The 65,163-nt window shown below is 45.8% G+C and overlaps 2 protein-coding genes across 5 annotated transcripts in view; one reads left to right on the plus strand and one right to left on the minus strand.

Moving 5' to 3' along the window:
• Cfap77 (cilia and flagella associated protein 77) overlaps positions 1 to 14,559 on the minus strand; it is a 123,450-nt gene extending 108,891 nt beyond the window's left edge. Inside the window, exon 1 of the mRNA XM_027423083.2 lies at positions 14,365 to 14,559. Coding sequence (XP_027278884.1) covers positions 14,365 to 14,559 — 195 coding nt within the window. The remainder of the gene's footprint in view (positions 1 to 14,364) is intronic.
• Positions 14,560 to 20,192: 5,633 nt separating this feature from the next.
• On the plus strand, positions 20,193 to 47,445 carry Ttf1 (transcription termination factor 1). Of its 4 annotated transcripts, none has more exons than XM_027423084.2 (12): positions 20,193 to 20,289; positions 25,342 to 27,003; positions 28,161 to 28,387; positions 30,260 to 30,445; positions 32,056 to 32,134; positions 33,973 to 34,103; positions 34,849 to 35,083; positions 38,126 to 38,215; positions 39,222 to 39,287; positions 41,402 to 41,487; positions 43,475 to 43,652; positions 46,033 to 47,445. In XM_027423084.2, the coding sequence occupies exons 2-12, from the start codon at positions 25,346 to 25,348 to the stop codon at positions 46,073 to 46,075; spliced, it is 2,979 nt and encodes a 992-aa protein (XP_027278885.2). In that variant the 5' UTR covers positions 20,193 to 20,289; positions 25,342 to 25,345; the 3' UTR covers positions 46,076 to 47,445. The 4 variants fall into 4 exon arrangements, 3 of the variants coding, with proteins under 3 accessions (XP_027278885.2, XP_027278886.2, XP_027278887.1); XM_027423085.2 differs by having other exon boundaries at positions 46,057 to 47,445; XM_027423086.2 differs by lacking the exon at positions 20,193 to 20,289 and adding an exon at positions 22,607 to 22,739.
• The last annotated feature ends 17,718 nt before the right edge of the window (positions 47,446 to 65,163 follow it).

Below are 65,163 nucleotides of genomic sequence, written 5' to 3' on the forward strand. Positions count from 1 at the left end.
TAGCAAGGGGAGACAAAGAAACACACAGATTTTGATTCTGGTTTAGAAGCCGAGGGGAGGAAGGGGCCCTTCGCAGAGTGACTGACCAGCTTTCCAGTGTTCCAGGTAACAACAGAACAAGCCACTTTCATGTAGACTTTTCAATAATATAATGACCCCGCTTCTAATTAGCCAAAACAAGACAAAAATCTCAACTTTTACAGCAGTAAAAGCTGCCAGGGAGAAGATCACCCAAGTGACAAGGTTCTTCATTCAAAAGTTTACAGGCGCCCAGGGTAGCTGTGATTATGAATTCTAACACAGTGGGAGATTATTCTGAGTGTATTTAAAAATAAACAAGGTAAAGGATCACCCTTTCATTAGATTTGTGCTCATCTTATGTCAGTGACTTTCCCCCCTATTAAAATTGTTGATTGAAGGCTGTTATCTGTTTATCATCTTAAAATTACATTTCTGTTCTCTTAGGGGCTGTAGCCTTTTCAAAAAAAAAAAAAAAAAAAACACATTTGGTGTCTAGTTCGTAACAAGAAAAGACTCCTAAAACTGCAATTTCAGAGGGAAAAAAAAAAGCCACAAGCAAGAACCCCAGATTGTACCGCCAAGTCCCCAAAGGCATCACGCTTCTTTGTTCTGCTAAGAAAAATTAACCTCAATCTCAGCTCAGGGTCCCCAGGTTGATTACCATAGTCATTTAAATACTGTAATCTCATTTTCATCCTGGGGATAAGGGGAGGGGGGAGTGCTGAGAAGGGATTGGGGAGCCAGGCTGGAGAGAGAAAGAGAGCCAGGGAGGGGAGAAGCCGGAATAAATTTATCTGACAAAGGGATCGTGCCTTTCCGCATACAGAACCTATTTCGGATCCTTCCACTTGATTGGAAAAGTTGATGAAGTTTAAATGAAGCAGAATTAGAACCTCAGGCTGCCCGAGTATTGATGGGGGATCTTCGCAAGAATGTGCAATTCAATAGCCCCGGTTTGCGCAGAAGACAAGGGAGAGGCCTAAATGGTATAATCTTCAATCGCATCGAACATCCACACTGACAAGGCAGGGTAATGAGTTAGGCCAGATCAGGCCTGTTGGTTAAAGAAATTAATCCCTCCCGCTGCCCAGAGACAGGCTTTGATGCCTATTGTGTGGCCCGGCCCAGTCTATCTAAATGGAAACTAACGGCAAGGGCCAGCACCCGCTTTTCATTGCTGAGACTAATCTGATAACAATTTGCTTTCTCTGATTAGGGAGGTAGAGAGAAGGGACCATGTGTGGGAGACGAGAAGCAGGGCACCATCTCTTTGAAAGGGTGAGGCCATTCCCAGAGGTCTGGATAGAGCCGTGACTACAGACATCCCAGTTCCAGGGCCAGCAGATACACACTCTTCAAATGACCTGCAGGCCCAGGCTTTCCTGGGAAACCAAAAAGCCATGCTGTTTTTGTTGATGCCTCTTAAAATATGAATGGTGTCACTCCAGTACATATCCTGAAGGTGTTCCTGACATGACCCTACTGTCCTTTGCCCAGGTGACTGCCCTCTGGTGCCTTTGTTATGGCATGCATGACTCCCTTCCCAGGGTGTTCACACTCATGAAACCTAGCTTCTCCTCTGGTCTGGCCACATTTCCTATGGAAAACGACCTACCTCTCAGCCATCCTCTTAGTCCCTCTAGATGCCCTACCTGGGTACCAGCCTTCTCCCTCTTCCTAACTCTTGAATCCCTGTTCAGTCACCTCAAAATCCATCTGTGCTGGTCCTGCTTATCTGCCCAGCTAGATCTAACTCTTTTTGTTTGTTTGTTTTTTGAGACCGGTATATCTAGCTCTTATGAGGACAGATAAGGCCTCCATAGATGAGCCTGCCTCTGTAGACAGACCCAGATGTAGATGATGTAGATAGACCTGCTGGATCCTTCTGGATCCATCAGGACAAAGTTGTTTTCTCAGTTAGCAGGAAGTAACACACATTACCTGACAAGCTGTGAACTCATTCTAGCTACAAATGCCAACTCTGTCATTTGCCCTCTGAATGACCTTGGGGACCTCACAGAGCTGAGATGACATATATATGAAAAATATGGTACTGAGGGGATCCATGTGCTGCTCGGTGAACACTTGCCTAGCTAGCCTGGGGACATCCTGAGCTCTGTCCTCAGCACGTATAAAGAAGAAAAAAGAGGGAAAGGTCATGAGTTTGAGTACATTTGGATGGGAAACATACATCAAGAAGGCAGCAGTGGGCAGCAACCTGGGCAAGAGATGCTAGGATTGTGTTAGTAGTCTACCTTTGAAAGGGGTGTGTGTGTGTGTGTGTGTGTGTGTGTGTGTGTGTGTGTGTGTGTGTGTGTGTTTGAGCTCGTGTGTTTGCATGTGTGCAGAACATGCATGTGTATGAATGTCAGAGACAACTTGTCCTTTCTTTCTACTGTGCAAGACATAGGGGTTGAACTCAACCTGTCAGACTTGGTGGCAAGCGCCTTTACCCATCGCACCATCCAACAGCCCTTGGTGGTAACCCCTCAAAGCATGGCAGGGAAAACGGATGGAAGAGAGGGAGAGAGGGAGGAAGGAAGGAAGGGAGGGAGGTAGGGAGGGAGGGAGGGAGGTAGGGAGGGAGGGAGGAAATGGCTTGACACTTGAGAGGCTCTTGATGAATGGCAGCCATTGCTGTCACTACATTCTTCTGATTTGGTTTGTACATTGGTTGTGACCTGGTGCTTCAGAGTCCCCACTTGGCTTGGCTTGTTCCTCTGGCTGACTTCAGGCAAGTTGTATGAACTCAAGGCCTCATCTTCATAGCTGTAAACTGGGAACAGTAGTACTGCTATCTTTTTGGGTTGTTGCAAAGGCACAAGGTACATGATGGATCAGAAGGGCTCATCATGGAGTATTCTACTGGGAGGTCAGCAAGTCCAATGGGTCTCCAGTCAAGAGTACAAGGCTCTGGGCTCAGCCTCTTTCTCAAATTCCTGCTCTGGAAAAAGTCAAACCCAGGGCTGTTGAAGAAGGCCTGGGCTCTCAGGAACTCCAGGTCAGATGCTTACTTTCCTTTTGGAATAGGAGTTCCTAAAAAATTTACTTAAGCCTGAGGCAACCCACTGTTGCATCCAGAGCAGGCAAAATCCTCAATGACAGTTTATAAAGCTTTTGGAAGCAACCACGGCGCTCAGCCCAAAGCAACCTTCAAAACCTCTCCTAAAGGTTCTCTCAAATGGCTGGTGTCATTCAGAGCATTTCAGACTTGGGCTTGTTGAATTTGCAAAAAGTAAACAAATTCAAGATTCTAACCCTAAACCATCAGTGAGGCCCATGTCCTACCATCATCTATCTCTCAACATCCAGCCTGAAAAGAGATCAGAATGCAACCAAAACACACACTTCAGCAGTCACACACAGTGACCTGCACGTGTGCACAATGCCTCTGTCTGTCCTTAGATGACCAACCCCCCTTATTGCAGGAGTGAGACACAGTGGCTGGTACAGTTGTTGGTTTCTGGACCTGGCTCTGAAGCCTTTGGAGTCTGTGTCCTTTATTCCTTAGCTTTGGGCTTTTCAAGTCTTTCCAGGCCAGACTTCCTACACAGCCTCATCTTAGCCCTCCTTCTCCAGAGCTCCAGATTATCCCTGAATCTGCTTCCACAAAACCTCTTACTTTGCCTGGAATAACCTCTTCTCAACAGTTACCAAACACAACACAAACACTCCACTCTTCTGAAAAGGCCAGGCTTAAAAGACTAGAAGTGGGTCTAGCCTCTGGTAGCAAGTCCCTTGGCAACCTTACCCTGAAGAACGCTATTCTCCAAGGCCTGTGTGCTGTAGGGACAAAGGCTACATACCTTGCCCCATGAGGTGCACCTGGTGGACAGGCAGCTAGGCACAGACATTCAGCATAATATTGTAACATTTGGCAAGTGGCTGAGTGTGCAAAGTTAGTGTGGGCTCAGGGTGGCTGCAAGGGGAGGAGGGATTCAGGGTCCAGGAAGCAAGACTGAAGGACTTGAGAGATGCACCAGGTAGACCATGAGGTCATCACTGTGGTCCCAGGGCTGGGCATACCTAATTCAGTGTGTGACACTTAGTAAATGAATGAGTGAATGAATAAATGAGTAGCCAGGAGAGGGATGAAGGACTCTCAAGTGTAGCTATCCAGTGCACCCTCCACCCCACCCCACCACACAAACTATCCCCTCTCCTGGAACACTTTTCTCCTGAGTCAAACATTGACTTACCCGGTGACTATGAAGTACCAACGTTAGGCTCACTTGCTAGCACAGGGCCTCTTCCAAACTCCTAAACATGATTTCTGGAGCTATTCAGCATTTTGTATTCTGACAATGTAGCTCACTTTTGTAGAGTGCTTGCTTAGTATGCACAATGCCCCAAGTTCAATCCCAACCCAGATAAAACCAAGCTTTGCAGCACATGACTGTAATCCAACACTCAGGAGGTGGAGACAAGAGAATCAGGAATTCAAAGCCATCCTTGACTACACAGTGAGTTCGAGATCAGTCTTGGCTACATGAGACCATCTCAAAAGCAAGATCCTAGAACTTTCAAACTTCACAATCTGATTCTGTTCTCACCTCTCTGGCTCCCTGCACACACATCCTGATCTCCCTGCAAGACCTTGCCTTCCCTCCCTGCTGCCCACAACCCTCATCCTGACTGCCAGTACTATATCTTCTAAGTCTTTGTTGTTGTTTCTAGTCTGCCTTCTGCCTACTGGGTTGTGAGCTCCATGAGAGCAGTGCCCAGATCTGTACCCAGCTCTGCACCAGATGCATAAGGCATGCTTAGAAAGGCAGTGTTCCGAAGGGCATTGGTGGCACACAGCTTTAATCCCAACACTTGGGAGGCAGAGGCAGGGAATCTCTATGAGTTCAAGGTCAGCCTGGTCTCCAGAGCGAGTGCCAGGATAGGTTCCAAAGCTACACAAAGAAACCCTGTCTCAAAAAACAAAAAACAAAAAAAAAAAGAAAAAAGAAAAGAAAAGAAAAGAAAAAAGAAAAAACAAAAGGCAATGTTGGCTAAAGCAGCGAATGAATGAAAGTGTAATTTTTTCCGCCTCCTTCATAGCACTCACAGAATCAGAGTGGAGGCTCAGTCCTTCTCCCTGGGAACACCTGCCCTTGATGACTGTGGTGCAACCTCTGCCCAGCCCAGACTCTCTCCAGTTGTCCCTCTCCCATCCATACCCAAGTCAAGTCCAGCTCACTTAGCAACCCTAGCCCAGTCCTTTCTGCTCCTGCCTCAACTTCTGAATGTGGTGCCTTGACCTCCCCCTCCTCTCCTCCTACCCTCAATAACTTGGTTCCAATCTTCAAAGACTGGTGATTCCCCAGTCAAGACCTTAGCCCACTAGATACAAATCTTTAAATCCCCTGTGTTTCCAGACATGCCTCTCCATCATAGGGCGATAAACATTTACTCACTCATTAGCAATTTCAAATGACTACCATAACCAAACCCAACAACAACCAAAACTAACCTCTGCGGTGTTGCTTTATTTTTGCAGTGCTAGGAGTGGAACCCAGTATCTCACCAGCTCAACAAGTGTTCAAACCCTGAGCATACCCCAGCCCTCAGCTTCTGTATTCTTAAAAGATCTGCTAGGAGGCAGAGGCAAAATGGAAATGCAATTCTACAAAATTCAAGCAATGGTATCTTAAGGTGGTGATATGGCCTAATTTCTGATCCACTGATGAAGCAGTGACAAACTTTCTACTCCCTCCCTAGAAATGCCACAGCCTCTCTGCACGCCCAACATTGTGACAAGCTATGACATCCAAGCATCTGCAAACTGACTTTTTCTCTGGTGCAGTGGTCCAGTGTAGATGATGCTCTGTGGTCACATGCAAATGGCCAGCCACCTGGCAGCAGTGTGGCCATCCATACCTTGAAATCAAAGAGCCTCTAAGGGTGTGCTTTTATTCTCTTACACAAAACACAAAAAGTGCTGCTGACCAACACAAAGACACTTAGCTTGCATGCTTCTGAGTTCACTGGCCTCCCTCACATGTATTGTTTGGTTCCCATAAAAGATTAAAACTCCCTCTTTTTGAGTCATTATGTATTTTCTGCAATCCTTTTGATGGACCCTTCCCCTTCTGGGTGTTGCCTGTGCTGAACTTCAGGCTCATTGACCCGTGCCTGTTTCTTGACCCATCCCTGGTGTGCCTTCAAATTATTGGTGGACCATTACAGCTGTTTTCCTTCTAAAGCTTGTTCCTGCTTCCCTGAAATATGGTATTTAGTGCCGCAGTGAAAGCCTGAAGTCTGTCATGGGGAGCTGGCCCACTATGAGCTTAATTTTTCTACACTGCATCAATCCTACCTTTTAAATCTTAACTTAATTCATGCAGAGTGAAACAGGACCCTGGAAGTTTGTTGGGAAAGGACACAAAGCTCATACACCAGTCAGTGATTGCTCAACAAACCGATCTCTCTGCTAATGAGTTTACTTAATGAGTTATTGAGCCATGCCATAAGATGGCTGGAAAAAAAATTTTTTCTTAAATTGCAATGTGGGCAGGGATTGAGGCAGACAAGCTGCAGACAAACATCACTGAGGGGAATAAAATAGATTAAAGGGGGAGATTTAAAATATCATGGACCATCAGGGAGGAGAGACAGAAGCAAGCAATGAGAGAAGCAGTTCAGACCAACTGTTTGGTTTCTGTGAGTTTACATTAGGTTTCTAAGAGGCAGTGGTGAGCTACAAACAATCTCCCTTTTGTTTATGGCTTCTAGTTCAAGGTCTCTCGGCCTCAAAACTGTCGACATTTGGAGACTGAGTCCTTGTTGTAGGTGGGAGGGGCTGGTTTCACATTACGACAAATTGAACAGCATCCATGACCTCTGCCCACTACTCCCCAGCTTCACTAACCAAAGACAGTGATTCTAGAAGTAAGTTCCTTGGAGTCCATTGATCTCCAAAGTATATTAAACTGTCCCCCTTCAGTTTAGGACAATCAACATCATTCAAATGTTTTCATATTTTCTATGATGTCGCATCCCATTTACACCAGTCTTCATTAGAACCTGGACACATGGGTACAGTTAAGTCCCAGCAGTGCTTTTCATCAAGCTTAACAAGAGTGTACTGTCAGCTCTAGAGGGGTAGGGTAAAAAAGTTTGGGTTGAGTGACAGTGTTGCTCAATTACAGCACACACTGGGATAAGCATCAGCATTTGGTAAACATGTCTCAGTGTAAGTTCACTGTGTTTAGACTCAGCATTATTTTTAGATTAAAAAAAGGGGGGGGGGATGTGTGTGTACCTATGTAAGTTTATGTGGACCACACATGTGCAGGTGCCTGAGGAGATCAGAAGAGGAAGTTAGATCCCTTGGAGCTAGAGCTACAGGTGGTTATAAGCCACCCCACATGTGCTGGGAACTGAACCTCGGTCCTCTACAAGTTCCCAGTAAGGTTCTTTCTTAACTGCTGAGCCATCTCTCCAGCCCTTAACAGTTACCCAACATCAACAGCTGAGAACACAAGGGTTGCCTTAAGGAACAAAAGTGTTTGTGATGAGGAGCACAGGAAACAAAAGCGCTTGCTTTTAAAGGGCCCTCTGGGGGATCCCATGGTTAGCCAAGGCCTGGTGATCCCATGGAATCCTCATTACTCTCCCATGACCAGGCACCAACTCTGGTCTCCTCGCTGAAGGAAGAAACTGAGTCTGGAAAATAACCCTCCCACCCCTGGGTGGCAAAACAAACAAGTGGCTGGGATCTGTTGGTTCCAGAACCACTCTGCTGGCCTTTCTCTCCATAAGAAAGCTGCAGTTTCATACCTGCCCAACCAAGTTTGAATTGTGTCCTAATTTGCATTGTTGGAAGAACATGAAAGACCAACCAGGAGATATTTGTGTTTAAAGTTCAATTGTAGCCAGTGGTCAACAGTTGCATGGAAGGTTAGTTTCTGTGGCATTTGTTTGTTTGCAGCAAACAACGAGAGGCACAGCACAGTTGCTGTGTTTGTTAAAACCTGGGGGAGGTTGCACATTTTTGGTTTTGCCCGCCACCCTGAAGGTCACCAGACAGGAGGGAGAGTCCAGCATGGCCCATTGCTGGGTTTAACACATCCAGATCTCAAGGCTAACACGAAGTTCTGTGGCACTTTCCTGAAGAATGTAAAGTTTCAGATTGGAAAAGGCACAATCTTCCCGAGGTGAGACACATTTACAAGTCTCCCAAACAGGAGTGCAAAGCTAACAGTCCAGAACTAGACCTCAAAGTGCAGCTGCAGTGTGGAGAGCCCATGTGAAGGTTTCATGCTGAATGCATTTAATGATATTTGTTTTCTTCTTAAGCTTTTAAAATAAGGATGTGGGGCCTGGCGTTGGTGGTGCATGCCTTTAATCCCAGCACTCGGGAGGTAGAGGCAGGCAGATCTCTGTGAGTTCGAGGCCAGCCTGGTCTACAAAGAAAGTGCCAGTATAGGCTCCAAAGCTACAGACAGAAACCCTGTCTCGAGATAAAAAAAAAAAAAAAAAAAAAAAAAAAAAAAAAAAGAAGGATGTGGGGCTGGAGAGATGGCTCAGAAGTTAAGAGCACTGGCTGCTCTTCCACAGGTCCTAAATTCAGTTCCCTGCACCCACATGATGGCTCACAACCATCTGTAATAAGATATGGTGCCCTCTGCTGGCCTAAAGGCATACATAAGGTTGCTTTGAGTGACTGATTAATGTCTATTTATTTTGTGTTACTGGGTGGGGGTGGAGTATAGGGATTCACACACAGCTAGATGCATTTTTAAAAACAGGATCAATGTTTTTATGAGATCTCCAAAGCTTCTGGAACCCCTAGAATGGGTTGAAAATCACTGCAATAGAAAACAGGTTTGAAGCCAGAGAGATGAATCCTCTGGTTAAACTTACTGTGTGGGGTTGAAGAGATAGCTCAGTGATTAAGAACATTGGCTGCTCTTCCAGAGGACCTGGGTTCAATTCCCATGACCCACACGGAAGTTTACAACTGTCTGTAACTCCAGTTCCAGGTGATCCAACAACCGTCATACAGACATGCATGCAGGCAAAATATCAATACACTTTAAAAAAAAAAAAAAGAAAGAAAGAACTTACTGTGCAACCATGATGACCTGAGTTCTATCCCTGAAACCCACACAGGGGAAAGACAGAGCTGGCTCTGTTCTGAAAGGTATGGGAATGATTGCCAACTCGTCCACCATGGTCTCAGAGTTCTTCCTGAAGGAACAGCCTTCCCTTCAAGTTCCAACTGTGTTCTGAGGGTCACATGATCAGAGGTTGGCTGGATTCAGTAGGAAGAATCCCAGTTCTGAGGTCTTGTCTTCATTCATACATCCCCTTGTGCTAAGAGACAAAAGAGGAAGGTAGCCCTGCAGCTAAGCCAGGGCAGCTGTCCTGGGGACTGAAGAGAGAAGCCAATGGAGGGGGCAGCTCTCCTCTCTGGAATGGCCATAGGTCTGGGCAGTAGGATTTGTTCACCGTTTTATCTGCTGCCCCCTGAAGGATGAGGCTGGGCATTAGCCCGAGAGAGGCTTTGATTTAAAGGGAGAAAGGGAACAGCCATTTAAAAAAAAAAAAAAAACAAAACAAAAAAAACAAGCTGGACAAGGTGGCTCTTGATTGTTATCCCAGCTCTTGGGAGGTGGAGATGGGTGGACCCCTGGGGCTCCCTGGCCAGCCAGCCTAGCCTACTTGATGGGTTCCAGGCTAATGAGATCCTGACTCAAAAACTAAGGTGGATGGCTTCTGAAAAACAGCACCTGAAGTTGACCTCTGTCCTCTATACACATACACACACAAACATGCACACGGGTGTGCACAAACACACATACACACACATTGTGCACATACACACATACACAAGAAGAATGAGGAAGGGAGACAGATGGGAAAGGGAGGAGGAGAAAGAGAGGGAGAAAGGAAAGAGGGAGAGAAGGGGAGGGGGTAGAGGAAAGGAGGGGGAGGGGGAGAAGGGACTGAGAGAACGAGGACAGATAAACCCACAGCAGTGCATCAGGCCCAGACTGAACCACGGGATGCTTTTTAATTCCTCACTACCACTTCATTTCCTCCTATTACACTGTAATTGAATGTAAAGGATCTGCGCGATCACAGCCATATTCTCTTCAGCAGACAAACCACACACAATATTTTCCCACCATGTAATGAAAACATTGGTATCTTTGTGCAACCGGGCTTTGGACAGCCTGCCTTCCTAATGCCCATCTCTGTCTCCGTGTTTATGTTTGCCAGCATTAATATTTATTACAGACGTTAGGCTATTAGTGGGCATGGTGTGCTTGCCTGGCTTTGTAGAGCATCCAATTTGAACATACTTGCTCTGGATAAACACTTCCTCGTGCTGGTAATGATAACGGCTCAGTGCAGCTCGGAGTTGTATGAACTAGAACTTGAGTTGGCGTGAAGAACCCTAATGCTTGGAATCTAAGGAAGAGTGGAATCACTTAACACAGAGGTTGGCTTTTCAGGCTCCCCACCCCTAACACTTAGGACACCCTCTCCCCCAAACTGAGTGCCCTGGGCTTGTAAATTCACTGGAAAACTCAGAGGATGTGACCTGATACATTGCCGACTTATTTTGTATGTGTGCCTGTGTTTTGGTGTTTGTGTGTGTGTGCCCATGTTTGTATCTGTGTGTGTGCCTTATATGCCTGTACATATGATTTTATGTGCCTGTGTATATATCTCATGTCTCCAGGTAAACCCTAAATGGTCAAGTCCCTGTGGGCAGAGGCTGAGTTCTGAACTTGTTTCTATGCCCCCACCCCAGTTGGCCCTAATAAACATTTAAGAAGTCCTGAGAAATCCATCTTGCTCACTTCTGCAGGGACATTGAGTGAATGATGCTGGGTCAGATTCATTTCTGAGCACTTCCAACCGCCAGTTCTACAGGATGTGACACACCTGGGTTGCCCTTGATTAATTAGTCATGGCTTGGGGCCAAAACAGCATGAGGTTGTAATTCAGGAGACCGGAGCCTCCTCCCACTTCCGATACCAGGTCACAGTAACCCCCTCAGGTGAGCATCTTCCCCTGGCTGAAGGCCTCCCTAAGCCTCCCAAAAGGAGATACATTTGATGCCGGCAAACTTCCTTCTAGCCTCAAATGCTTGATTCTATTACTTTATTTTACAAATGTATGCTCTTATTTGTGACATAAACCCCCACAGGAAAAAAAAAAAACAAAGTCAGTAATAAATTATGAAAAAATCAGGTGCCCTGATCATTTCTACTTTCTGAGGGTGCTGGATTCAATCAATCCCAGCCCTGTACAGCAACCTGCCTCTCTGGGGCGACAGAAGATTCAAAGCTGTCAGTGGAGCAAACCTCGCAGTCTCTCCCCGTAATTGTATTGACAGGATATCAGCCAAGTTGCCGTGGTGGGAAGGGTACACCCTGACAGGTTTTGTGAGGGAGGCTGGAAGGCTACTGTGTCAGGATTCTAAGTTGAATCTCTGGATTCTAGGGAAATGAGAATCAAGCAGGGTGAAGCTAGGTTCTTTCTCAATTTAATTTTATGCTTCCCACAGAGTCACACGGAAAGGAAAGCTGGCTGGCTTCACATCACTTGACAATAGAGAAGCCCTTGCCAATGGAAACTATTTACATTATCTTTGTGGTTGCATAAAACACCATCTTGACTTAATTAACCTGACATTAAGCAAGCAGTTTGTTTGGGTTTTAGCAAGGTGACCAGTTGGTGAGTGTGTATAGATAAAAACACCTGCTTGCAAATCTGAGGGTTTCCCTTTTCTCTGGTTGCTTTGGCATCTTGAAGACATGTCTTTGAATAACTGATGCAGATATGTTCTGGTAAATTCCATGGATGGGAAGTACCGGAGTTGTATTTGTTCAGCTGCATTTGAAGTGTGTGTGTGTGGGGGGGAGCAAACAAACAAACAAAAAAATGCTGACCTATCCATGAGGGAAAACGATGTGAGTGACAGCCTCCCTATGTGGTGAAATAAATATTTCCAGGGTGCTCTATTCCTCTGATAGAGACACACTTCAGGCTCAAGAAGAGACAAGGCTAAAATACAACTCAGTTCCCATTATCCCCAAAGACATGGGAACTCATACAATGAGAAGGCATTCACCCCAACACTGGGGCCAGCAAAACTAGCAAATCCCCTAAAGGAACCTACAAGCCCGGTAGAAATAATAGAACATTTTTTTTAATGTTCTTTAAAACCCAAACTCCCAATGTTTCAGAATTCCAATTTACATAGAGAAAAGTCGGCTAGGACTCAGTGGCGTGGCTTTTAACTAAACTCTGGCAGAGCCTCAAGTCAAAAGCCTTGCAGACATTTCCCCATGCCCTGGTTTATAGGGAGCTTTTGCAACAGGGAGCAGCCCAGCTTCCTCTACACATTCTCTTTGTCAACTTTTATGCAGGCTTGATTTTGACGGAAGATCTTATAGGAAGGGGCAAATATTGAATGTGGACATCATCATCTTAAATGCTACCAGTGCTTCAAAAACAATTGGGGGGAAAGACTGCCCCCTACTGTCACTTGTATGAGAGCATCCCAGACTCTGTCACCAAAGACCGCCAGGACATGGCCCCTGCAGGTGGTGATCACCAGGGACTAGGACAGCCTGAAAACAGAACTCCATTGTGCATCAGTCATCACCAATACTTTTTTTTTTAATGATCATTCCTAAACTCCAGCTCCAGAAGCAAGGATGGAATTCATCCTAAAGACTGTTAAACGGTGCCACCTACAGGCCAAATGCTGCCCTTGACAGGGGAGAAAGCAAAGGGGTGTTTGTTATACATATATGCATGTATAATTAACCCCAGAAAGAGAGGGATGTTTCACACGTAGTATTTACATACATTGCAGTTTACACATCTATGTACAAATGCTAAACATATAGTATGCTATATATATAACACGTCTGCTATACATATATGCATGTATAATTCATGTGTATGCAGATATACATATCCATGTGTCACTTAGAATGAACCTTACACAAGAATTCACTGTGGAAGTGACTCTGTAATGCCCTTCACCTCATATTTAAGTGGGAAAGAGCTGCACACTAGTGACAGCTGATTAAAGCAATGACAGGACATCAGAGCAGCCACTGATAGGTGGTATTTGATTCTGTCCTTGGCCCACAACAGTGAATCCCAACTGTCTGTCCCACATGCCTGCTGAATCAGCTCTCCACGAAGTAAGCAAAGGATCTGTCCCACTGTGGCGGCATCTCAGGGGGTGGTGGTGCTAAGGATGCTGCTGTACCCTAACCCGTATCTAACTCTGTCCTCCTGGAAACATTAATATAGCCCAGAAGGGTCCAGGAGGGTCAATGTTTCCCCAGGGGTCAAAGAATGCAACCAATTCTAGCACAGTTAAGAAAACCCAGGTTTCCTTCACAAAAGAAGGAAAGACAGGAGGGAGTTGGGGGGAGAGAGGGTACAAAAAGAAGGGAGAAAGGAAGAAGACAGAAAGGGAAAAGAGGAAGGGGAGGGAAGAAAAAGAAAGGAAGAAAAGGGACAGACAGGCAGAAAGAAAGGAAAGGAAAGGATGGAAGGAAGGAAGGAAGGAAGGAAGGAAGGAAGGAAGGAAAGAAAGAAAATCAAACACCATCACTCCGGGTTTTAATCAGTGCCTGGAGTCAGGGAAATCTCCATTGCTAGCTGAATCCATGGTTACCATCAGCGCGCCCATCACCCTCCACACCCCAAACCTGGGAAATTGAGAGCATTCTTAGAAACACACTGCCCTCTAGTGGCGAAGGGTAAATTTGCTCCATGACTACCTTGACAAAACTACTAAACTTCAACTTGACTTTTCTTGTCTCCCGCTTTTAAGAGCAGAGCCACACCAAAGTTGGAGTTTTCAGCCTGGCGGGAAAACAGACTAAAGTACAGAGAGCCGGCACTGAAAGGGAAGGTGATCTAGCTACAAATGCCGCTCGCATGCGAGCGCCGGCCAGGCCTCATAGAGAGTGTCTGTACCTCTCCCCCAGCACACACTTAGGGATTCCACGAAAGCCCCAGAGCACCTGCTGCACAGTAGACCATTGGTGCTAGGTAAAGTGGATCTTGGGGGGTGGAGAGGGCATGAAAGGGTGCCTGAGACCTGTTTGCCAGCCTCTGAGTTCTTCAAGCCCCTCAGGGATTGCCCTACCCACAGTCTTTCCCAATCTCTTCCGCTAACATGTGCCACTTAAGGACACTGAGGCTCAGGGAGCGGCCGCTACTGTACTGTCCAGGCCTGTCCCGCCTAAAGCTGCTTTCCGACCCTGCGCCTGGACACCGGACCCTGGGGCCAGAGGTTCTCAGCAGCTGGAAGCCATTGGCAGTGTCGGTGCCTGGGGAGGGGAACGAGCGCGCCCGAGCGCTCACCTTGACGATGAGCGGGTTCTGAAACATGGAGTCACGCACGACCCCCAGCCTCTGGTTCTCCATGCCCGGGCGGATGTCGGCCACCGTCAGCGGTCGGCGGGGCGGTGGGCAGATCTGGCTGACCGTGCGGCGCGCAGGCTGCTTCTTCTTCTTCCATCGCGTGAAGTCTTGCCAGGACTTCTCCGGAACAGGCATCCTGGGGACCTCCGAGATCAGACCCTGGATGCAAGCCTACAAAGTTCTGCCCTGTCTGGAGACCCTCGCCCCACTCGAGCCGCTCCGGGGTGCACCACACGGACCCGGGGGGTTTACCCCGCGGCCAGGCAAGCTCGGAAGCCAACGCGCCCACCTGAAGAGCCCCCGCCGAGCGCGTAAACCCCGCCAGTTCTTCAGAGTGATTTAGGCACCTTGTTGCAGACTGAGAGAGGGAAGATTGTTTAGACAACCCCTTGAGAAGAAATGGAATAGCCCGTCTCCTTGGCCACGGGACGCCAACGGCTCAGGAGCTTCCAGTTTCCTTTCTTGGAATTCTTTTTGGCTTGTTTGTTTCGAGACAGGGTTTCTCTGTGTAGCTTTGGAGCCTATCCTGGCACTCGCTCTGGAGACCAGGCTGGCCTGGAACTCACAGAGATCCGCCTGCCTCTGCCTCCTGAGTGCTGGGATTAAAGGCGTGCGCCAGCACTGCCCGGCCTTTCTTGAAATTCTTGTCAACTACGCAGACCTTTTAGAATTTTCTCAAGTCGACATAGGAAAACCCAAGAATCAAATCTAAGTTGTTTTAAAGGCGAAAAGGTTCCAGAGGGCCATTTATCCTTAGTCCCTGCTCTCTCTCTCTCTCCCCATCCTACTCTACCCAGTTCCCTCCCAAGCTTGCTCCATGCTTACACACACACACACACACACACACACACACACACACACACACACACACACTCACACTCCCCCGGATATCGCACCAACATGATCATATTGAAGTAGAAACAAGCATCCTAATGCCGGGTGGTGCACGCATTTAATCCCAGCAGAGGCAGAGGCCGGTAGATCTCTGTGAGCCTGGACTACAAGAGCTAACACCAGGACAGCTGGGGCTACACAGAGAAACCCTGTCTCGAAAAACAAACAAACAAACAAATAAATATGCACCCTAAGCTTGATGTCAATGCTAACCCACTAGGTGGTCCCTAGTCAGTTTCCATGTTGGATTCTTCTTCCTCCACCTTTGTGAAGTGGGTGGAAAGGAAAAAAAAAAAAAAAAAAGACCAATAGTGTCCAACTACAACCAAATGAGGGGAAGCTGAAAAACTCAGATCCACGGGAATCATTAGCTTGATTCACTGAGTAAGAACATCTGAAAACGGAGCGGCGGCGGGAGGGCTGGAGAGATGGCTCAGAGGTTAAGAGCACTGGTTGCTCGGCTAGAGGCCAGGGGTCAGAGGCCAGAGGCCAGAGGCCAGAGTCTGGCCAGAGGTGCTAAGTTCAATTCCCAGCAACCATAGGCTCGCTCACAACCACGCACAATGTGGCAAACATGTACACAGACACACCAAATATTAAGTAAATTTAAAACATAAAAAGACCACCGGACGTTGGTGGTGCATGCCTTTAAACCAACCTGGTCTACAAGAGCAAGTTCCAGGACAGCCTCCAAAGCCACAGAGAAACCCTGTCTCGAACCCCCCCCCAAAAAAAAAAAAAAACATAAAAAGACCATGTGGAAAAGTCATCTGAGACTATTCTTAAAGGTTTACCAACTCTACACCATTTCTTTAAAAAAATTCAAACCTACTGGAAAGTTAAAATTGAAAAAGAAAAAAAAGCTGGAGAAATGGCTCAGCAGTTAGGAAGTCTTGCTGTTCTTGCTGAGGGCCTGGGTTTGATTCCAAGTATCCACTTAGTGACTCAAAACAGTAATTCCAGTTGCAAAGGATCTGACACCATCTTCTGGTCTCCTCAGGCATCAAGTACACACATGGCATACAAACATGTATGAAGGAAAAAACTCATACCCATATATTTTTAATTGAAGACAGTGATTTCAATGAAAACCTGAGGACCTCACCTGACACTCAAGCCTTTGTATCTATCACATAGCCACTCATTTGAGCAGGCTCATATACATGTGCATAAACACAAGGCTGAGTTGCTTGAAACTATCAAACAATATTACATCCTGTATTAGTGCCTTTTCTACTGATGTGATAAAACACCATGACAAGGAGCAACTTAGAGAAGCAAGAGTTTATTTGTGCTTATGATTTTAAAGGGATAAGGGTCCACTGTGGCAGGCATGGTTGCTGGAAGAAGTTGCTGAGACCTCGCATCCAGAATCCCAAACAAGCAGGAGAGAGGGAGAGGGAAGGAGAGAGGGAGGGAGAGAGATGGAGAGAGGGGGAGGGGGAGGAAGGAATGGAGGGGAAGAGGGAGGGAGGGAGGCACTGGGAATAACAAGAGGCTTTGAAACCCCAGAGACCTACTTCCTCCACTAACCTTCCTCCACTAGACCTTCCCAAACAGTGCCACCAACTGGAAACAAAGTATTTAAATAGATGTGGCTATTCTCATTCAAACCACTTCAGACCCTAAAGACTTCATCCTGTTTCAAGGGCATTTTCTTTGGGGGGGGGGCATTTTTTTAAACTTTTTTTTTTTTTTTGATTTTCGAGACAGGGTTTCTCTGTGTATCTTTGGAGCCTATCCTGGCACTAACTCTGTAGACCAGGCTGGCCTCCAACTCACAGAGATCCACCTGCCTCTGCCTCCCAAGTGCTGAGATTAAAGGCATGCGCCACCAACGCCCGACTTTAAAAACTTATTTTTCAATTTCGTACATACAAATAATACACTTTGATCATATTGTCCTCTTGTCCCTCTCTCCATTTGCTGGATCTCCTCTTCTTACCAACAAAACCTTCTGCTTTCATGTCTTATTTTGTGTCCCACTGAATTTAATTAGTGTTACTTGCCTAAGCAAAGGTAGGCTTTGATTAAGAGCCATTGCCTGTGGCCGTACAGTAAGGCATAGACACCCTCCCCCCAACAGCCATTAACTGTCAAGGACACTTTCATACATGACCATCTCCTTACCATGTCTACTGATAATGAAAGGCTGTGACGGCTATTCTTGGTTGTTAACTTGACTATATCTGGAATGAACTACAATCCAGAAGTGGAGGGCACACCTTCAATCCAGATCTTGAGGTGGGAACGTACACCTTTAATCTGGGCCACACCTTCTGCTGGAAGCCTATGTATAATAAGGACAATGGAAGAAGGTAGTGTTTTGTTTTTTGTTTTGTGTTTTTTTTTTTCTGCCTGCTTGCCCTAGCCTTGTCAGCAATCCAGTCCTTCACTGGCATTGGAGCTCACTTCTTTGGGATTCCAGCATCTATAGAAGACCAGCTGAGATACCCAACTATGTGGGACTGATCAACTACTAAATTCTTAGACTTTCTGTTCACAACTAGCCATTGTTGAACTGCAGCCTATAAGTCATTCCAATAAATTCATTTGTATGTATGTGTGTATGTATGTATATAGAGACTCATTCCATAAGTTCTTCGATTCTAGAGAACCCTGACTAATACATAGGGTAACACTATGTAGCCCTGGCTGACTTAGAACTCAGAGAGATCCACTTGCCTCTGGTGCCTGATTGTTGGAATTAAAGGCATTTGTAATGATGCTTATCATGTCCACAGATCATTTATAAAAGCTTTTTAAAAATGTATCTGTATGAGTGTTTTGCCTGCCCATGTATTTATGCACCCAATGCATGCATGATGCCTGCAGAAGTCAGAAGAGGATGTTGGAGGCCCTGGATATCAATGGCTGTGAGCTACCATATGAGTGCTAGCTGCTCTGCAAGGGCAGGGCAACAAGTATTCTTAACCAATGAGTCATCTCTATAGCTCCATGTCTATGGATTTTAATGTGGTGCACTAATGGTGTCTAATATGTATTCCATATGCAAAGTTAGGAATTCTTTTTTTAATACTATATTTTATGTGTATGGGCATTTTGCCTACATAAATGTCTGTGCACCACATGTATGCAGTACACACAGTGGCCAGAAGAGAGCACAAGATCCCCCTGGAACTGGAGTTTTGGACAGTTGTAAGCTGTCATTGGGTGCTGAGAATCAAAACTGGATTCTCTGGAAGAGCAGCCAATGCTCTTAACCTCTGAGCCATCTCTCCAGCTTCCTGGATGGTTTGGAACCACTATCCTGAAGTATAAGCTCACCGCCAGTATCAGTCTTTTGTGATTTCATTGGTCCACTCTCAGCATCTTCATTAAATGTGAAAATATCCACTTCCACAAGGCCCTGAGTTTACCATGGAGCAAGCTGCATGGACAACCAATCTGAACTTCATGGCTTTACAGTGGACACTGTCAATTACCAAAGAAGACAACACAAACATCCAGCTCCTTAAGCAAGGCTCGACAAAGACTTGGTGTGTGTATTTATGGTTTTTCTAGACTGCTACACTATGTAACCCAAACCTGTGATCCTCCTGCCTCAGCCTTGTAAGTTCTGGGATTACAGGCCTTTGTTGATACACCTGGCAGATTGTGCATTTTGAAAAGATTTTTAAAAAGATTTTATTTATTTATTATGTATACAACATTCTGCTTCCATGTATATCTGCACACCAGAAGAGGGCACCAGATCTCATAATGGATGGTTGTGAGCCACCATGTGGTTGCTGGTAATTGAACTCAGGACCTATGGAAGAGCAGTCAGTGCTCTTAACCTCTGAGCCATCTCTCCAGCCCCCCCAAGATTTATTTTTTATGTGTATTAATGTTTTGCCTGCATGTAATATGTATGTGTATACCATGCGAATGCTTGGTGTCTGAGGTCAGAAGAGGGTGTTGGATCACCTGGAACTGGAGTTATAGACAGCTATAAACTACCAAGTAGGTGCTGGGAACTGAACTTGGGTCCTCTGGACAAGCAGTAAGTGTTCTTAACCACTAAACTATCTCTCCAGCCCCTTTAAAACAAAGGTGCTTAGCAGCTCTCATGGAGGAAGTCATATCAGTTTAGAGAAAAGCAAAATAGTAAAGTAGATGGGAAAAAGCATCAATTGGAACCCTGGTCCAGGTAAGTCATCTTGTCAAGTTACCAAAAAGCCTCAGTTTTCTCATTACAAGATGGGACTGACACAGTATTGCCTAATAATAACTACAACATAGGGTTGTTGTAAGAGCAAATGAAAGTCCGATGATGGTGGTGGCGCACACCTTTACTCCTAGCACTCTGGGCAGCAGAGGCAGGAGGATCTCTGAGTTCAATGCCAGCCAGAGCTGTTACACAGAGAGAGTAAATGAGAAAACTTATAGCTTTTAGGCTGGTAAGTAGCTCAGCTGGTAAAGTGCTTGTTCAGCATGTACCAGGTCCTGAGATCAGTTCCCAGCACTATACAAACCTGATAGGAACTCACAGACATCCACCAGTCTCCTCTGCCTCCTGAGGGCTGGGATTAAAGGCGTGCGCCACCACTGCCGGCCTCCCTGCCCCGCACACCTCCGATTTGCTTTTTCTTTCTTTCTTTTTTCCGATTTACTTTTTCTTATACGCTATGTTTTTCGGGTTTTTTTTTTATTTAATTTTTTTTTGCGACAGGGTCTCACTATATAATCTGGCCTCAAACTCGCTATGTAGATCAGGCCTGCTTCGAACTCGCATATGCCTGCCTCTGCTTCTGGGGGCTGGGATTTGCCCGGCGCATTTAATTAGAGGGGCACACTTTTAACTCCTTTACGTCAGGAATATATAGACAGGCTACTACGCATGCGTCCAATCCTTGCACGCAGCATGTTACTATGGCAGCGGGATACCGAGCGAGCCGGAAGTCAGTACAATACTTCCGCTTCCACAACACTTCCGGGTTGGAAGACTAGGGTCTACGTTATCTCGGGGTAGGTTGGATCAACTTTCCTTGTTTGAGCTTCTGGTTTGCGAATGTGGTGGGTGGCGACCCCACGGCTTCGTCTTGTGCGAGGCGGCGGCCTGAGGCGGATCTGCCCGTTCCTCGCCGCCCGGTGGGGGGATGGGGGGACGGGGGACCTGGGACCCATATGCCGCGGCCTGCGGCCTGCGCGATCTTTCCAACCGGTTCCTCGGGCCGCCGTCCCGGGGCAGAGCAGGGTCAGTCCCAGCGCACAGGTGGTGAGAGCACGCGTGGGGCCGGAAGTGGGGAATAGCTCATTTCCGTTCGGTAGATGAGAAGGAGCGCGTCTCGGCTCTGGGTAGTGCACCTCGGCAAGGTGCCCTACTGTTGGGAAAGGGTGTGTGCAGAAAGGAGCGTGGGACCCAGCTAGGGGTCAATGAAGGCACCGGGCATTAAGGCATCGCGTGGTCCCTAGGAGGAAATCTGAGCATAGGGCCTTCCAAGAACAGAGGATTGCCAAGGGGACCAAGACAGAAATGCGAGGCATGGGCTAGATCACGTCATAAGGAACAGAAGGCCCTGGAGGCCTGGAAGGATGTTATTGTATCTGAAGAATAACCAGGGCAGCCAAAGAGAGCATTAACTCATACCCCCCCCCAAAAAAAATCACTGTGCAGACCCAGATATTGTGCGAGGTGCTGAGGCTACAGTGATTATGTAATGTCTGCTAATTAAATGCTAAACCATTAATAGCATTTGTGCACTCCTACTGTGTGTCAGCTGAGACCTTGAAAAGTCTTTGAAAGGGCCCCCTGCATCTCCAGCTGTTACTTATCCAGCTGGGTGACCTAGGAGAGAAAGGTCTAAAGGAGAGAACCTGCCGTGATCTTGAGAATTCAACTGTTCTTTCATGGCACCTTCTCTCCAGAATACAGTCCTTACAGCTGCCATTTCCTACTCAGGATAAATGAGGTACCTTCTGTAGGAGAGGTTGCTTCAGTGGTGGTGCACACCTTTAATCCTAGCACTTGGGAGGCAGAGGCAGGCAGATCTCTGTGAGTTCGAGGCCAGCCTGGTCTTCACAGAGAAACCCTATCTCGAGGGGTGGGGGGAAAAGGACTACACACTTAATGCAGAGAGAGAAATCCAGAGTCTGCTAATAAAAACAAGCTACAGGTCAGAACGTGGAGATAATTAGAAGTAACTGTAAGCATTTCAACAGCTCAGATGGGATGGACAGGGATGGATTATGGCACTCGGGAGCCAAAGAATACTGAGTGTTACACAGCTCGGATGGAAAGGTATTCTGGCACTTGGGAGCCAGGCAATACCACAGGTCACAGTAAGCATAGCCGCTTACAACATGCTTCGGGGAAAGGCTTCCCCAGTCTATCAGCTATGATTCAGCTGGAGAGGGGCTTCCTTGGTATAGTTGTTACAGTTTGGCTCCAGTCCCCTGGAGAGCAGAGCGTAACTCCCCAGGAAAGGTTTCCCCAGTGAAAAGTGTTACAGCCCTGCTCTGCTCCACTCTGCCCAGGGTCATCTCTGCTCTGGTGAAAGGTCTCACCCAAACCTCATTCAAGAGACTTATTGGGAGGGAAGAATCCAGGAGAGTAGCCTGAACAGCCAGAAGCTGAACAGGTACAGGGTTTACATAGCGATTCTTAGGGGACGGAGTTTTTCCAGGGTGGGGATTGGTCAAATTTCAATCCCTGAGTTTAGGATGGGTAGATCGTCTGCTCAGGGATTGGTTAGTTTTCTGCACAGGTTTAGGGTCGGATTTGGCTCTGGTTTCAGGGTCAGGGTGCATTTCTTTGGTTCTGGTTGCAGGGCCAAAGTGTGTTTCTTTGGTTCTGCTCAGAGTGTGTTTCTTTGGCTGGCCCCTTTTCCCTACAGTAAGAGCACCCAGTTTTAGGCTGGATGTGGTGGCATTCACCTTTAAGCCCAGCACTCTGGAGACAGAGTTCAAGGCCAGCCTGGTCTACAGAGTGAGTTCAGGATAGTCAGAGCCATGTAGAGAGACCCTGTCTGGGGAAAAAAAAAAAAAAAAAGTACATTATTTTGAACCATCTAAGTATATTACCTACTCATCAAAGATAAAGTCTAAATATTTGAACCCAGAAGCAATTCAGATTGAGAAGAGGAATGTAAAATGCTTGTATATAATCCTTTTTTTAATTTTAAATATTTTATGTGCATTGGTTTAAGGGTGCCATATCCCCTGGAACTGGAGTTAAAGACAGCAGTGAGCTGCCATGTAGGTGCTGATTTGAACCTGGGTCCTCTGGAAGAACAGCCAGTGCTTTTAATCACTGAACCATCTCTCCAGTCCATGTATGTGACTCTTTATGCACCAGAGAGGAGAGGAGGGCCTGAGGCAGGGTCTCTATCCCAAGCTGTCCTCACACTTAGTGTGCATATAAGAAAGACCTTGAACTTCTGATCCTACTGCCTCTTCTTCTCAGGGCTAGGTTACAGGTATGTGCAACTGCAGAGATGTATGAGATGCTAGGGATTGAATTGAACCAGGACTTGGTGTGAGCTAGGCAAACACTTTACCAGATGAACTACATCTCTACCCCATTAGTATATTCATTACAAACTTCATTTGCCCTATATGTCAGGATTAACACAAAATTTGGCCCTTAAATACTGTGGAATTTTCTTGTTTTGCTGGTTACTAGCAAGGCACATCTACCCTCTTTGTCAAAGGCTAGTGACTCTGCATTAGGTCTGTGGATCTTAGTGATGCCAACATGAAGCTCACTTCACTCTACTGAAGGGCTGGGTCACGGCTTCGAGGTAGTAGAAATAGAGGAAACAAGACACAAACTGCCTCCCTTTGTAGGATCTGAATGTACTTTGTAGGTGTTGAATGACGGAGTGGCTGATTGCTAATTTTTATAATTACAAGTGCTACAAAAGAAGCACAGATTGCTGTGAAAGAATGAGGAAAGGAAGCTTTTTTTTTAATATAACTTTTTTTTTTTTTTTTTTTTTTTTTTTTTTAGACAGGATTTCTCTGTGTAGCCCTGGCTATCCTGAGCTCACTCTGTAGACCAGGGATCTGCCTGCTTCTGCCTCTACCTCTTTGCCTCTCTCTCTGCCTCTCTGCCTCTCTACCTCTCTGCCTCTCTGCCTCTCTACCTCTCTGCCTCTCTGCCTCTCTGCCTCTCTGCCTCTCTGCCTCTCTGCCTCTCTGCCTCTCTGCCTCTCTCTGCCTCTGCCTCTGCCTCCCGAGTTCTGGGACTAAGGGTGTGCTCTACCACTGATTTGTAATTCTTTGAGAAATTCAGTTTGATCATATTCATCCTCACTACTTCCCCAGCTCCTAGATCCACCCCCTACTTCCCTTCCAATTTCATATCCTTTGTTTTCTTTTTTAAAAATAACCCATCTAGTCAAGTTTATGCTGCCATATACTCTGGGTATGGGGCCATCCACTGGAGCCATGTCAGCCTACCAGGGACCACACCCTTAGAGAAAATGCCCTGTCTCTTCCCCAGAAATCTGTATCACCTCAGTTAAGAATGGGAGCTTGTTAGCTCCTCCCACTCTGTGTTTGAATGTTGACTGGCTTGATGTTGTGTCGGCAGCTATATCCAGCTGCTATGAGTTGTGAATGCAGGGTCCTGTCAGTCCAGAAGACCCTGTTTCCCCCTGGCTCTCCCCAGCCTGGTCTCTCAGGGCCTTTCCCTGTTTTCTGAAAACGTGGGCAATGGATATAGATGTCCCATTACTCCACTAGCACTTATTTTCTGTACTTGTTTGTTTGTATGTGTTGTGTTGTTTCTTTTTTCCAAACAGAGTTTCCCTGTGTAGTCCTGGCTCTCCTGGAACTCACTTTGTAGATCAGGGTGGCCTCAAACTCAAAGGAGATCACCTGGGTGCACCACTACAACCCGGCTTTATTCCCTGTTATTTGACTGGTTGTGGATTTCTGCATTAACTGCTGTCCACAGCACAAAAGAACTTCTCTGATGAAGTCTGAGAGATTAATGTGTGGGTAGAGAGGTACAAATGAAGAAGACAGTTTGATGCTATGTCTGCTTAGCAGAATGGTAGTGGTAGATTCACTGCCAGGCGGTGGTAGTGCACGCCATTAATCCCAGAACTCAGGAGGCAGAAGCAGGCAGATATCTGTGAGTTCCAGGACAGCACAGAGAAACCAAAAGGGGAAAAAAATAAATAAATAAACAATAGTAGATTCACCCTGGGGCCTATGAGCTCTTTAACCATGGGCTCTTAGCCAGATTTGTAGTACCAAGCATGTTGGAGCAGGCCTTAAAACCACTTAGAAAGCAGTTTGCTACCCTCAAAACACCCATGCCACTGTTGCCCCCCACAACTTGCCATGCCTCTCATTGTCATTCACAGGGCTCATAGCTGGGTATGCTGTGGTGATTTTCCACCCAGCAACCACAGAGCACCCCTGGTACTATGAGAGCTAGCCAGTAAAGAGGCTTCCTGGTCAGTACCAGCTTAATGTAAGAGGAGGTTTTCTTAGAGAAGTCACCTTCTAGCTGGTGCTGTGATTTGTGCCTGAAGTCCTAGGACTGAAGAGATGGAAATGGATGGACTGCAACAAGTGGGGGGTGGGGGACCAACATAACAAACCTGAGCGACATAGCAAAAAACCTTGTCTCCAAAACAAAAAGCCAAGATAAAGCAAAGCAGTCTTCTAGTCAAGCTCACAGGCAGGCAAGGGAGCAGCAGTAGCAGCCAGGAGAGTGGGAAGCAGCAGAGATCCCAGGGAGAGCCAGGAAAGGAAGGGTGTGTTGGGAGAACCACAGCAAGTATATATACACAGAGGATGAGTCTGTGAGTGGCGTGTGGTCTAGGGTGTTATTGCCTGGGGGGTGAGGGTTGTGTGTATGTGTGTGTTCTTGAATGTGTATCATAAAGGCAAAGCCGATCACAGTGAGCGTCCTATATATTTTGAATAATATAAAATTTATACTCAAGACTGCAGACTTGTCATTTGTTATACAGCTTTGTTTGACTGTGCTCTATCACTCTGGCACCCAAACTTAACATTTAAAATGCCAAAATAAACCATTATTGTCACATTTTCCTAAAGGAATATGATGGATGGAGACTCCAGAAGATCTAAAACCCACACTGCAGTTTTTTACAAGAAAAAGAAACAGTCTTCTGTATCTCAGAAAAGACCCCAGACACAATCCCCTGAGAATTTAGAGAGTGAGCATCTTCAGGTGTCCAAGCTGGGGAAGAGGAGGGAGTCCCAGACACCAGCCCCTGAGAGCTTGGAGAATGAGCATCCTTTGTTGTCCAACCTGGGGAAGAGGAAGAAGGAGTCTCAGACACCAGGCCCTAAGAACTTGGAGAGTGAGCAGCCTTACAAAGCCAAGAGGAAAAAGAGGAGGAAGGAGTCCCAGACACCAGCCCCTGAGAGCTTAGAGAGTGAGCAGCCTTACAAAGCCAAGAGGAAAAAAAAGAGGAGGGAGTCCCAGACGCCAGCCTCTGAGAGTTCAGAGAGGGAGCAGCCTCACATAGCCAAGAAGAAGAGGAAGGAGTCCCAGACGCCAGCCTCTGAGAGCTCAGAGAGTGAGCAGCCTCACATAGCCAAGAAGAGGAGGAGGAAGGAGTCCCAGACGCCAGCCTCTGAGAGCTCAGAGAGTGAGCAGCCTCACATAGCCAAGAAGAAGAGGAGTAAGGAGTCCCAGACACCAGCCTCTGAGAGCTCAGAGAGAGAGCAGCCTCACATAGCCAAGAAGAAGAAGAAGAGGAAGGAGTCCCAGACACCAGCCTCTGAGAGCTCAGAGAGAGAGCAGCCTCACATAGCAAAGAAGAAAAGGAGGAAGGAGTCCCAGACGCCAGCCTCTGAGAGCTCAGAGAGTGAGCAGCCTCAGGTGTCCAGTCTGGGGAAGAGGAGGAAGTTCCAGACACCAGCCTCTGAGATCTCAGAGGGCGAGCAGCAGCTTCACATAGCCAAGAGGAAGGAGTCCCAGCAACTTACTTCTTCCCTTCTGAAAAATTCAGAAACCTTCCATAAAGCCAAAAAGACCACTTCTACCCATAAAAAGAAGAAGAGAAGTAGTGTTTGGGAGGTGGATATGGAAACAGGGATCATCCTTGTAAATAAAGAAAACATGGAGAACCTGCTAGAGAGTTCTAGGAAAGATGTAGATATTGTTTATGTAGATATAAGCAAGGGACAGAAGTCAGCAAAAGTGGACAAAGCAGAGAAGCTGTCCATTGCTGAGTCCCTGAAACATGACTATCAAGAGCTACACAGTGATGTTAAGAGGAAAAAGAATCAAAAGCATCCAAAGAAAGTTGTATCCTGGGATGCAGTAGAGGAAAGCCAGCCTGAGAGCATCACCCTGCCCCACTCGGAATCCTTGTCTTCTGTGCATCTGGAAGGCAGAAGCACAGGACTATTGGTATCTCATAAAAAAATGTCTAAGGAAAAAGTGTCCAGGAACCAGGAATTGGGAGCCGTGCCTGAGAGTCTTGATAGTGCACACCCTGGAGGAGATGGCGAGAGGGTCAAAGGATCCGACAGAAGCAGGAAAAAGACTAAGAAAGGGAAGTGTGCGTCTGTTGCTATTGCCACCTCTAGTGACAATGTCCCGCTGCTTGACAACTATGCTGAGAATGCCTTCCTGGATTCATTAGAAGGCGGTGATGCCTTGAGGGAAGAGGATGTAGACCGCAGACCAAGGAAGGCAGAAACCCAGGCTTGTTCTAGCGAGAAGCCTGCAGAAGAGATGCAGGGGTAAGCTGGGAGTGGGGTGTATCTTCTGTGTGCGTATGAAATGACAGAAATCATAATGTGTACATTTAATTGAGCCATCTCAGCAGATAGCTAAATCTGTACATGAGTAAAAGAAGGTAGTTAAATTAGATTTTCACTGAGGTCTGTTCTACCTAATGCTGTACATTTGAGCCATTTTAAGACTTCCAAGCCACGTAGCTTGTCTGGGAGTGTGTATGGATGTAAGGGTTACATATATTATACTGAGGATTCTGCAAAGTAGCAAAAGCTTGAATCTCTCATATTGAATCTCACACGAGGAATGTAACTACTGTTACTGCTCTAATGCTATTGCAAGTATACTGTCTAATGAACTGATAGAGGGAGTTTTTCCCACCTATACATCCTACACTGGGAACAGATTTCTCTTCCCATTTTCATTCAGTAACTTTTGTGTTTGTTTGGAAGTCTGACTTAGAATAGTTTCACATGAGTGTTAAATGGGAATATTATTAAATGCCACATGGGATGGTAATGATAATAGGTGTGGGTCATTCACATTGATTTTGTACTGTCTTACTGGGAAGATTTTCAGAACACTGGTCATGAGGCAAGAATATGTTAGGGCTGTAGCTCTAGCTTTCCTTGGCTCTATGAAAGTCACTAACTTGTCTAACAGGTAGACAAGATGGTTTAGTTCCCAGTCTGACAGATACACTGATGCCTGAACATACTAAGAGCAGACAGATTCTGACATATCTGTCAAGAACTGGCGAAAGCAATTGAGATGGATACGTAAAAAACTAAGGAGGAAATGAGCCCCATAGCAAGGTGCAGCAGGAACAGCCACAGTTGGGTAAACCCTGAACACTGAGTTACACATTGGAAGGGCTGGGAGAAGTATTTGATCCTCAGTAGAGATAAAGAGGGCTTTACTTATTAGAACCAAGGGTGAGAAATATCACATAAACAATAAGAGGTGGAGTGGAGTTACCTTTTGTCCACATGTACCCATCTAATGTAATCAACTCTTTATGTAAACATAAAGAGTTGGAGGGACTGAATGACTCCCAGCTGCAGTCTGGCTTCAGTACTCTTCTAGGCTGGGAGCCATCCAAGAAGAGTTGGAAAGGTGTTAGCTGAGAAGATGACTGCTGGTAACCCAGTTTCCCCCTTAGGGTAGAATCTATCCGTGAAGAAGAAAGCAGTTTGGAATCAGCCAGCAATTCCGCAACAAGATATGTATCTGAAGATGGGAGAGATTCTGATGAATCGGATGTGGATTTGGGCTCTGCAGTGAGGCAGCTCAAAGAGTTCATTCCTGACATTCAGGAAAGGGCAGCCACCACAATCAGACGCATGTATCGGGATGACCTGGGGCGCTTCAGAGAATTTAAGGCACAAGGTAAGCTTTCCAGTGCACAGAGCAGGCAGCAGCTGCTTTTGTGAGTAACTTGGATTGATGGGTCCAAGAGAAGCATCCTTTAAGATCTAAGAAGCTGCCTGGCAGTGGTGGTGGTGCACACCTTTAATCCCAGCACTTGGGAGGCAGAGGCAGGCGGATCTCTGTGAGTTACAGGCCAGCCTGGTCTACAGAGTGAGTTCCAGGACTGTTTCACAGAGAAACCCTGCCTCAGAAAAAAAAGTTTCTTCATTGCATGTATTTATTATGCATGACTCTTTCACACAGGTATGCAATACACGTTCAGTGAGGGGCTTCTGACTTTGGGAGCCAAGGTGATTGAAGAGAGTAGAAACAAAGAGGTTAAGAACACATGCCCTAAGCACCTGATGTGGACACAGTTACAGAGAAGTGTCTGTATTCTGTGTTGAATCATGAGGTAGACCAGGCTGAACTCAAACTTTCAGTCCTCCTGCCTCATCTCCCCAAGTGCTGCAGTTAGCAGATACGAATCACCATGTCTGGCTACACATGTAAATTACTAGGTTATTTATTTATTTTGTTGTGTGTATGTATGTATAATAAACCTAAAACCAGGGCTGAGAATATAGCTCAGTTAGTAGAGTGCTTGCCTAGCATGTACCCAGTACTAGGTTTGATTCCCAGTACCCACATAAATCGAGTGTGCTGGTGCATGTCTGTAACCCCAACACTCAGGAGGTGAAAGCAGGACAATCAGAAATGCAAGCCTATTCATAGCTGCATAGGGAGTTTGAGACTTGCCTGAGCTACATGAGACCCTGTCACAACAAAACAAAACATCTAAAACCAGACAAGTAAACTCTGAGTCTCCAGCTCTGCAAAAACAAAGAACAATGCGCTATTCACACATTTGATCCTTAATGATTGCATGAGGATCAGGAGTTCACTGTAAACTGTATTAACGTTTTGTCAGCCCTGACCCTGACTTGCACATATATAAAGCTTGTGTTTGTTCAGCAGGCTCCTGCCAGTCCTTGTGAACAACACTTTCAGTGGCGTGTGTGTGTGTGTGTGTGTGTGGGGGGGGGGATATGGGACAACTTCTTTTATGTTCTTCAATGTTGTCTGGATTTTTAATGAATGTTGCTTTTTAATATAACTGGGTTTTTTTTGTTGTTTGTTTGGTTTTTTTTTGGTTTTTCGAGACAGGGTTTCTCTGTGGCTTTTGGAGGCTGTCCTGGAACTAGCTCTTGTAGACCAGGCTGGTCTCAAACTCACAGAGATCTGCCTGCCTCTGCCTCCCGAGTGCTGGGATAATGTAACTGTTTTAAAGAGATTGAGGAAGCAAGCAAGTCACTGTGGACGAGGGTGTATGGGAAGACTTAGGGAGAAGAGCTATAGCTTAGACTAGACTTGAGGATGGGGACTGGGGAGCCACTCAGTGCCAAAGATAGCAGTGGGCTGCTCCTAGCAGGCTGGTCCTGCTGGCCCTGGTATTTTGAGTATAGTAGGTTTCCTTTTGGGCTCTGGAGATGCTCAGTCAATAAAGTGCTTGTTGCACAAACATGACAACCTGAGTTCAGGTCCCAGAATTCACGTGAGAAAGCTGACCATGGTGTTGTGTGCTTGTAACCCTAACAATGGGGAGGCAGAGACAGAAAGATCCTTGGGGCTTGCTGCCTGGCCAGCCTGGCTTACTTGGTCAACAGAAGAACCTATCACTAAAAAAAAGATGGATCTGAGGGTCAACAGCTGAGGTTGACCTAGAGTCTCCACACATGTCTCTTCACACACACACCTTACACCACACTATAGAGAAGAAATGAATGTGGTGGATTTGTTTTTTCATTATTGACAGTATGTACTTTCTCTCCTTGCTCCCCCCAACCCTAGGTGTTGCTATTAGATTTGGCAAATTTTCTGTTAAAGAAAATAAACAAATAGAGAAAAATGTGCAAGAATTCCTGTCCCTGACTGGAATTGAGAGTGCAGACAAGCTGCTATACACAGACCGATATCCAGAGGAAAAGTCTCTGATCACCAACTTAAAACGGAAGCATGCATTCAGACTGCACATTGGTAAGTGGAGGAATGGACTCAAGCACCCTGGGCCTTCCCACACTCCCTCAGAGAGTGAGTGACTGAGAGAGAGAGAGAGAGAGAGAGAGAGAGAGAGAGAGAGAGAGAGAGTGTGTGTGTGTGTGTGTGTGTGTGTGTGTGTGTGTGTGTCTCAGAAGCATGCATTCAGACTGCACACTGGTAAGTGGAGGAATGGACTCAAGCACCCTGGGCCTTCCCACACTCCCTCAGTGTGCGTGCGTGCGTGCGTGCGTGCGTGCGTGCGTGCATGTTGGAAGCATGCATTCAGACATTGAGACTGCACATTGGTAAATGGAGGAATGGACTCAAGCACCCTAGGCCTTTCCACACTCCCTCAGTAGTGTGTGTGTGTGTGTGTGTGTGTGTGTGTGTGTGTGTGTGTGTGTGTGTGTGTGTACAGATACTTATTCTGAATCCCATGGGATTTGCAATGTGTCCGTATCTCTCAAATTAGTGCTTCTGTGGATTTTGTGAAAAAGTAAGTGACCTTCTACCCTTGTCTACTTGGCAATAATTATGACTTCTGTATGAAACATATCCTTTCCTTGCATCGTGGTCTTCTAAGTTCCATGCTTTGAGCTAGATCCCTACTGGTGAGTACTGCTGAGAAAGTTAGGAGGTCAGTAAGTCCTGCCAGAGCGGCCCCACATCCAGAAGTTTGTGGACAGCACAAATTGGACACCGGGTTGTTAAAGAAGAAAATGACACACAATTGGGGACATAGAGAGGAGGAGGTGGATCTTGGAGGATTTAGGGAAAGAGAATTGGGAGTGAATATGATCAAAATACATTGTATGAAATTCCCAACAAATTAATTTGAAGTATTGTTTGTTTATTTTATTTTTATTTCTTCATCTTTTCAAGAAAGGGTTTCTCTGTGTAGCCCTGGCTGTCCTGGAACTCACTCTGTAGACCAGGCTAGCCTCAAATCCAGAGATGTACCTGCCTTTGCCTCCCCAGGGCTGGGATTAAAGGCGTGCGCCACCATGTCCAGCAAAAAATACATTTATTGAAAAAAAGTTCAATAGTCGCATCAGGTTCCTCATGAAAGAACCTTGTTTGAATCTGAAGATGGTAATTTCATAGGTGTGCTCTGGACTACACAGGAAAGCAGGATGATGGCCCCTGGGAAGTGGGAGACGGGAAAGGCTTGGCTGGGGAGAGGGCTGGTCCTCTGTAGTGCTCCTCTAAAGTCATGCTGAAATGGCAATCCAGTGAGGGTCTTGAGTGGATCCTTGAACCAGTTGTGCACCGCGCACAGGGCAGTGTTAACTGTACATCTGTTCTAACAGTGAGGGCTATGAAGTCCCAGCATAGCTACACATGAGTTAATCGTGTTGCAAAGGGCACTACTGGGTTACTTTGGCATCTGTGACCATGTTGCCACCTCTCTGACTGTCTTGTTTTGTTTTGTTTTTCAAGACAGGGTTTCTTGAAAAACCTGTAGCTTTAGAGGCTGTCCTGGAACTCACCCTGTAGCCAGGCTGGTCTCGAACTCACAGAGATCTGCCAGCCTCTGCCTCCCCGAGTGCTGGGATCAAATGCGTGTGCCACCAACACCCGGCTCTGACTTTGTCTTCTATCTGTAGGGAAAGGCATCGCTCGGCCATGGAAGCTTGTATACTATCGTGCAAAGAAGATATTTGATGTGAATAATTACAAAGGCAGGTAAGAAAGTCTCACCATTTGGGCCAGAATTTATCCTGATGTCAAGAAACATGGTACAATTCTGTGGTGCATGCAGAATGCTAGCATGGCTCATACTCTTCTCTCTTTCCCAAATAAAGTCCCCAACTTTTCATTTGTGTGTCCAACATTCTGCATTGTTTTTGAATTACATTTAATTTTTCTTTTGTGTGCATGCTTTTTAAGAGAGTGAGGAGTTTGAACTGAGGCATTCATTCTGACTTGGTGAGCATTGTACCTACTGAGTCAGCCCGTTACTTTTCTCTCTTCCATTCTCATTGCCCACTGTATCCTTATACTCTCACCCACAACTTTTTAAATCTAAAATTATGTATTTTGTATGTATATGTGTGCATCACATACATGCAGGAACCTGCAGAGGTCAGAGGAGGTGTCAGATCGCCTAGAACTAGGGTTTCAGACTGTTGTGAGCCACCATGTGGGTGTCTGGGATCTCTACAAGAGCAGTAAGTGTAGCCAGGTGTGATGGTGTACACCTTAAATCCCAGCATTTGGGAGGCAAAGGCAGGAGCAAGAGGATCTCTGAGTTCAAGGCCATCCTGGTCTACATAGCAAATTTCAGGACAAATAGTGCTACATAGAGAAACCTTGTCTCAAAAAAACAAAAACAAAAACAAAAAAACCCAAAAGAATAGTAAGTGCTCCTAACCACTGAGCTATCTGTCCAGCCTTTACCCACGGTTGTTGTCCTTTTGGTTGTGACCCTGTCCCTGTACCACTGAGCATCTATGTAGCCCACCTCCCACAATTCTTAATAATGTCTATATTTCCCATAGTCTCTATTTGTGAGTGATTTTCTGCAGACACTGGGATACTTCGTGCTAGAGATTTGTCAGAGGTTGTCACTGTTCTACCAGACCCTTGTCTGACCATAGTAGTGGCATAAACCACTGATCTCTCCACCCCCTCCTTGGGTTAAGATTTAGGAATCTGCCGGGCAAGGTGGCACACACCTTTAATCCCAGCACTCTGGAGGCAGAGGCAGGTGGATATCTATGAGTTCCCAGACAGCCAGGCAACAATCTGACAAGGCCCCTTCCTCATGGGCCTTGCCTCCCAAGCTGTGCCATCTCCTATACAGGCACTGGCCACATGGAATTAACCCATATTGCCATATAGGGTGAGAGTGGGTGCTGTGCTGGATTTACAGTGGAAGTCATGAATGCCCTCTGACACTGACTCCTAGAATGTTGGCCATGCACCTAGGTGGAACCTGGGCCTTGTGCTCCCCAGAATGTGCTGAATCAGGGAGTCACATGCCCAGCTCAAAAGAAGCTTATTCTCATGTTAACCTCACTAATACTAAGTGAAGTGAATTCTTCCTTGTGGGGGAGTGAAACATGGCTGAGTGGCTTACATGATGTTTTGGTTGACAGCAGTCAGCACTGGTCTAGAGGAAGTAATGTGATCCAGCGGTCCATAGATGCTAATGGCAGGCCTAGAACAGTGCAGGGAAAGCTTAGAGGGGGGCTTGGCCAGCTGGCCAGTGCAGCGCTCCCTGCAGGGTACCCTCCAGGTGGCCACTGGGGGGTGGAGAGAGCCATATCTAAGCCAGGCTCAGATGGCTTGCTGTGGCCTCTGAGAGAGTCAGCTAGAGCTGGTCTCTGGCTCTGGCCAGCTGTGTCCGAGGACATGATCACCACTAGAATTCTGACATAGGCAGTGAGGGGCTCCAGCCATTAGGAGGAGGAGCATGGCTTCCTGTCAGTGCTGTCTTTTCCAAAGAAGTGCCATGAGGTAACCTTTCTAGGCTTGGACTTCATTAAACCTTCATTACACATCCATTTTCCTTCTTTCAGGTACAATGAAGAAGACACTAAGAAGCTGAAGGCATACCATTCCCTCCATGGAAATGACTGGAAAAAGATCGGGGCAATGGTGGCCCGAAGCAGCCTCTCTGTTGCCCTGAAGTACTCTCAGATTGGTGGTCGTAAGTGGCCTGTCTCTCTGTGAAATAAGCCGATGACGAGCGAGTGTGCAGAGATCTCTGCGGGCACATTCTTAGTACATGTTCTCTAATGTTAGTTCATTTGGCTTCTTCGTGTGCAGTCAGTGAAACTGTAGCTTTTATTCACTGGGCCTACTGACCATGCCTCAGTTCCATACACAGTAGCATGAATCCATCTGGTTATGCTGGTCCTCCAGAAGCTGGCCAGGTGGGAGCCTCTGGGAGGGAGATAATGCAGTCACTTTGCCCCAGAATGTTGGAGCTTAAATTAGGTAGGGTGGTGCACCCCTTTAATCCCAGTACTTGAGAGTCAGAGGTAGGCTGATCTTTGTAAGTTTGAGGCCAGCCCAGTCTACATAGTGAGTTCCAGGACAGCCTTGTCTCAAAAAAACAAAATAAAAGTTAACTGTTGTCAATTATTTTAGGTTGCTTTGATTGAGCTGTTGCCCATTGTTTTTTGGAAATGGACTGGTTTATTAACTGTTTATCTTATCTATTTATTTAGTGGGGGGTGGGGTATGGTTTTTCCAAGACAGTTTCTCTGTGTAACTCTGGCTGTCCTGGAACTCACTCTGTAAACCAGGCTGGCCTCAGACTCACAGAGATCTGTGTGCCTCTCCCAAGTGTTGGGATTAAAGGTGTGTGCCACCAAGCTCAGCCATCATCTTTTTAATGTGCTTAAAAGCAAGTAGATGAACAACACGAGGTCATCCTTTTATGTCTGCAGATAGAAACCACGGTACTTGGAGTAAGACAGAAACCCAGAGACTAATCAAGGCTGTGGAGGATGTGATCCTAAAGAAAATGTCTCCCCAGGAGTTAAGAGAACTGGATTCTAGACTCCAGGAAGACCCTGAAGGTCGCCTGTCAATTGTCCGGGAAAAACTGTACAAGGGCATATCATGGGTGGAAGTGGAAGCTAGAGTGGAGACCAGAAACTGGATGCAGTGCAAAAGTAAGTGGTAAGTGTGAGAACTCCTGTGTACCTTTGATAGGTTTCTCACTTGTTTGACCTGGGTAAGAGGCAGGCCTACGTAATGGCTGTGCACAACACTCGGCATCAAGAATGCGCCAGCCCCTGCTGCACCTGCTTCAGTCAGCACCTAATTGTGCCTTGATTGGCAGCATGCAGGTGTGGAACAGCTTCTGTGCATGGGTTTAGTTCTTCCTCATACAGACCTTAAAGACAGGCTTTGTGGTGTACACCTGTGAATCCAGTACTCAGGAGGTTGAGGCAGGAGGATCTACTGCCTGAGCAGTAGACTGAGATGGACTTGTGACTCTCTTTGTTATTGTTTGGTTTTGGGTTTTTGAGACAGGGTTTCTCTGTGTTAACAGCCTTGACTGCCCTGGAACTTGCTCTGAAGACGAGGCTGGCCTCAAACTCACAGAGATCCACCTGCCTCTGCCTCCAGAGTGCTGGAATTAAAGGCTTGTGCCACTGCCACCTGGTGTGACTCTTGACCATATCTTTCTATGTCTTTAGAAAGGCAGGAATAACAATTTTTTTTTAATTTATTTATTAGTTCTAGTTAGGGAACAAGCTTGTTTCACATGTAAGTCCCTTCTCCCTCTCCCTCCCCTCACCCCCATCCCTCCTCCCCCACCCCCAGCCTACCCCCACCACATCCACCCACCACTCCCCAGGCAGGGTAGGGCCCTCAGTGGGGGCTCTGCAGTGTCCTCCAAATCTTCCTGTGCTGGTCCTGGGCCCTTCCCCATGTGTCCAGGGCCAGAGTGTGACCCTTCACGTGGGATGGGCTCAAATAACAATTTTTTAAAAAAGATTTATTGTATATACAGTATTTTTTCTGCATGTATGGCTGCAGGCCATAAGAGGGCGCCAGATCTTATTACAGATGGTTGTGAGCCACCATGTGGTTGCTGAGAATTAAACTTAGGACTTCTCGAAGAGCAGCCACTGCTTTTAACCATGGAATCATCTCTCCAGCCCCAGTAGCCACCTATTTATAAACCACCACAAAGAACATTTGTAACTGGGTGGTAATGGTGTACACACCTTTAATGTGCACTCTGGAGGCAGAGACAGGCAGATCTCTGAGTGATCAGGCCAGCCTGATCTACAGAGTGAGTTCCAGGACAAACAGCCAGGGCTACATAGAGAAACCCTGTCTCAAAAAAAAAAGAAAAATGAAAAAATAACAAAAACAAAGAGCATTTGAATAGTGTGCTTCAGCACCTGTGAATAGGCTATTCCTTTTCTTTCAAACATTTCCTTTATGGGACTGAGGAGATGTCCTGGTGGGTAAAGCATTAGAACCTGAGTTCAGGATCCCAGCACCATGTAAAAGCCAAGTGTCTGTAACCCCAGCACTGCTGTAGGGTGAGAGCTGGGACCGATGATCCCTGGAGCTCATTGGTGTCACTGTAGCAGCCCTGTGTCAGAAATAAGGTGAAGAGCACTAGAGGAACATAGTTAACCTCTGGCCTCCACATACTAAGACACACACACTCACAAAATTTCCCAGAGAAAATCAAACCCCATTGCCATTGATAAAGCCATATTCAGGCCCTAGATTGCCACCTGATGGATACTGTTTAACAGTTCCAAATTATAGGCTTATATCTTTACAAAGAAAGTCATCTACTCTATGGGAAGAATAACAGTTCCAGGGTTAATGTTGGCTCTGTTACTAGCAGACATGGTCCACCCATGCCAGGCCCACTAACTCTACAAACCCTGTCTGTTTTAGCTGAAGAGGGTTCTCCAGTGTTCCTCCTGCTGCAAAGGCTTACAACACAGATGCTCTCTTCTCAGTCCCCTGCTGTAAAAGCTTCTCTTCCTGCAACACCAGCAGTTTGGACTGTTCTGATTAATCCATAATTAATTGGGTCTCAAAAGTCTTATTTCCACTAATATGATATCACAAAGTACAGCCAGTGAATCAGCAATGGAACTGAAGAAAAAGCATGGAGGTGATTAGAGCTCACAGTCCAGCCCTGACGTGTGTAACTTACACTTGATGTGGACTCCGTTGTACTGCAGTTAAGCCAGGATGCTGCCTCATTGAGAAAACACTATTCATAAGTATACTGTGCTTCACAATTGAAGTGTTTCACTTTTATAGAACTAGTTTTATGGCATAAAACCAGAAATTGTCATTCAGCAATTTGAAAAAAAGAAAAAAATTCCCTTATACAGATTTCATACAACAAAATAGACCCTCTCTTCCCCATTATCCACATCAAATGGTCATGGCCGTTCTGTCCATTAATTTGCTCCTGCCCAGTGAATGGAGCAGTTGATGTGCTAAAGATGTAGTGATTCCCCTGCATGCTTAACAGAAGGCAGGGGAAAAAAACGATCCACGAAGAGACAAGAATGAAACTCTGCTCAGCCCGACTTTATTTTAACTGGCACTGGCCCCGGACCAGAATCTGGCCCAGATCTTGTTACTTTAGTAATATTTGAGCACAGCGAAATCTTTGAAAGAAGTATTCAGATAACAATTAACTCAGTCCCAAGTGCACACCATATAAGACCTGTTTACACTGAGATAGCTTCTTTCACAAGAATGGGGACTGTTGACTCAGAGATAGTGCCCAAGATTTAGGGTCTAGGTAGTTTGACTGAGGTAAACACAGTGCCTGTGGGTGTCAAGGTTGGCCTGGCCATAAGATAACATAGAAGTCACTTAGGATGTTGTAAAGCACAAGTGACCTCACTTATAAGAGTGGGGTTTATGGTCTAAAAGCAATGGTCAAGATTTAGGGGGAAAGGTCTTGGGTAAGTAAAAACATAAATTCTGGAAGATAAGGCAGAGCCTGTCTCATCACACAGCAGAGTCACCAGGTTGTAAAACATCATCCCTAGAGTTCCAGGAAGAGCAGCCAGCACCACATTCTGTTGAAGAGGTGAGCTGTGGTTTTAACTTTCCTGGCTTCTCCAGTGCTTATCTCTGCACAAGACCTTTTGCTCTCTATACTAAAAATATAGGACATTTACCTTTTAGACTAAAAGCAAACCACATTTTTCTTAACAGGACAGAGATTCTCACCAAAAGGATGACCCATGGGGGATTCGTGTATCGTGGGGTCAATGCTCTGCAGGCCAAAATCACCCTTATTGAAAGGTACTGAAATAGGGGTGGGTGTTGTATAAACTACTAATTGTTAATCCAGAGACAAGGATGCTGTTGCTTAGACTCAACTCCCATGTGTGTCACAGTGGGTGTGTGCCCTGCCTTTCTGAGTTTGTTAACCAGTTCTGAATGAGGCTGATAAAGAGAAGTTATCTGTTTCCCAGTGTTTGTGGAAGTATGAGGGACAATGCATGGTGGCCATACTGAGTACACAGTTAAGGTTGTTAGTTCAGTCTGCAGAACTGTTCTTATGGGTGTGCTGTTCCTATCTATTGGGAATTGATGATGGGAAAGTTAGACAGCCCTGCCACACCGCAGTGACACAGTTGGTGCAACTGTTGCTTGGTTTTGTCCTGAGTTTCTTGCCTATGCAGAGTCCTCTACACAGTAGTCCCAAGGAAAGTGGAGGCATGATACTCTATGACACTGGTAAGTCTGGCAGATAAAGGCTTATGTTGGAGTAGCAGCAAGAGCAGCAGAGGCCCTTGGTTGTGGCCATCCTGTCCAGCTTCTTTGTCCCAGCGCTCTGCCATGCTTCCTGTATTACCCTGGCTGGCTATGCCCTACCCTTCATTCAGAAAGAGAGACAGGATAGCAAATCTGAGGAGCTATCTCTGGGTCTCACCACTAGGTAGTCATGGCAGATTGAGTCGGGGGCACAGTCCCTAAGCTCCATTTACTTGTCTATAGAATGGGGCTAACGTGCCCCCCCCCACCATGGTGCTGAGAATTACTGTGCATGAGTAGTGCAGGTATGAAGCTAACAGTGCCTTGAGAAGTAGGCTTGAGGACAGTGTACTGTTCCTGAGAGGCTGTTGAATGGAGAGATGCTTTTCAGCTCATCTCCATAGCTTCCTCTCTGACCTTGGACTAACCTTGGGCTAGACTGGACAGTGTACTTGGGGGAATGGAATAAGATGGAAGCCCTTGGTCTTTCGGCTCTTGGTAGTTTGTGAGCCTGTGGAGGTGGACTTTACTTGAATTTCTTCTCTTACAGGTTGTATGAACTAAATGTGAATGACGCTAATGAAATAGATTGGGAAGATCTTGCTAGTGCCATAGGGTAAGACTGTATACTGAACATTAAGCTTATTCAATGGTAGAAAGTTTTTAAAATAACTTTCTTTATTGTGTGTGTATATGTATGAGTGTGCATATATATGGTGCACATGGTGATCAGAAGACTCATTGACACTCAGTTCTCTCCTTTCAGCATTGTGGAGACTAGACTCCACAATGGCAAGCATCAAGAGATGACTTTAATACATGATAACCTATCACATTTCCGCAGGCCTAAAATTCATGTTATGTGTGGAATCTTGATAACTCAATCTGTAAAGTGCTTACCACTGGAGCACTAGGCTCTGCATCCAGCCTTACCTCGTATTTAAGCTGGACGCGATGTTGGCATCTATAACCACAGTGCTGTGACAGGGGATCCCCTAGCTCCCGACTGTCTCAGAAGAGAAGATGTCTAGTGATAGAGAAAGACACTGACTTCACCCTCCAGCCTCCCCACACAGCACCAGCTCACACTAGATCATCTCTGAGCCCTGTGCTTCACTTTGCTTTGCTTTTGCTGTGTTCAATGGCAGGATCTTGCTGTGTAGCCAGATTGACCTCAAACTCACCCTCTTCCTGCCTTCAACTCCAAGAACTGGAGAACTAGCAGTACCACATCCAGCAGCAATGGAATGGTGTTGCCTGGTTGTCAAGTTTTACATTCCCTGGTTATTCTCACCTGCAGCCACTGAGGGGAGTCAGAGTAGGAATTCAAGGCAGGAACCTGGAGGCAGGAACTAATGCAAGGAACACTTGCTTCTTATGGCTTTCTCAGCCTGCTTTCTTATAGCACCCAAAACCATCAGCTCAGGAGTGGCACCACCCACAGTAGGCAAGGTTCTCCCCCATTTAAGAAGATGCTCCACAAGTTTGCCCACCAGCCAAATCTGGTGGGAGCATTTGTCAGTTGAGATTGTCTCTCCCAAATGTTTCTGCTCATGTCAAGTTGACATAAAGCTAGCTAGCACAGTTTGACTTTGTTTTATTTTTAATAGAAGACAAATTGCATTGTCCAGAGTAAGAGAGGCATGAAAAGAAGCAGTGAGTAGCCTCCCTCCCCACAGGAAGCCAGCGTCTGGGTCCTTTGCCAGAGCATTTGTGCAAGAGGCCTGCAGGATCTGAACCATGTCCTACGATCAGAGCTCATGTTGATTGTGCGCTTTTCTCTTCAAAGGGCCAGCTTTAGAAATTGTTCTTCCTTCCCCTCCTTAGCTCTCTATCTACCCATCCATCCCTCCCTCCTTCCATTCACCTCTCTTTCTCTCAGTCTTCTCTCAGTCTCTCTCACAGGGTCTGACCACATATCTCAGGCGGCCTTGACTTTGATGGCCTCCTCCTTCTGCCCCTTCTCTGCTGTTCTTGGGTTGCTCTCTGACTTTGTTTTTCAGCTTCTTGAGAATTCTTTTCTAATGAGATCTTTTTCCTCCACACCGCTTTATCAACAATGCCTAGTAGTTTTTAACACTTTATCAGAAGTTTAGACAGATAAAAGAACAAGTGGGCCTCATATGCCTATCATGCTCCTTAGAAACTGGCCACATCTCGCCAGCCTAACTGCAACTATTTTGTTCACCTCCTCTGATAATTGCCTTATTTTTTGTTGTTGTTGTTGTTGTTTTTTAGGAAATCATATCTGCTTTGTAGCTTTGGTATCCTTCAGCATTTGAAAAGTCCCTTTGAGTAATTCTGTTTGGAAATCAGTAATTCTGTTTCTAGAAGTACATTCTGTAGAATCAACTCTCAGTGTGCATGAAACTAGTTACATATAGAAGGACTCACTGTGCTAGTAGCGTGCCCACTGATGGGAGAAGTAGTTATATGCAGAATGACCCACTGTGGCAGCGTGCCCACTGATAGGAGAGGAGCTGAGGATGCAGCTCAGCTGGCCTAGTGCTGCCTGGCATGCACAAAGCCCTAGGTTCTGTCCCTAGCACTACATAAACTCAGGTGTGGTGCACACCTGTAATGCCAGCACTCGGGGTGAAGGCAAGAGGATCGGGAGTCATCCTTGACTCTATAGTGTGTTCTAGACCTGTGTGGAATACATGAAGCCCTGTCACAAAAAGAGAACTGATGACATTTTCACTTTTTTTCCCCCACCTTTCCTTTCTAAAGGGATGTCCCTCCACCTTTTGTTCAGGCAAAATTTTATAAGCTGAAAGCTGCCTGCGTTCCTTTTTGGCAGAAAAAGACTTTTCCAGGTCAGTATTACAAATCCTTGTCTAATTAAGAGTGTGGTGTTGTCTGGGTGTGATGATCCCAGCAATAGGGAAGCAGAGGCCAGCAAGGTTACACGGCAAGGTTACATGGGACACATGAGACCCTGTCTCAAAAAAAAAAAAAAAAAAAATAGTAATAAAATAAAAGGAGTTCCTGAGTCTCCCCTCCCCTTCAGGGAGTCTGCTGCCTCACAGCAGGGTTGTACCTGAGCCACAGGGCAGGGACACTGTCCTGAAGAGTGTTCTAATACACTGCTCTGCATTTTGCAGACATTACTGCCCAGCTCATCTCCTTGTTGAGTCCATGACTTCAGCAACTTTCTTAATGCCTTCGGGTCTCAGTTTCCTCACTTGAAGGATGGATTAGAGGAAGTTGGGGAGTTATCTCAGTAAAGTGTTTACTAAACAATTGTTTGTTCACCTGGGCTTGGATCACCAGCACTTGGGAAGCTGGGCAGTGACAGCGCACACCTATAACCCCAGTTCTGGAGACACAGAGACAAGAGGATCCTAGAGCTCCCTGACTGGCCACTCTAACCAGATCTACAAAGCTACAAGCTATAGCTCACAGGTTCAGTGAGACCCTGCCTTAAGAAATGAGGTAGAGATGAGCCTGGTGGTGGTGGTGGTGCTGCTGCTGCTGCATGCCTTTAATCCCAGCATTTGGGAGGCAAAGGCAGGCGGATCTCTGTGAGTTCGAGACCAGCCTGGTCAATAAGAGCTAGTTCCAGGACAGCCTCCAAAAGAAGCCACAGAGAAACCCTGTCTCAAAAAAACAGAAAAAAGGGGCTGGAGAGATAGCTCAGCGGTTAAAAAAATAAAGAAATTGAAACCAGTGCAGCAAGGTACCATTTTTATTGAATGGAAAGAAGTTTAAAAGCACTAGAAGAGATGGCTCAGTGGTTAAGATCACTGAATACTCTTCAGAAGACCCAGATTCAATCCCAGCACCTACAAGGTCACTCACATGGCCTAACTCCAGCTCTGACTCCAAGGGAGTCAGTTCGCAGTTATTTCATGTGACACCCTCTTTTGGCCTCTGCAGGCATAAGGCACACACATGATGTACAGACATACAAGCAAGCAAAACATAAAAATAAGTAAATCTTAAAAAAAAAAAACAAAAACAGAAAGGAGGTAAAAGGTTATAATTATCCTACGACATTAAGCATATGAGGTATCAACTTTTTAAGGTATTTTTGTTGTTGAGACAGTCTAGCGAAGCTTACTCTGGCTTCAAACTCAATAGGTAGTTAAAGATGACTTTGAATTTCTTTTAAAAATTTAAGATTTAAAAAAAATTGTTGGGCTGGAGAGATGCTCAAAGGTTAAGAGCACAGACTGCTCTTCCAGAGGTCCTGAGTTCAATTCCCAGCAACCACATGGTGGCTCACAACCATCTGTAATGAGATATTGTGCCCTCTTCTGGTGTGCAGATATACATGGAAGCAGAATGTTGTATACATAACAAATAAATAAAATCTTAAAAAGAAAAAAAGAAAGAAAGAAAGGAGGTAGAGAGCAATTGAGACATCAACCTCTTGCCTCCACATATGTGCACGTGTATGTATATCTATACACATGTACTCAGAGAGGCGTGCGTATGTATACCAGAGGGAGTGCCCTGTGCCTAAATAAGTGAGGATAGAATAATATCTGCCTCATAGGATTTTCTCAAAGATTGCATAAGAGACTATACCAGCTAAGTTGGAGTTTTTTTTTCCAAGACAGGGTTTCCCTATGTAGATTTGGAGCCTGTCCTGGAACTAGCTCTTGTAGACTAGGCTGGCCTTGAACTCACAGAGATCCATCTGCCTCTGCCTCCTGAGTGCTGGGATTAAGGCGTGCGCCACCACCATCCAGCACACTAAATTGGATCTTATGTGTGGTAATGGTGCAGGGCATTCCTGTGTCCTTTGGCCTTAATTAGAGGCTTGTACAAATAATTCCAAAATGACCTTTTCTGCAGAGATCATTGACTACTTATATGAGACCAGTCTGCCTTTGCTGAAGGAAAAGTTAGAAAAGAAGATGGAGAAAAACAACAGCCAGATCCAGACTCCCTCAGCTCCCAAACAAGACTTCCTGTTCAAAGACATCTTCTATTGTGATGATGACAGTGACGGGGAGGGCGCAGAGGAGCCCAGGTGAGTGCAGTTCTTGTCGAATTCATTTAGTTTGGTCATGCTTGTGTACATATGTGTCAATCAGCTCTTTTCGGTAGCTGAGCACCTGAGTGACTTACCTCAGAAAAATAAAGGTCACTTTAGCCTTTTTAGAGGTTCTGGTCCATGCCCCATTGGTGCTATTACGCTGGGCCTGTGGAGACAGCACATTGTAGTTAAAACCTGTGACAGTAGCCGGGCGATGGTGGCACACACTTTTAATCCCAGCACTAGGGAGGCAGAGGCAGGTGGGTCTCTGTGAGTTTGAGACCAGCCTGGTCTACAAGAGCTAGTTCCAGGACAGCCTCCAAAGCCACAGAGAAACCCTGTCTCGAAAAACCCAAAAGAGAAAACATGTGACAGTAAAGTCATTTACCTCATAGCCAGAAAGCAAAAGAGAACAAGGGGATTCCACAATCCATTTCAAGCCCCCATCCCCAAACCCCCAATTGCCTAAAGAATTACCAGGAGGAATCCCTGTGTCCCACTGACACTGCCCTGGGGACCTTGCCTTTAACATGTAAGCTTAGGTGGGCAGGGTGCAGGCAGGAAGATCTTCAGTTCTAATGTCTGGTAAAAATGGTGTGAGCAGGGTGTGATGGTACATGTCTTTAATCCCAACACTGAGGAGGCAGAGACTGGTGATCTCTGAGTTCAAGGCAGGCCTGGTCTGCAGAGTGATTCCCAGGACAGCCAGGGATACACAGAGAAACCCTTGGGGCGGGTGGGGGGGGGTATGTTAGGTAAATGAACATGAAAACACATTGTGATGAATGAATGAGCATTAAAACACACTAGGGAGGGGCTAGAGAGATGGCTCAGCAGTTAAGAGCACTGGTTGCTCTTCCAGAGGACCAGTGTTTAATTCCCAACACCCATATGGCAACTAACAACCGTCTGTACCTCCTGTTCCAGGGGATCTGACACCCTCACACAGACATACGTACCGGCAAAAACCACCGATGTACATAAAATAAAAAATAATAAATTTGGGGAGAAGATTGGGCCAGTGGAGTGCTCAGTCACAAGTGTAAGAACCTGAGTTGGATCCCTAGCACTCACATAAAAAGCCAGGCGTTGGTGGCGCACGCCTTTAATCCCAGCACTCGGGAGGCAGAGGCAGGCGGATCTCGGTGAGTTCGGGGCCAGCCTGGTCTACAGAGCAAGTGCCAGGATAGGTTCCAAAACAATACAGAGAAACCCTGTCTCGAGAAAATAAATAAATAGATAGATAGATAGATAGATAGATAGATAGATAGATAGATAGATGGATAAATAAATAAATAAATAAATAAATAGAAAAATAAATAAATAAATAAATAAATAGAAAAATAAATAAATAGAAAAATAAATAAGTAAATAAATAATTAAATAAATAAATAAGAAAAAAAGAAGAAGCTGAGCCCAGGCATGATGGTGTATGCCTGTCACCTATGCTTGGGCTATGGGAACAGAAGGATCTTGAGGGCTAGGTGGCCAAATTAGTCTAATGAGCAAGTCACAGGGCGCAGTAAAAGAGCTTACCTGAAGAACACCACTAGAGATTGCCCTCTGGCTTCCACATGCACACACCTGTGTGTGCACTGAACACAGGTGCACATCTTTAAAAGTCTTAGTATTCACATTAACGTCTGTCTATGTGTTGGGCCACAGGGGTCCTTGTATTCACAGAGAAACACTAAGAGAACCAGGAATGCTAATGGTGCAGGGTTGCCTCCTCAATGAAGAGATAAAATTCTGCATTTCATCCAGAAAGCTGAGAGTGGAAGTTGTTAATGACCTGGTAACCTTTTTGCTGTCTGTGGAGGCAGACCTCACCCTGATTCCTCAGAATGATTATCCCAGAGTCTTCCCTCCCTAGACCATTTCCCATCCTTAGGGGGATGTCACGTGTACTTTATGGCCTGCTGACCTCTATGCTATCAGTCAGAGACCACACTAGATCCTAGGCTTTTTAGCTGTAGAACCCACCCTCATAATAACATGTACTTTGTAAATGAGTCTCTTTGTAGTACATCTGGAATTGAATTGATTGGACTCATTGTTGTCTGGAAACCTTTTCCCAGATTGTACTGTGTTTTAAATATACTGACAATGAACCGCCTGGCATTAGACTCCTGAAGTCTGATCCAGGTTGGTAAAGTCAGTCTGTACCGGGTTTCACTTCCCTGAGTGGCACCTGCAAGGACCGCCTCATGTGTGACCATGAGAAGTGTGAGCTGATTGAATGAATACCTCTGTACCGTTGTATTAAAACAGTTACACCACTGGTCCCATTAAACCAAAGCAGGCCCTGGCCCGGCAGTTGTTGCAGAGAACACTGTATGCCCAGAAAAATGAGAAAGCTGTCCTTTCCTGACAGGTGTCCCTCTGCTGTCTTTTCCAGTGCCCCTGGTGTGCCGTGACTATGGATCTCCTCCTCCTCAGACTTGTCTCTGTTCCCTTGGACCTCTTGCTGCGCATCTCCTCTTCTGGGTGAACTGCTGGTGGCCATATCTGCTGGCACACTTGTGTTCTTTGTAGAAGCTCAGCTGTTAGTTTTGGAAGAGTCTGTCCAGCTGGGGTACAACTCCCACTGGAGTCTCAGGACAGGGTGAAAGGGGGGCTCTTCCATCAATCAGGAAAGCAAAACCAACGTAGGTGTTCCACAGAGAGAACTTTCTACGGGGATTTAGGTAACAAAAAAATTTCTACAAGATCTGTGCATGGTGGTGCACACTGCACTGTGGCGACAGACAGAGGCCAACCTGGGCTCCATAGTGAGACCTTGTCTCAAGCATACACACATACAAATTGTTAAGTGGACGCTGGAGCCAACACGAGTGCATTGCGCAGAGAGCAGGCAGCACTGCAGAAAAGCTGTGTAACCCTGCAGACCACCCCAATTTCCCCATGTTCTACCAGCTGCTCCCCATACCCCAGGGTGTCCTCTGCTGCTGCTGTCCTGCAGTGGCCTGTGTCCCTCCACCTGCACATCTCTCTGCAGGGACATGTGTCCATGTGTAACCTTAGCAGAACTCTGCTGCAAGGGAGTCTGGAACACCAGGTGTTCAGAATTCCACCTCATCTGTGCTGAGGGGAATAGAAAAAGGAAAGTGTGACGAATTATAGCATGTTCCCATTCGTGCCCCTTAGCAATTGATTGGCCCCTACAGCTCTCAGATGTCATTTCTATGGCGCTATTAGATTAGAAGGTGGGCTAGACCAGCCAAGGAGAAGGAAGCTCACTAATAGGGGGATTTTTGCTTGCCACTGTACACCAGCACTTTGCATAGACATGCAAATAACATTGAGTAGTCTGGTGATGCGCACACATGTATCCAGCACTCAGGTGGGGGCAAGAGGATTGGGAGTTCAAGGTGTTCCTTGTGAAATAGCAGGTTCTAAGCCAGCCTAGACTACAGAAAACCCTGTCTCAAACACACAAACATTGAGTAAATGATGTCTTAGTACATGCTTCTCTACCTAGCCTCCTCTGTCCCTCACACACTCTAGTCTCACTGCTGACAGGACTAACTTATTCCTACAGAAATAATGGTATTAATGTATAAACCAATGCTATGTTTGTAATAGAGAAAAAAGAAAAAAATATTAAATATTCTTTAATACGTATGTTAAGTTATGGTATGGTCCTAGAATGGAATATTATATGGTAAATTAAAATGATAACAATAGATTTGATTGACATAAAAGTATATTTTTGTGAAATACTTCAAAGGAATATATATTTTCTCAATTTTGTAAAGCTTAAAATAAAATTGGTCGTTTATACAGTTGTATGTGGAATGATCTGACGACCGTGGCACACTGCACAGTTCACAAACTAGAGCGCAGACTCACAACACTCTGGAAACCTCGGGGAGCTCCCAAAACCGGCTGTGGGACGTGGCCCAGAACCACAGCTTCCACACTTGGTATCTTTAGCTCTTTGCATAAAGGTCACCTCTGCTCCTCGGTCCCCAGGGGTGGGCTTCTGGCCTGGCTTTCTGACTTTCTTTTGGGTTCTTTTTGTCCACATAGTATGGCTACACTTGCACAGCTCTGCCTCTGAGGGAGCCGTGATGATCTCTGCTGCTCCTGCAGTGGCCCTGACTGCTATTGCTCAGGTCCAAGTGAGGGCTCATGGCAGGCAGAGCTGTCAGCATGGCCAGTAAGATAGCATTGGCTCAGTGCTGCAGTTGGGTGTCACTGAGAAGGCAGTGCCCCAGTAGAGTCCGGCATCAGTAGCAGAATGGGCTAATGGACTCTGAAGAAGCCACTCATAGAGTGCGTGCGTGCGTGTGTGCATATGTGTGTGTTAGAGTAGGGAGGTTTTGGGGGCAGGTTTGAGTAGACCCCTGTCTGATAAAGAGTGGACAGAAAGGAAGGGAGCCTCACTCAAGATCTGGTTTAGTTGCTCAGTCCATGAAGATTTCATGAGAGCCCCAGTGTGGAACAAGCAAGTGGGAGGATGAAATGTCAAGTTCAGAGGATGTGAAGAGTAAGCTGAAGTGAGCCTTGGTGCCAGATCAGTGACCACCCTCAGGAAGCCAGAGCAGAAGGCCTAGAGCCTTTTCTGTCATCTTCCTCTCCTCTGCTTCTCAGCTATTTGTCAACACAGCTTCCATAGAGATGCAGACTGCAGGTCTCTATCAGCCCCGGGACACCTGGATGCCATACCAGGCGGCCACCAGCAGGGGTCCAAAGGCCTGAGGGTACATGTGGTGTCCACTTACATAGAGGGAGACATACATGCCACATTGCTTATTTCCTAAAATAGTTCCCAGCCTCTCTTCATTCAACCTTTAGGGTCCCTTTGCCTGCTCCCAGCCTAAAACAGATGTTGGTCTCCCACTTTCTTTACATGTCCTTATGCTCTCTCCCAGTGTCCTTTACTGTTCAGAGTCCTGTCTTCCTCCTTTCTGTACCCCAAGAGCTGGGTATCTTGGAAGACTATCTCAGCTGCTGTTTCACTTCAGTGATGTCAGCAAGTCTCCAACAGATACAAGGCATTCCTGAAGGCTCTGCTATGACTCTGGCAGATTTCAGTTAGCACTACTTCCATAGATGTAGCCCTTCTACACCCTCTGTTGTGCTGAGTTGAAGGCATCAGCCATTGACTCCCACTTTCCTCCAGGGACCAAGATGATCTCCATCTAATCCTGAGCAGACCTTCAGCCCACACCCTCATAGTCTCAGATTGTGACCCTATGATGATCTGTCTCCTAAAATGTCAGAAAACTGACCATTGTCACACTGTAAATAAGCTCTACTATCAGTTAATGCACACATACACGCACGTACACACAATCAACTCTGCATGGAATCAGCTAGGAATATCTGCTACACACCTCTGACTACATTCAGCCATGAAATGGATTCTTTGGGGCTCTTGGGAGTCCCCCCACACCTCTAAATAGCCCTTTATCCTCATGGTTCGATTTGCCGCTAAACCTTAGTTCATATGTTTGCTACCTCCATTCAAGAGTCTGCCCCACCCGAGTGCCTCCCATTTATTGTGTATGTGCCACAGCTCACAGGTGGAGGTCAAAGGAAAATGTGAAGGAGTTGGTTGGTCCTCTTTCTACGGTGTGGGTCCCAGAGATCAAATTCAGATCATCAGGATTTGTGGCGAGCCCACTACACACTGAGCCATCTCATGAGCCCTCCACTCTGGATTCTTTACATCTCAGACCTAACATTACAGACCTCCCGATACATACATCCCCATTCGTGTCCCACCCTCAAGCTTCCCCATTTTTGTCAGTGACATGGTTCCTGTCAGGGTTAGGAACCTGGAAGTCATTTTTGTTTCATCCTCCCCCAGTCCCCCCTCAGTCCCTCAGTGAGCACATCCCTGGAGCCTACTTCTGTTGTGCCACCTGTCTTTGCAGCTGCCCTTTCTTAGAACACTGACGCTCTACTTTTCTTTCTGTTGTAATGACAAGACACTGACCAAAAGCAACTTGGAGCCAGCAGTGGTAGCACACACCTTTGATGCCAGTTCTCAGAAGTCAGAGGCAGGTGGGTCTGAAGAGTTTCAGGCCAACAAGGGCTACACAATGGGGGGAAAATAGCAACACATGGGAGGAAAGGGTTTCTTTGGATTACACTTCCAGGTCACAGTCTATCACTGAAGGAAGTCAGGGAAGGAACTCAAAGCAGAAACCATGCAGGAATGTCACTTGCTGCTTCACCCACAAGCCAATGCTCAGCTCGATGTCTGATTAACTCAGGACTGGAGGAGTTAGGGTGTGGGCAATCAGAAAAATGGCCAGACCTGAGAAGGAACTAAGCGTCCCACACAACACCTGGAATGCTCTTAACAAGGCCATCAATCAGGGATTGGAGAGATGGCTCAGTGGTTAAGACATTGACTGCTCTTCCAGAGGATCCATGTTCAATTCCCAGCACCCACATGGCAGTTAACAACTATCTGTAACTCCAAGATCTGACACCCTCACACAGACATACCTGCCAAACACCAATTAAAAAAACAAAAAACCAAGACCATCAGCCAGGGCCATTCTCTGGACAGTGATGTGGTTTTTCTATTTCTGTCCAACGATAGCATCCATTTGGGGATATTTTCTGTCTGGGCCAAGAATATGAAATGAAATGGGAGGGGATCAAAGGAAGAAATGGTCCAAGGAATTTTTGAAGAGACCAACTCTTGGCAGTCCACCAGCTTTAAGGACTAAGCCTATCCCTACATAGGCTTTTTTGCTATTGTTTCAGGAATCTTTCTAACGCAAGCACCCCAGCACCAATAAGAGTGGAGGAGGGGAGATGTCACTGGTGGGCCAAAGCTAGGATGGCTCCTGAAAGGCCTTGGTATTCGGTCCAGTTTGCATTCACATTTATACTCTAACACAAGGTGGGGCGAACTGGCAAGATTTCACAGAAGCATATGTGGTAGTCAGAAGGTGATTAAGGGCAACAGCCCATTGTTTCAGCTGTTTCTCCAGGCCATTGTGTTCCAGGTATCGAGTGAAGTCATGCTTGGTGAATAGTATAAGCAGTACCTTAAGTAAATACCTAAATAAGTCAATGAATATAATAGTCAGCCCTTTTTTTTTAATCTTATTCTACTTAACTACTTGCTTCCTGCTTCAGTTAACTCGTTTCCACCTTTTCTGAGTTTTTACTTCTTTCCCCTGTAATGTTCAGTTCTTTGTTCATCCTTGGGAAGAACATGGACTCCTAGACAGCCAGCCCTTAGTTCTTACACCCCCTCAACAGGACTACTGCCTAGGGATGGTTCTTCCCACAAGTAGGCTAGGCCCTCCCACAATAGCTAACAATGAAGAGAATCAATAACTTACAGATATGCCCACAGGCAGTCCTTCAATTGAGACTCCTTTCTTGGGTACTCTACAGTGTGTCAAGTTGACAAAGCTAACCAAGACAAGGGCTCTCCTTAAGTTTGTACAAGGCCAGCCCCTTAATTGGATTTCCACAAAACTGAAGCCAAGTTCACGCCCACCCACAGGACTTGCCATTGCTCTGCTTCCTTTTATGTTTACAATATTCTATGTGGATCCTGGTTTTTGTTCTCTTACTCGCTATGAGGCTCCTGCCTAGCTCTGAGGAGACAGGCTCACCTGGGCTACATCCCAGCACCTGAACGGTGTCTAGGTTGAATGGATGAGTGTGACGGAGGAATTGATAGAGACAGGCTGGCAAACAAAATACTGGCAGCCGTGATGTATGCCACAAAGAATTATAGCAGCTATCCTTGTATCCTGTAGGGCAGGTGAATGAAGGACTGGTTTTTCTAGACAGGGTTTCCCTGTGGCTTTGGAGGTTGTCTTGGAACTAGCTCTTGTAGACCAGGCTGGTCTCATACTCACAGAGATCCTCCTGCCTCTGCATCTCAAGTGCTGGGATTAAAGGTGTGTGCCACCGCCACCCAGCTGACAAGTTCTATCTATCTTTCTATCTATCCACCCATCCATCCTGTTGCTACAGCCAATATCAAATCCAGCATCTTCAGGATTCCAACATAGACTGAAGACCAGCAGCTCTCTGGGACCCTCTAGCACTCTAACAGCAGACTGAGACTTCAGACATGCAATATCCTTGACAGAGCAACTACCAAGTCTCACCCTTTCAGTTGTGAGACAGGCATTGTTAAACTACCTGGACCATACCCTGTAAACCATAAACCCAATATAAAATGAATACATATATTCATTTTAGTTTATCAGTGCTGTTCCTTTAGAGAACCCTGACTAATGCAATATTGATGGATCAATCCTGTAGGATCGTTAGAATAAATGCCTTTCTGGCCAGTTGGAGCAATCAGCTCCACAGTCCACCTTCTTGGAGCACTGCATTCCCTAACTCCTCTACCCACTACTGTCAGGGTTCAGGCATTATGCTAGCCTGCCCCTTGTCACCTAGCAGAATGCACGCAGGCAGTACCCTGGTCAGCCTAGGGTTCCATGGCTACATAGTCTGCGCGCAGGTGCAAAGGACCCTTTTAAAAGACACTCCCCGCAGACTTCTGCTTTCTTTCCCGCTGTTCCCCTGGGGCAGACAGGACTTTTCCTGTCTCCCTCTTCTCTTCTCCTCTCTCTGTGTCTCTTTACCTCTTTTCTCTTTCCTTTCCCCCCCCCCTTCCTTTTCTTTCTAATAAAACTTCTCATTTAAGCTCCATCTGCCTGGCATGTTTGTCCCTCAGTGACATGAAATCCACTAAGGTCCCCTATATGCTTTTCTCCTAACAGCCATCCCACCCCCTTTCCTCAGAGCGCTTGCTGCCACACAGTAAGTATGATGGAGAGCAGGAACAGAGACTTCCCAAAGGGGAGGATCAGGACACATTGTCACCATGTGCAGCCTCACTGTGCTCGCCACCCAAGGTAAGCCAGTAATCAATGCAGGGCAGTGTTGAAGAAAGAGCTTTGTCAGGCTGAGCTGGCTACCAGGCACACTACCTCTCTACAGACGGCTTGCCAGGAGACAGAATTAGGGGCAGTATCCACAGGAGATGGCAGGTGGAAAGTGAAGGCTCTTCCTCACTCAATTGCCTAGCATTAATGTGCTTTCAGTCCTTCAAATCTCAGGAATAAAGATCATTTCCTCAAGCCATTCTTATGGCTAGTTTGCCTCTGTGTGGCTCCTGGTATATTGCATAACACAGCTGCCCCAAAGGTCCTCAAACTCAAGAAGACAATCACCAGGAAAAGCTAAATAGCTATCTGCTGAGAATGATACACTTCTAATCAAACTAGCAAAAGACAAAATAAAGTTGGACATGGTGGCACCAGGGCTACATGGAACCTTGTCTCAAAGATGTACAGTTGGAACCTCCAACTCACCCCTGTATGATCCTGAAAGTCCCATTCCCGTTTCTGTCTCCAAATCCCTGCTCACTCAGAGAGTTTCTGAACAAAAGAAGGTGCCAAAAAACCCAGTTCTGCATTCTTGGTGGCTACTGCAGCTTCCTCCCTTGAAGTTGCCTCTGCCCAAGTCCCTGCCTAAAACTCTCTGTTTCTGACCATACTTGGGCACAAACCCAGCTAGTGGCTAATACATCATCACTAATCGCCTACAACCTGTAAAGTCTGCCTGCTTTCATTTGTGGGAATGGCTTCTCCGGCCCAATCTCTGGGACTGGAGAACCCACCTGTAAGTTGCTTTGCTCAAATAAATCTGTTATACTTTTTCAATTCAGCATGATCTAGCTTACTGCGTTGGTGGAGAAACCTATGGGGAGGAGGGGCAGAAAACCTATTTAAAACCACCCAAACAAAAAATGTCTAAAAAAAGTTATTGATCTGCAAGAACATCTTGAATGCAAGGACAGCCTGGACCACATAGCAAGATTTTGATCTAAGAAAAAAAATTATCCTGGGATGGTGACACACTCCTGTAATACCAGCACTGAAGGAGGTTGAGGCAGTAAGACCAGGAGTTCAAAATCATCCTTGGCTGCATATCGAGCCCAAGGTCAGTTTCAGCTATATGAGATGCTATCTTTTAAAGACCAAACAAAATAATTGAGGATCATCCAAAGTCATGGAGGGGCTGGACAGGAGGCTCAATAGTTAAAGCCCTGGCCACATAACATGATGACTTAGAATTTGGGTTGTCAGAACTCAGGTGAAAATACATAGCTGCCTATAATTTCAGCACTCAGATGGCAGAGGACGAGACCCCCTGACCATACTTGGGCACAAACCCAGCTAGTGGCTAATACATCATCACTAATCGCCTACAACCTATAGGCGATTCAGGAGCGCAATCTGACTAGCAAGACTAGCTGGAATTGGTAAGCTCTGGATTCATTGAGAAACCCTGCCTTAGCAAACAAAGCAGAGAACAATTGAGGAAGATAACACCAACTTTGGGCCTCCACACTCATGCTCACATACACACACACACAGCAAACACACAAACATGCACACATGTGCACACACTACATGTCGATGACAAAACAGAAAGGAGGACTGGAGAGATGGCTCAGTGGTTAAGTACTTAGTGTCCAGCACCCACAACTTCCTGTACCTCCAGCTCCAGGGCATCCTATGCTCTTTTGGCCTTGTTGGACACTGCAAGCATAATGGTATCCAGACATACATGTAGGCCAACATTCATATGTTACGATAAATCTTTCTGCCAAAAGCAGCCCGAGCCCTACTGCCACATGGACGGTCTCTGCCAGATGCTTGAGTTCTGCCCGCCACGTGGATGAACAAAATAATATGGAGACTTCTATTAAGTACAAATGCTGCTTGGCCAATGACTAGGATTCTCATCTGCTAGCTCAGTCTTAATTATTATAAATCTATATATTTTATAAGACTTATCTTATTGGACACCTTCCATTGGTGTCCTCTCTTGCTGGTGGATAACATCACGCCGCTGGAGGAGGAGCAGAGGGGAAAAGGGGGCACACTTCCTGTTCGTCCTTGCTTAAATATGAGTCTCCTTGCTATGTGACTTCCTGCCTGGATCACCACTCTCTACTACATTTCCCAGAATCCTCCTAGTCCTGTCTAACTTGCTGCCTCATTGGCCAAACAGTACTTTATTCAATAATCAATAAGATGAACATACACAGTACATTCCCCATCATCCATACACATAAAAGTAAATAAACCTTAAAAACAAATAAATAAAATGGTAATCTAGAATAAAATCTTTAACAAAAGTGAAGGCAGTAATGGAAGAATTGAGCAAAATTGCCTGGTGTGTGGTGGTGCACACCTTTAATGCCACAGCACTCAGGAGGCAGAGGTAGGCAGATCTACGCGAGTTTGAGGCTTGCCTGGTGTACATAGTAAGTTCTAATCTATGTTAAATAGTGAGAACATGTCTCAAAAAACAAAAAACAAAAAAGTGAGCCAGCCAGGTCAACAGAGCTACTTCAGGATAGCCAAGACTGTTACATAGTGAAACCCTATCTCAAAACAAACAAACAAAAAGACAAAAAAAATCAGCAGACCTTATTAATAATTACTAAATTTAAATAAATTAAGCTCTTGAACTATAAAATATAAATTGGCAGATTTGATTATAAAATAATTATGAATTATTTATGAGAAATGTCTTGTGATATATCTGAGTCAGTGTCATGATGCCTCATGGGATGAGTTAGGAAATGTCTTCCTAATGCAGGTTTTAAGTGCAATGCAACCTTTATTGTTCCACTTGTGCTTGGCCCTGAGTCGTAAGGTGGCAGATACTAAATAGTCACCAAAGGTCAACCTGAGACAGTGGCTGAATTCATTGTCTCATGCCAAGGGAAATTAAGTGCACAGACTCTTGAGGCAGCATGCAGAATCAAAGTCAACTTTACTAAGATTTACAGAGGAGTAAGATTGAGGAAGAAAGAGAGAGGAACTCCTGAGTTGGAAGGGTTTCTTTCTTTCTTTCTTTTTTCTTTTTTCCTTTTTTTTTTTTTATGCTTTTTTGAGACCGGGTTTCTCATAGCTTTGGAGCCTGGTCTTCAAAGACAATTCCAAGACAGTCTCAAAAAAGCACCTCTGAGCCATCTCTTCAGCCCTAAAAAAATTTTTTTTAATGGGACCATGGCAGAAACTGGACAAAAGCTGAGATAGTCTCTGCTGAAACCAACTAATTCTCTGGCTATCCTAGGCAGAGCCAATGACAGACACACAGTATAGGAGTGGCTGAGCCAGGAAGATAATTTGCAGTGTTCATGCTCTGCCCACACAGTTAGGAGTGGTTGAAGCCCCCTTCTGCCCATCTCTGACTCCAGCTTTGACCTTGTTGGTGAGCTAGCTGCTAGTCAATTGGCCAGCTTTATCACTCTCTGACCTTGCAGGTGTCTCAAATGCTGCTAATTACAATAAGTGCTCTTTGTTCTCACACTTAACTGATCTGCTTATAGCTTTACAAGGAGAGATTTTAACTCTATCCCAGCCACCAAGGTGCAATTACCTCATACTTAGCTCCTTTCTGTAAGGTGGTCTGGTGTGGTCTCCTATTTACTTGTGATTTAGTCTGTTACAGTTAGCTACATTCCAAGTAAGAAGAAAGGACAGTAGAGCCTTACATCTCTCAAGGGCTTGTGGGATGTTAGGGGAGGGGCTGCTGTTGCTGGCCTACAGCGCTGCCCCTCCTCTTATCTGTCTAGTTTGGTTATCTCATTAGCCCTCCTAACCATCTTCCTCCATGCTCTGGACCTTGCTGTGTTAAGCCCTAGCCTTTGTTCTCACTGTGGCATATGTGAGAGCAGTTTGAGAAATGTGTGGTTGTCCTAGTTTGTTTTCTGCAGCTGTGATAAAACACTGACAAAAAAAACACCTTGTGGGGTTGGGTATTTCAGCTTACTGCTTACAGTCTCTCATCAATGGAAGCTAAGGCAAGAACTGAGGCAGAGATTTGCAGGAATATACTTACTGGCTTGCTTTTCCTGACTTGCTCAGTTACTGTTTTTAATCCAACCCAGGCCCACCTATCCAGGGATGGCACTGCTCACAGTGGGCTGGGCTCTATTATAACAATTAGCAGTCAAGAAAATGCCCCACAGACAGGTTCACAAGCCAACCTGATGGAGGCAATTCCTCAGCTGAGGTTCCATCTTCCCAGGTATGTCTAGGTTTGAATCAAGTTGACAAAAACTATGAGTGCTTTAGTCCTTGCAACCTGAGCTTCTCTTGATTGATGGGTTTTGTTTAGCGAATCAGTCCCTCTGGTCTACTGCCTTGAAGATTTTCTGTTTCTTCTCCATTGAGTTTTGACAGTTTCCATTTCAAGGATTTTGTTCATCTAGGTCTCCTGTTGTGTTGGCATTTAATTTGTTCCTGTGGGATCTTTCCCTTGTATAGGAAATAAAACCAGAACTAGCTCTGCAGTTAAAGGAAACTGAAAGCTGATTGCAGAGAGCAAGTACAGGCGACTGTTCTGAAGACAGAGGAAGACAGATCGGGCAAGGTCAGATGGCAGGAAACAGTGGGTAGGCCAAAGGCAGAACAGGGGATCTGCCCCAACAACTTCCTTCTGGTTTGCCCTCCTTGATGCCATCACATTGAAAGGAGGTTCACTGAAGTCTGTTGGGGCAACTTACTCTGGGGGAGGTGAACTAAGATCTTATCCCTAGATGGGGCACCCACAATAGAGCAAAGGAAGGGTTCCATCCAAGTCTAGCTTAGTGAGTCATCCAGTTTTTTAGTGTCACAAACAGAAGTGTGGGTAGGAGTTACAGGGAATCTGACACGTTCTTCTGGCCTCCTCAAGTACTACTGTAAGACCCCCAGAAGCTCAGGCCTTCAGGATCTCAGCCCAGGACCACGGTCACCCCAATCACCAGGAGGAGTCGAAAGCTTGATGCAAACTGCATGAGGCTTTATTGTTGTTTAACGAGCTAACCCCATGTTAGCTGGGGTCTTTCATCCACCTGCCATGGTGGATGGCTAGAATGACAGCTTGAAGCACCTGCATAGAGATCTTATAGGGCAGCATAAGGGGAGTGTCTAGGGGTATGCACAGGCTCAGGATTGGTGTGCCTCCAGGCTTGGAGGGCTTGCCCTGTGTTGATTGGTCAACTGGTTGTTATGGCCCATAGGCCCTCCCAGGGTGGTTGCTATGCTCTGTGCGTCATTGCTGTGCACTTGTCCATAAAGCACACCCAGAGCCGTAAAGCATAGCACCACCAGCTAACTTCTGATTGGATCCTTGCCATGAGGCAGGCCTAACCTCCTAGTGACCAAGGCAACTTCAGACAAGCACGTGTTCGGCTGTTATGGCTGCTGAAATGGGGAGCTGATCCTTTCACTACACATATGTGATACACAAGCATACATGAAGGCCAAATACTCATACATAAAAATAAATAAATCTTAAAAGAGAAAACTAAACAACAGTTTAAAAAAAAAGTGAGCTTACATTAAATGTTAGGTCCTATCTCAAAAGAATAAGGTAGAGAGGCTGGAGAGACAGCTCAGTAGTTAAGAGTACTGGCTGCTTTTGTAGAGGACCTGGGTTTAACTCCAAGAACACACAAGGCAGTTCACAGCGGTTTGTAACTTGAGTTCTGGGGGATCTGGTGTCCTCTCCTGGATTCCTTAGGCACTGCACTCATGTGCACATACCTATGTGCAGGTAAATCACTACTACACAAAAATAATGAAATAAGCTGTGTGGTGGTGGCACACACCTTTAATCCCAGCACTTGGGAGGCAGAAACATGCCCATCTCTGTGAGTTTGAGGCCAACCTGGTCTATATGAGCAAGTTCCAGGACATGCTCCAAAGCTACAGAGAAACCCTATCTCCAGTTAATAATAATCATAAAAAATAAGTTGTCTGTGGCATACACCTTTATTCCCAGCACTTGGGAGGCAGAGGCAGGTAGATCTCTGTGAATTCAAGGCCAGCCTGGTCTACAAAGCAAGTTCCAGAACAGGCTCCAAAGAAATACAGAGAAACCCTGTCTTGAAAAAAAAAAGAAAAGAGAAAGAAAGCAAGAAAGGTAGAGAGTGACTGAGGAAAATTGTTCCACCTCAGTTTGCATGCACGTATGCATACACACACACACACACACACACACACACACACACACACACACACAGAGTTTACTTTCGGACAAGGTCTTTCTTGTTCATGTGGCCTAGTTTACAAAAAATCCAGGTCCCCCCATAAAGTGGAATAGATGCACAGGAGCAACAGACCTAAAATGTTCATGGAACCTCAGGAGGTCAAGCACTGTCAAACCTATAGTCTACGGCTTGGTTCAGGGTAGATGTGCCCCATTCTTTTTAGCTGTGGGGATGTTACTAATTTAAATGGATACCACCTAGGGATGTTAGGTGCTGGACACTCATTGGTCACCCAAAATCAACCTGTGACAGTTAGTGCTTATATTCATTGGATCATGCCAACAGTGAGCAAAGAGGTGGACAACACAGAAGTAAGCAAGGTAAACAAAGCAAGTTTTATCAACAATTAAAGAAATGTGGGAAAATAAGGAAAAGTGGGGGAAGTTGAGAGGAAACCCAAGAGGAGGAAAATCACTGACCTGTTTGCTAAGGAGATTTGTTGTTGTTGTTAATTCTCTGAACTACCGGCGGACAAGTCAGTTGGAGGAGTGACACACTCAGGGCACATTCTTTCAGCACCACCAGAGAGAGATAATCACACACCATTTACATGAGGCTCTCTGAGTTATGGTGATTGGAACCCCTGGCACTGCCACTGTCCGTTTCTAACCCCCAGACTGTGCTGTCTTTTTTCTCATGTTTATCTGGTCAGCTCCAGGTTTCTATCTTAGGCCTTTGCCTTTGTACATACAGGGAGCTGGCTTCCACCTCTGTTTATTGATTCTGCCTTCCTAGGGGTCCAGTGGCCTCTCTGTTCTTTCCATCTGGCACAACACTTTCTCATAAGCCCCTTTTTAGTTTAAAAAAAAAAAGTTAGCTGGGCATTGGTAGTGCACGCCTTTAATCCCAACACTCAGGAGGCAGAGGCAGGCAGATCTCTGTGAGTTCGAGGCCAGCCTTGTCTCCAGAGCCAGTGCCAGGATAGGCTCCAAAGCTACAGAGAAACCCTGTCTCAAAAAACCAAAAAAAAAAAAAAAAAATTGATAGGCATGGTGGCACACATGCCAAAACTCTGAACCCCCAAATCACCAAGAGACCTGACCAGATTCAAAAGCAAAGAGTCTTTTAATTTTTTGAGTTAACTCGGCTCTCTTGTCCATCTGACACGGCGGGTGAAGCAGGCAAGGGACCTCAAGCAGCAGTGGGGCAGGGAATTTATTAGGGTAGAACAAAGCAATTGTCTGCAGGCTCGATAGTTGCATAGCAACAGTCCCAGGATTGGTGCACTTCCGGGTTTGGACAACCTGTCCTGTGTTGATTGATCAGCTGCACCTGCAGCAAAGTTGCTATGCCTAGAGACCCTTCCCAGGGTGGTTGCTGCACTCTGCTTTCCACTGTTATCAGTAAAGCACATCCAGAGCCCACCTGCAAATTTCTGATCAGAGCTGGGCATTGGTGGCACAGGCCTTTAATCCCAGCACCTGCGAGGCAGAGGCAGGCGGATCTCTCTGAGTTAGAGGCCAGCCTGGTCTCCAGAGTGAGTGCCAGGACAGGCTCCAAAGCTACACAGAGAAACCCTGTCTCAAAAAAACAAAAAACAAAAACAAAAACAAAACAAAACAAAAAACACTTCTGATCGGTTCCTCGCCATATGGAGGGCAAGTTCTGGCAAGGTTGGGAGGTTACTACATGTTGCTAAGTCTTGCTGGGTCTTTTCTGTAGCCTGTCATGGCTGCCAAAGCAGGGGTCTGTGTGAGGGTCTGGGCCCTTCAATGCCTTTAATCCCAGCACTCAGGAAGGAGAGGCAGGTGCATCTCTGAGCTCCAGGCTAGCCTGGTCTACAAAATGAGTTCCAGGACAGCCAGGAATATACCGAGAAATCCTGTTTTGGAAAACCAAAACCAAATAAACAAACAAAAAACCTCTATAAAATCAGTAGACTAGTTTGCTCCGCCTCACTTTTTTTGAGGTGGGGGGATTTTGAGACAGGGTTTCTCTGTGGCTTTGGAAGCTGTCCTGGAACTAGCTCTTGTAGACTAGACTGGTCTCAAACTCACAGAGATCCACCTGTCTCTGACTTCCAAATGCAGGGGTAAAAGGCATGCACCACCACTGCCCATCCCCCTACTTTAAAAAAATTTACGAATATAGGTGTTTTTGTTTTGTTTTCCTTCAAGACAGGGTTTCTCTGTGTAGCCTTGGCTATCCTGAACTCATTCTGGAGACCAAGCTGACCTCAAACTCACATAGATCCACCTGCCTCTGCTTCCAGAGTGCTGGAGCTATAGGCATGCACCATCACTATCCAGTATGTAAGGGTGTTTTGTCTGTTTGTATATATGTCTGTGTCCACATGGTATCCATACTGTCTGGAGTCTGAAGTTCTGGAGTCTGGGAAGTGGTGCAATAAGGCCACTTCTCCTGGCTCTTAGGTGACCCTATCTGGTTGTGTGCTCACACAGAGGAGGATATAAGCCATTTATTCCAAGAATAACAGTTGCATTGAGGCTTAGTAGTTCTCAGAGGTCCACCTAATACCATTCTATGGGGATTAGGGTTTCCATTCATGACTTTGGGACAGACACAAAGATGCAGCCCTGATACCAATCTTGTTCACCTTTGTTTTTGTTAATTTTTATAGTGTTTTGCTGTTCTTGATTTTACCTACACTCTTATCATGACTATTTACTTCCTGTGCTAACTTTACATTTCCTTGGTTCTGTAGCTCTTCTTAAAGGGTGGAGTGATTTGAGGGCTTCCTGTGTGCTTATAGCTTTTTTAAAATTAAGCATCAAGAACTAGTAAATCAGCAAGTCATACAGTTGCTGAAGATGATGGTCTTTATAAAATATTACTATGAAAAAGCTGGATATGATGGACACACACTTGGAGAAAGTCAATCTAAATTCCAATTCATCATTTTTACACAGGAAAAAAAACCTCAAGAGCTGAAGCCTTGAGTTCTACAAGAGAAATACAAGGTAACATGCCTGTGAATTTGTAAGCAGGATACAGGAAACACTGACCACTGAAGAGGTGATAGAAAAATTAGGCTAGCCCTTGGGTTCAGTTTGTAGAAGAAAGAGAAAGAGAGAGACTGTTAAGAACATAAAAATTCAAGACACAGGGATGGTGGCACACACTTTTAATCCTAGCACTAGGAAGACAGAAACCAGCTTGGTCTACACAGTGAGTGCAAGGACAGCCTAGGGTTACATAGTGCAACCTTGTCTCATTAAAAAAAGAAAAAAAAAATCAAACCATGATGTGGGAAAGGGGAATATTTGCAACAAATACAAGTAACAAAGACCCTACAACCCAAAAGGGCATAGAGCTCTTGCAACAATGAGACAAATGATTCAGTTTTAAAATGACCAAAGGACTCATGTAGACAGAAGGAGACATTTATTGACAACAGGACATTCTGAGTCACAGATTACCAGGAAAGGAAAGGATATGGGATGCATTTCCTTCTTCTTTTTCTTCTTCTTTTTTTGAGACAGTGTTTCTTTCTGTAGCCTTAGCTGTCCTGGTATTCCCTCTATAAACCAGGCTGACCTCTAACTCACAGAGATCCACCTGCCTCTGAAGGGACCAGCTCCCCATTTTAGGAGCCATAACAGCCTAATGCGTGCTTGTCTGACCTTGCCTTCGTCACTAGGAGGTCAGATGTCTGCCTCGTGGCAAGGAACCAATCAGAAGTTAGCTGGTGGTGCTATGCTTTACACCTCTGGGTATGCTTTATAGACAAGTGAACAGCAATGACATGCAGAGCATAGTAACTGCCCTGGGAGGGCCTATGGGCCTATGGGCCAGTTGACCAATCAACACAGGGCAAGCCCTCCAAGCCTGGAGGCACACCAATCCTGAGCCTATGGGTATCTCTAGACACTCCCCTTATGCTACCCTATAAGATCTCTATGCCGTTGCTTCTCGTTGTCTTTCTCAGTCATCTGCCAAGGTGGGTGGATGAAAGGCCCAAGCTAACATGGGGTTAGCTCGTTAAGCAACTGCAATAAAGCCTCTTGCTGTTTGCATCAAGTTTCGATGTCTCCTGGTGATTGGGGTGGTGGAGGGTCCTGGGCTGAGATCCTGGGGGCCTGAGCCTCCGGGGGGGGGGGGGGCTTCCACCATTGCCTCCCAGAATGCTGAGATCAAAGGCATGAGCTACCACGTCCAGTTTAGGAGTTTTTCTCATCCTTAGAATGCATAATTGTAAAAAGATTTAGCACGTGGTGACAAGGTTGCACAACCAGGAGCACACACTCATAACAGTGCCTATGACTCAGAAAGGATTAAAAACCTCTTAAAAATGAGTTGATAATGTCCACGAAAAACCACAACTCTCTCCTCAAAGGGATAAGAGATAATCTATTGTGGAACCAAATATGAATGACTATAGAGATCAGTAACAGATTTATTTACATTACCCCTAATTCCATGTTCCAACATTGAAGCAATTTCATGAAGCTTTTGTAGTAACAAAACAAAGAGTCATAAATCAAAGCAATTTTAAAACACATTGGTAGAAACATTAAGAAGGTAGTTACAGAAGTGAAGCCTCTGAGGTATGTTTCTGGGTTGGTGTAAAGTAGGGCTTTGTTGAGTTAATGCATTCCAAAGGTTTATAATCTGTTAGTCACAGGATGTTAGGTCTATATGGTGTCTCAAGATGTCACAAGATAAACTCTAATTGGTCTCTGGACATGGCATTCCAGCCTCTTCACAGTCATTGACATTCTAATCAGTAAGTGTATCCATTTCACAGAAGGTTCAGTTTGAAGGTGTCACTGCTTCCTGGGAACTTTGTTTTCTTCTAGACAGGTTTCCTTGCTATCCAGGAGCTCTGAAGACCAGGATGGCCTGGAACTCAAAGGGATCCACCTGCCTTTGCCTCTTAAATACTGGGATTAAAGACAGGAGTCTCCAATGTGTGGCTTCCTGGGAATTTGTCTTTGTCAAGTTTCCAACCTGGGACAATAGGCTGAGGTGCCTATTTAACATATCAAAGCAGATCTGGCCTCAGGTTCTCCCAGCATCCCTCAGTCCTTACCTGTTGCAGGATATGGCTGGATGCTACCATCTAACCTAAACTGAGCTGGGCTGCCCTGCCTGCAGAGGTTCTTCCCTATATAATCCAGACATTTTGGTTACTCACCCCTTTTTTGCACCTCTGGCCTTTTGGTTGCTGCACCTGGTTTCCCCTCTTCCTTCTCCCTTTCCATTCCCCTCTCCCATAAGGCCATTCACAATTTTATTCTTGTACTTTTGTTGTGATGAACCAGCCTGGGCTTTTTTTTCTTTTCTTTTTCTCTTTTTCCTGCCTTTTTGAGACAGGGTTTCTCTGTGGCTTTGGAGGCTGCCCTGGGAACTAACTCTTGTAGATCAGGTTGGTCTTAAACTCACAGAGATCCACCTGCCTCTGCCTGCCCAGCTCCAGCCTGGAAGCTATCCTTTTTTTGTTTGTTTTTTAAAGATTTTATTTATTTATCATGTATACAACATTCTGCTTCCATGTATATCATCTGCACACCAGAAGAGGGCACCAGATATCATAACGGATGGTTGTGAGCCACCATGTGGTTGCAGGGAATTGAACTCAGGACCTCTGGACGAGCAGTCAGTGCTCTTAACCTCTGAGCCATCTCTCCAGCCGGGCGTTGGTGGCGCATGCCTTTATCCCAGCACTCGGGAGGCAGAGGCAGGCGGATCTCTGTGAGTTCGAGGCCAGTCTGGTCCCCACCACCCCCCCCCCCCAAAAAAAAAAGAGATGCTGTGCTTGCCATTTGTTTATTTTGAGACAGGGTTTCTCTGTGTAGCCCTGGCCATCCTAACTCACTTTGTAGACCAGGCTGGCCTGGAACTCAGAGATCTACCTGCTTCTGTTTCCTGAATGCTGGGATTAAAGGTGTGCAACACCACCATCTGGCTTAAAGCTTTCTTTCTTCTTCTTTTTTTTTTTTTAAAGATTTTATTTATTTATTATGTATACAGTCTTCGGCCTGCATGCCAGCAGAGGGCACAAGATCTCATTCAAGGTGGTTGTGAGCCAACATGTGGTTGCCGGGAATTGAACTCAGGACCTCTGGAAGAAGAGTCAGTGCTCCTAACCGCTGAGCCATCTCTCCAACCCCAAGCTATCTTATAATAAAGACAAACTAGGTTCATTCCTGTTTATGATTAAACCTTTGTTTCTCAAAGATTGGGGTATGTTCCACCTATAGCGTTAACTACAAATGGTTCTGTGTTACCTGTTCCAGGAAACAGCAACCAAGTCTTTGTTTTGAAAGTCTTTGTTTTTGATCATATTGCACCCCTACCTTTGTTTCAAAGGCTGTTATAACCACCTATTGTTATGACTCCCTTGTTACGATCTTCTTCTGTAACCCCATCTATTTGCCTACCAAATCCCATTTGGAAACCCCTTATCCCCGAATTATAGAAACCTTATCTTGCACATGTTCAACACTGCCTTATGAATGAAAGGTTCAGGCTTTAATG

Source organism: Cricetulus griseus, chromosome 6 (genome assembly GCF_003668045.3).
Source record: "Cricetulus griseus strain 17A/GY chromosome 6, alternate assembly CriGri-PICRH-1.0, whole genome shotgun sequence".
NCBI classification, from domain to species: domain Eukaryota; kingdom Metazoa; phylum Chordata; class Mammalia; order Rodentia; family Cricetidae; genus Cricetulus; species Cricetulus griseus.

Coding starts and splice junctions, on each gene's coding strand:
- Ttf1 (XM_027423084.2), top strand. CDS start 25,346: ATGATGGATGGAGACTCCAGAAGATCTAAAACCCACACTGCAGTTTTT. Junction 28,388..30,259: donor CAGAGAATTTAAGGCACAAG/GTAAGCTTTCCA, acceptor CCCCAACCCTAG/GTGTTGCTATTAGATTTGGC. Junction 35,084..38,125: donor ATGCAGTGCAAAAGTAAGTG/GTAAGTGTGAGA, acceptor TTTTCTTAACAG/GACAGAGATTCTCACCAAAA.